At 47.3% G+C, this 71545-nt stretch overlaps 2 protein-coding genes across 2 annotated transcripts in view; one reads left to right on the top strand and one right to left on the bottom strand.

The window, feature by feature from the left end:
- Nucleotides 1-19768: 19768 nt before the first annotated feature.
- On the bottom strand, nt 19769-58460 carry LOC128826661 (maestro heat-like repeat-containing protein family member 2B). The gene is made up of 31 exons (XM_054010074.1): nt 58413-58460; nt 57046-57129; nt 56289-56433; nt 55669-55709; nt 55219-55360; nt 52465-52517; nt 49787-49894; nt 49316-49435; nt 48941-49063; nt 47113-47265; nt 46281-46307; nt 45833-45955; nt 45340-45419; nt 44716-44851; nt 44452-44547; nt 43463-43567; nt 38904-39027; nt 37041-37150; nt 36229-36381; nt 34914-35068; nt 32959-33121; nt 32227-32420; nt 27428-27565; nt 27108-27219; nt 25270-25416; nt 23910-24092; nt 22852-23007; nt 22215-22349; nt 21835-21937; nt 20696-20761; nt 19769-19866 (listed from the first exon to the last, which is right to left on the bottom strand). The coding sequence occupies exons 1-31, from the start codon at nt 58458-58460 to the stop codon at nt 19769-19771; spliced, it is 3621 nt and encodes a 1206-aa protein (XP_053866049.1).
- Nucleotides 58461-69900: 11440 nt separating this feature from the next.
- The window catches only part of LOC128826368 (N-myc proto-oncogene protein-like), a 3176-nt gene continuing 1531 nt past the window's right edge, over nt 69901-71545 (top strand). The window contains exon 1 of the mRNA XM_054009616.1: nt 69901-69955. Within this exon, the coding sequence (XP_053865591.1) occupies nt 69901-69955 (55 nt within the window). The remainder of the gene's footprint in view (nt 69956-71545) is intronic.

The raw sequence follows: 71545 nt of genomic DNA, 5'->3' as shown, positions 1-71545 counted from the left end.
ACGTGGCTCCACCCCGCCCCCGCACACATCCGCTTCGCAGCCCCACCTGCCCCCTCCCACGCCTCTGCCCGGACACCTGCCCCCCCCCCCCGCGGCTCCGCACTGCCCCCCACACCTCTTCCCACGCCTCCGCTCCGCAGCACCACCTACCCCCCCGTGGCTCCACCCCGACCCCCCCCCGCCATCAGCCCCCCCCACGCCTCTGCCCAGACACCTGCCCTCCCGCGGCTCCGCACTACCCCCACACCTCTGCTCCGCAGACCGACCTGCCCCCCCCCAACTAGGGTTGCCAACTTTCTAATAAAAAGAACGAGGAGTCCTTGTGGCACCTTAGAGACTAACAAATGTATTCGTTAGTCTCCAAGGTGCCACAAGGGCGACTCCTTCTTTTCACTGATACAGACTAACACGGCTACCACTGAAACCTGTCAACTTTCTAATGCAGTGGTCCCCAACGTGGTGCCCGCGGGCGCCATGGCATCCGCCAGGGCATCTACGTGCGCCCACCTACTGACAAGGGAGCGCCCCGCCACCAAGATGCCACCGAGAAGCGGCAACATCAAGAAGCGTTGCCACTGAAGGCGGCAACGCCTCTTGATGACGCTGCTTCTCGGCAGCATTTCGGCAGCTGCTTGTCCGGTGTGGTATCTTGGATAAGATCCAAAGTAATATTGACCTGGAAATGTGGTTGTCCCTTTTGGGATCAGAAGAACATTTTGTTAAGTGAATAGAGTTGAATTCACGAAGGAGCAAAATTCACTGTGGCTGCCTTGCAGAACAATCAGAGGAAATGGGTTATTTCTGCAAGAATGGAAAGGCCACCCAAAATTAAGGTCAGTGGTTCTGCAGAGTGATCTTGCTTTTTCAGAGTGGCTGGCTGTCCCACTAGAATGCCTACAGATTAAGACATGTTAAGGCTAAGTGTGGTGAAGCCCACAGACACGCTGATATTTCAGAGTTTTGAAGCTTTCATCAATATTAATGAATTTCTCCTTCCCTTCCGCACAGGGGTTTGTAAGGATTATTATCCTCCTTCTACAAGTGGGGAACCGGTGCACAAAGAGACCGAGCAATTTGCCCAAAGTCACACTGAGTTTGGGGCAGAGATGGGAACCGAACTCTGAAAGCTTATGCACAAATACCTTTGTTAGTCTCTAAGGTGCCACAAGTACTCCTGTTCTTTTTGCGGATACAGACTAATACGGCTGCTACTCTGAAATCTGACTTCCTGGATCTCTGGCTCGTGCCTTAACTGCAGAACTCTGATGTACAGTGGGGGCGTCACACACCTAAGCATGATAGTCGAATTTTCAAAAGCACTTTGTGTTGGACTGATTCTGCTCCCACTGAAGTCAGTGGAAAACCCTGGATAAGCTGAGAATCCTCAGGCTTAGAGTTTTCTGTGTGCTCTGTGTGAAAACCCTCAAAGCCCAAATAAACCCCTTCCATGTACCTGCAGAAAGACATCTTTACGCATCTCCAACTGCTCTTTTATCTGTGGGGGTCTCAGTCTGGTATTTAAATGTAACATTTAGCCACAGAAAGAGAGGCAGGACAATTACAGCAGGTCAACATCTGCAGAGCTAAGGTTTTCTAAAGTGTCTCGTGATTTGAGACCTCTTAAAAGGGCCCTGACTTTTAAAAGTGCTGAGCACTCACCCTCTGAACATCAGGCCTCTTTAAGGTCTCAGGTTAGGCAACCAAAATCACAAGGCAATTTTGAAAACCTTGGCCTAAGTGACACACCTAAGGTCACACACGCAGGGACTCTAGAACAGAGCTGGGAATGGAAGCTTGATCACTGGAGTCCTAGCCTAGCATTTTAGCCACAAGGGCCGTCCTTTCTTCCTACCAGAATACAAAGTTGTTGATCTACTGAAACCCAGCAGGTGTTTTCTCCCTTTAACTCAATTGATCCCTTAAGCCCTGTCTATCTGACAACTTTCAACTGAGCCTGTAATCAGTCAGCAATACATTCGGCCCTAAAAGCCTGGTGTGTGTCCACACATCACCTGGTTAATACTCACTTAAGCTTTCTCTGTGTATCTCATTGATCAGTGTGTGTTACGTGCCCTCTAGGGGCTGGTCCACCACGGGTCTCCTTCTGCTACAGCTCCTACCTATGGGAGTTCGTCCCTTAGCTCAAACCGTAGTGGGTCATACAGTTACAAGGTCCTGGGTTTGATCCTTGGTGATGACTGTTGTTACATGAATACTCGAGAAGTTTCCCTTCTCCAGAACTGTTCTAACCCTTCTATTGTACTTCTAAAAGGCCTGAGTCTCATCAAGGTATGTCTACACTAGAAACACTCCAGGGCTGGAGCTACAGGCGCCAACTTTCCAGTGTGCTACAGGGTGTTCACTGCTCAACGCCTGGCTCTGTCCCAGGCCTCAGCCCCACTCCACTCCTTCCCCCAAGGCCCCCGCCCCTTCCCCAGAGTCTGCCGTGCCCTTGCTCCTCCTCCTTCCCTCCCCCTGAGCCTTCTGCACACCACAAAACAGCTGATCGCGGCTGGTAGGAGGCACAGGGATGGAGAGTTAGGCGCTGATCCGTGGTGCTGCTGGCGGGTGGGGGGAGCTGACGTGGGGCTGCTGATGTGTTATTGTGGCTCTTTGGCAATGCACATTGGTAAATTCTGGCTCCTTCTCAGGCTCAGGTTGGTCACCCCGGTCTATCTACACAGCAGCTAGGAGGTTGCTCCCTAGCCAGGTGGACAGAGGCCCAGTTTTATTCAAGCTAGTGCGCTAACAGTAGCAGTGTGGCCCCAGTGTGCGGGTGGCCGCCAGAGTACAATCCCACTCACCCTCGGGGAACATACTCAGGTGGGAGTCAACAATCTGCCATGGCCCTGCTGCTATTGGAACCAGGCTAACTCATGTGTACCAGTCTGCCCATGCTGGGAAGCAGCCCTGGTATCTCAGGACAGGCCTGACCCCCGGTGCCCAGCCCTGTCCTGAACTGGAAATTGCCCACTTCCACAGTGTGAACTGGGACTCTCTCCTCCACACCCCGCACTCTGCACTGGCTGGCAGGGGCTTGGGGTCTGAGTCATGGTGCCTGTGTCTGGTGATAGACAAGGAGGTGACTTGGAGGGAAGGTGCAGAGGGCCCATCTGCCCTGGAATGGGGCAGGGACACCACTGGCTCAGGAGGTGAGTGGGCAGGGTCTGGACTCTGCCTGGGACCTTTCTCCTTTGACAGATGGTCAAGCAGCAACACTCCTTCCTCCAGCAGTGGGGCTAGCACTGGTGGGGAGCCCCACAGGACCAGCTGCTTCCCAGGTGTGTCTGCAGTTCAGGTCAAGGGCAGTAGGGGGAGGATCAGGGAGGGAAGGCCCAGCCCCATGTTGCTCCGTGACCTGCTCTCCCAGCCAGGAACCAGCAGGAGGTAACAGACTGTCTGGGAGGGTGCTGTCTTGGGGAGGTCGGGTGGGGGGAATGGGGCCCTCTGTGAGGGAGGGAAACTATTGGGAGGGTGAGTAAGGAGATCTATGGTGCTAGGGGGTCATGGGAGCTGTGCACGGTCAACCCTGGCTTCCCCCAAAGGGCACAGCACAAACGTCTCTGCTTGTTCTCAGGCACCTTTCTGGGACGGGCCTGGGAGCGGGGCCAGCAGCAGACATGGGGCAGAGTGAGTCTGAGCCGCAGGACGAGCAGGAGGTAGGTGCTGTCCAGTTCCTTGCTGGGGCCCCTGGCAGTTTGTCCTCTGCAGCCTGGCAGTCACTGGAGTGAGCGAGTTCCCAGCCTCTCCACCCCATCGTTCCACCCCTGCCACCCATGTTCAGAGAGCTCCCCCTGCTGGTGTTGTCCACTGATTGGACAAGGACCTGAAGAGACCCTCCCCACCAGCACCATTTCCTGGGCGCTGGGACACTTCCCTAGTGCAGGGCACCTTGGCTGGCATCCCAGTCAGAGTTCTCCCCAGGGCCCCCACTTGCCCCAGCAGGATGCCCCTCCCCTCTGACTTGGGAATGTTAAATCCAGCATCCAGGTCACGTTCCAGCTCCACGAATCCCGCAGCTCCCATGGGAACCTTCTTCCCAGATGAGGTACTGGGTTTGGCAGAAGCCTCTCCAGAGCCCAGCGGCCTTCTGGGATGTGTCTGGGTAGGTGTGGCCTGCTGGGGCCTGCCCACGACACAGTGTCCCAGGATTGCTGGAGACTTGCCCTCCCCTTCAGTGTCCTTTCTACTTCTGCACTGTTATGTGCCCCTTGAACAGCTGCCAGCCTCACTCCAGAGGTGGCTGCATTTCAGTGGTGAGCCAGTGGTCCCTGCACACACTGCACACTCAGCAAAGTGTGTTGGGATGAAAGGTGCTATGGTCAGATCCTTATGCCCAGATGTTGGGGGAGCAGCCGTTGGGCTGGGCCCATGGGCTTTGATGGCAGCATCAGCCTGCCTGCTGCACTGAAGCTCTGTCTGCATCTCTCTCCACAATGGGCTCACAGCCCAACCTTAAGCTCTTTGTGGAGGATCAGCTCCAGACCAGCATGGTGAGGAGGGGCGGCTGCGGGGTTATGCCTGGGATGTGGAGCCAGGTGTGGTGTCTCCTGGAGGGATTGTATTCCTGGGGGATATGGAGCAGTGTAGTGGTCTCACCCGTGGGCAGTGGAAGTGCTGGCCCGCTGGCATAGCCCACGGTCCCCGACCCAAGGCAGCACAGCTCCTGGTGGGATGGGAGGCTCTGATACTTGCCCAGGAATGCGCTGGCACCTTTGGGGCTCAGCCATCCCTGGGCAAGTCTTGGCTGGTGAGTGGAGGGGCTGATGGGGTCAGACGCTGTCCTTGGACTGGGGGAGGGGCTGGGAAAGAATTTCCCCCTGGTTTGAGCTGTGGGGAGCCTGCTGGCTTCCAGTTCCTCTAGTGCTGGGTGTGGCTGCCCTGCCCTGCCCCCATTGGTCCCTCCAACAGCAGGGGTGGGGTGTGTGGCAGGCGGGAGGAGTTACTAGCTGAAGGGCAGGCTGGGAGGGGTTCTCCCTACTCGCCCAAGACCTGGCCTGGAGCAGCCACCCAGCTACTGTACAGCCCCGGCACCCTGCAGTGCAGCCCCCCTCCCGGGATGTGGCCCCTGCAGTCGCAGCTGTGCAGGTCCGGTGCTTGGCTTGTGGTGCTGCACTATATGCTGGGACCGGCTGTTACTGATTCACACGGTCTGTGCTGAGCCGTGCCCTTTGCATAGCATCCTGGGGTGACCCCTGCAATGCATCAGATCCCAGGGGTCACATTGTCTCCGCAGGGCAAGCCACCAGCCTCAGCACCTCTAAGTCTGGGCCTCTGGGCTCCAGCGCCCCCTGCTGCGCACAATGAGCTCATGTTCGGGGACGTTTTCCCTGTCAGGGATTACTGCATAAGCCAGTCCCTGCAGTGACCCTGTGCGGCCTTTCCAGAGAGGGGGTAGTTACTAACCATCTGCAATATGGTGTTGGGGACCCTTCGGTTAGCATGAGACAGGCGAGCATGGGACAGTTTGTCTTGGTGGGAGCCAGGGCTGTGCCACCTCCTGATCCTTTGAGCTCCAGCCTCGTGTTCTCCCCTTTGGAGTCTCTGCTCCCAGAAGCACCCTGCAGCCATCTGTTCTCCCACCCTCCCTGGGTCTCCAGCCAGGCTGTTTGCCCATGCCCAGCCTGCGTTGGCTTAACTGGGAACGGCCCAGGCCTTGGGCTCTGTTGTCTCTTTGGGATCCTCCACCACAGGGGCAGGTGCGACGAAATGGGAATTTTTTGTAATATTTTTGAGTCCCGCTTGCCTCCGTTTCCCCTATATTTTGCATGGCTACCCAGTGGGGGGAAAGGATTGTTTGCTCTCAGGGCAGACGGAGAGACGTGGGGCGGGGGGTGTCCTCACTGTCTGAGTGGACTGAAGTGGTCATTAGAAAGGACTGGCTGAGGCTGACCCATATCAATGGAAAACCCAGCACATTGACAACTGGCAACCAGTGCCCCAGCGCCTCTCAGAGGGGAGCTGGGCAGAGACCCTGGCTCGAGACCAAAGGACTGGGTGGTGGGAGCGGGGGGGAAAAGAGCTGTTCTGGGAGAGGCTGGGAGCTCTCACTGCTTGGCCTAAGGAAGGGCATCAGAGACAGCTGGCAGGGCATTGCTCTGGGCTGACGGGACCTGCCTGTGCTTTAACGCTTATGGTGACCTGAGCTCTTCCCACGCTGGCTTCCAGCTGCCTAATAGACCCTCCTGTGTGAGTGTCTCCGGTGCATCAGTCCCTGCGGAGTGGACTCTACCAGGAATCCCCCGTTCCCTCCCCCCGGGTGCTGGGACTCAGGCCTAGAAAACATTCAACCCCTGCATAGCTGGAATGGGGAGGGGTTGGTTTCCATGGAGCTGGGGGAATTTATGCTGGGCTGTGGCTCTGAACTCCAGAGAGTTCAGGCTCAGCCGAAGCTGTAGGCTGTCCCCCAGGTCTCCTGGCCGCCTATCTGTGGGTGCGCACCTTGGGGGCAGGCCTGCCCCTCACCCTGGTGCTGGGGCTGACATTCCTCTCTCTCCTCCGCCCCACCCCTCAAGAGGACGTCAGCCTTCACTTCGTGCTGTGGGGCTGCCTACACGTCTACCAGCGCATGATGGACAAGGCGACGGATGTGTGCCTCTTCCTGACACAGCTCGGCGAGATGGTGGGCCAGCTGGCTGTGCTGACCGGGGAGCCCCTCATCTTCACCATCAAAGCCAACCGTGACTGCCCCTTCCTCAAGATCTCCACGTCGGACTTCTACGAGTTGGTGTCCCCCTTCCCCTCCACATCCTGTGGGCAGGGTCTGCCCACCTCCCACCCCACTTCTATCTAGGGTCAGATTGGGGCCAGTGCTCCCTAGAGGGGAAAGGCACCGTGTCCCATTCCCCATCCCCATAAATCAGCGAGTCCTCTGTCCTGGGCTGGATTGGAGCTGCCTCCCCCTAGAGGGGAAAGGCCCCATGTCCCAGTCCTCCAATCGTGCACCTGTTGCATGGGCCTGGATTCTCCTGCCCTGGGCTGTGATCTGTCCTGGTGCCATGTTTTCTTGGCTGGCTCTGTTCCAGAGGAGGTGGGTGACTCAGGGATGGGGCGGCTGCAGTCAGCAGCGCACTGGCAGCAATGGGGCCACCTGTTCACTGACGAGCTGCCCGCTCTCTCCCCAGGATCGTGCGGGAACAGCCCAGTGTAGTGCTGAGTGTTGGCCATACTGTGGCCGCTCGCATGTCCCCATTCATGCACCAGATGGACTTTGCCATCGATTGGATGGCAGTGGAGGCCAAACGGGCCTTGTACAGGAGAGTGAAGCCTGTGCTGGGGGGGGAGGGGGGTGCTGGGAAATCCTGGCTGGGGAACCCCAGTTTCTCCGCCTAGCCCATGGCACAGCTGGGACCAACAGTCCCTGCTGTGTTTAACCCTTTCTGCGCCAGGGTAACGGGCACCCCTGTTACTCTCAGCCTCGTCTATGCCCTTCCTGCAGCAAAAATGACTCAGGCATCCCAGCTCTCTGGGCGGGCGCTGTCCAGGCCAGCAGCCGTGCTGTTTCCAGAGGGGCCAGGCGAGACCTGACCAGCTGCCTCTGACCCCTCCATGGGGCTCAGGTTTTCACCTGGACTGACCTCACTTCAATCCCTTCCTGGCTGCAGATGTTGGATTGAGAGCAGCCCGGGTGCTCTGGGGATGGGGGCGTCCCAGCCCAGGGCGGGTGCCAGCTGGGGCTGTCAGACTTGCCACTCATTGCATGTGCTCTCCCAGCCCAGGCGGTAGGGGGTGTTCTCCCTGGGGCAGACACCAGCTCAGCATTCAGACTCACCGCTCACTGCATGCACTCTCCCAGCCAATGTGGTAGGGGACGCTCTAGTTCTAGGGCTGGAGGAACCCAGCCCTGGGGAACCTAGGTCCTGCAGGGTAGCTCCATTGGGAGGGGACTTGTAGAAAGAAGGAGTAGAGCTCCATATGAACACACAAGTGACACAAGCAGCACATTGATAGAATTACAGACCCCCTCCCCCAGAAGAGTAACCCTAATCAATGAGCCTACCCAAAGTGACGGGCACATCTGGTAACTGCATGCAAAAAGCCTTTTTCCTTCCTCAGGAAAGTTGGATCCCAGGCATGTTGGTTAATGATGACGCTGGGAGATTGCTTTAGGTGAAAAACTGCTGTAATAATTGATTTTAGCCTGTTAATGTAAAATGTAGACTCTAAGAAGCATGTTATGATTTTCATGTTATATGTAACCAGTTCTGTTTCCATTATCCTGACTCAGTACCTCTTAAATCTTAATCTTTGATAATAAATGTAGGATTATTCCACTATACATATATCTCATTGCTGAGAGGTTATAAACGATCTGATCTTGAGCTGTACCAATCGAGTAGTTTGGATTCTGTTCCCTGGTAATTTCTGTGAGTGTCCTGTGACAGTAGCCCGATGCTACTGGGGGACACTTTCAGAGGGCTTGGGGGCTGCGGTGCAACTACTGTTACCGTGCAAGGCAGAGCAAGGGCTGGCAGAGCCCTGTGGAGATTGGTAGGATGGCTAACAGACCGGTGATGTTATGCTTGACTAGATAGCAGCTCCCTGAGAAAATTTTCCTCTCGCCAGATGGGTAACAAGGTGACTCAGAGCCTGGGCACCCCAAGAAAGCTGCACACATACCCCTGTAACCTGCTTTCCCTCCTCCAGGTGCCTCTTTATCTTAGCCAAACTTCAAATATGTTCAAACCGTGTTCAGATATGTTAAAGACCCTGATCAACTGTTCTCCATGTGCACTGGAAGTAGGAGAAGTAGGACTCAGCTTCATCTGCAGCACGGGAGATTTAGGTTAGATATTAGGAAAAACTTTCTAACTATAAAGATAGATAAACTCTGGAATAGGCCTCAAAGGGAGGTTGTGGAATCCCCATCATTGGAGGTTTTTAAGAACCCATTAGACAAAGAGCTGTCAAGGATGGTCTAAGTACAGTGCCAGACGGGATGATCTTTCGAGGACCCTTCCAGCCCTACATTTCCAGGATTCTCTGAACTGTGGAGTTTAACTGGTGAGCCCCACAGCGAACTGACCCTGCAGCGTTCACCCAGCTCTAGTCCAATATGAATTATTAACAAAATGAGCTGGTCCCTGATATGGAGAAGTCACAAGACCAGTGAGCACAGCGGGACATACCCTATCAGAGATACCCAATGACAGTCGTTCCCTTGTAGTGCAGTGGGGGAAGCTAGGGAATCTAATGGTTCCTCTCGGATAAAGTCTTGCAGTACACAAACAGGGACTTGGCTTAGAAAAGCAGAGATGCCTTCCCTCACATACTATTACAGGCACCTATCCTAAGTTTGTAAGTAAACAGACACGGTTCACTGATAGCCTTCTGACCCAGGAATAGACTAGACAGGAGGGAGGATAACTCACCAGAACACAGTCCATTCCACTTACAACCCAGAATTCATCAGCAACACTGAATTCCCAGAAAAACAAAGATGAGAATATGATTAAGAACCAGACCCTAGATCACTAACTACAGGGATTAGATCTAGCTTTGTTGGTGTCACGGACTCACAGATCGTGCCCACTCGTGGCCCTGTGCGGTCCGTGGGGGGGCACCCCTTTCAGTGAGACAGCCCTTCTCGGGGGTCCACTCTCTCTCGGGGTTAGGCCTCTCCACCTCCTGGAGCCACACCTCTGTCTTAAGAGACAGCCTTAACATGTCGTCTCTCACCGTGGGCCCCCTCAGGGAGTCCACTCGCTCTGGACCCCCCGGCGCCTCCCTCCCCCTGAAGGGGACGATGCAACCCTGTTTTCTAGACCGGAGTGACTCTCAGCCAGCGTAAAACAGGAAGGTTTATTGAGCATTGAACACAACACAGGAAACACTCAGGGCCTCAGGCCTGATCTCCCTCAGCCCAGTACATCCCAGTCTCCTTGCATCCAGGTGGGCTCTGCTTGCCCCTCCTCTCCAGCCCAGAGCCCCCCTCCCCTGCTTCCCAGCTGCATCTGAGATCACCGGTCCCAAGCCCCCCTCTGTCCATTGTCTTCTTTCCAGGTAAACAGGGTTGTCTGGGCCTCCTTTCCTCTCTGCCCTCCTCTGGCTGGAACCGGCTGGTTGGGTCATGGGGTCCTTTCTTCACAGCCCATTGTCCTCCCACTGGCTAGAACCGGCTGTGACTCCTGAGCTGGGTCTCTGGGTCATCAGGTCAGCGGTCCCCCATTTCGTCACAGTGGAGATCCTGGAAGAGTGGTTAGAAACCCCAGAGAGGCACTGAACTAAGGTCTTCTTCCATCTCCGCAGAAAAAGGGTAAGGGAGGAAGCCCGCACATCATGGTTACAGTGGACATGCAGGAAGCCCCAAGTTCTCTGAAAGAAGAAATCAGGCCTCTGAGCAATTGAAACAGATACTTCAAACAGTTTAGTAGGAAATGTGTGCACAGTAAATCCAAAATCTGGGGCTGGGTTATTTACATATGACGTTGTTTGTGAGATACTTGGCCAGCACCTGAAAAAGAAATGTGAAGAGTCATGAGTATTTGTCCAGTGCCCCTTAATACACATAAACAGAGTGGAGAATACTAGGGAATACCAATCTGATAACATGGACCGGGAATAAGCTGCTGGATACGGAATAGAAAGCAAACACCAACACAGGAAACACTACAAGATTAGGGGAACCCATATTACTTAATATAGTCGCTCTTGAATGAGCGGAATGTGTCAATTCAGCAGGGATCTCTATTGATTTCCTTCCAATATTCAACTGTTACAGGAACATTGTCTCCCCATTGAGAGCTATAAGCAATAACATCCCAGACTCCCTCTGCCTTTCGCCCTCCTCTGCTAACTGCTGCCTGGTAATCCCCACAGGCCCTGAACCCGGGGGACAGGAAACTGGAGAACGAGGTGGTGATGGAGACTAGAAACCTGACCATTCAGTGACCTTTTTCTATGAGGTGGGGGATCATAGTAGCTAACTTTGGAGGATGAGTTATATCTGCTGAGCGTCTTTTCTTAAGGGCAGAGCATCCTTATCTCCCAATAACATCAGTGGGAGTTTGAGAACACTCAGCAACTCATAGGATTGGGCAATACAAATACAAAGGCTTTGGGTGGCTAAAGTTAAGCACTAAAATCTGCAGTTAGATGCCTAAATACTCATTATAGCCACCTGCAGCCGTGCTGATTAAATCTCTATCAGCATTGTGGTGTTTAAAATAGATATTTGAAAAACAAGGGGACTGATGTTTATAGGCATATTTGTCCTTTGGTTGACATCAGACAACTTTATGCCAGGTGAGTGAATTTTCCAAACCTGGATACCTAAACTTTGACTCCTAACAATCACATGTAGGTGCATAAATAGGGGTGGGATTAGTGGTAAAGTCACCTTTTTGCTGCCCTATGTTGCAGTGGAGCAGGACAAAGTAGCCATAAAGCTGCCCTAAGAGGCAGCTAGGATTTCCCCAGCATGTGCAAATCCCTAACACACAGAGAACTAGCATATATAGTGTACAGCCAGTGTAGCTGGCTGTATGTCACTAACTCCTAGCTTCCCACCCAAGTATATGGGGTGTGAACTGGAAACAGAAGATGGCACACACAGTGTGCATTGTGCTACAGCAATCTCCAGTGCAGCAATGGCTGTTACAAGACAGCATAATTTAGAACAACCCAGAGTCTAGAGCTCAGGTGTATTTGAGGATCTGGGCTGGTACTTGGCTGCTCCTATAGTAATGACCCCTGAGCAAGCAGTATAATGTGCATGCTTATCACTGAGCTTGTCCAGAGGCTGCACGTCCATCAGAATGACTAGATGTCCTGATGTGTAATAAAAACGCTTTGAGTAACAAAAATCAACCCAGGCTACTTTACAGGGCCTCATCCTTCTCTCACTTACAGCATCTGAGCAGTAGGACAACGGCTAATACTGCCCAGTATTATAGTTGCCTCTCTCTTCTTCCAATTTTGGGTAGCAGGAGTGAGTAGTATAAGGGCCCTACTGTCAATCAAACATTAACCCCACACCTTAACCCAATAAGCCCTGCCCACCGGTCATTGGAAGTCCCACCCCATGGGGGTATTACTTCCGGGGTCAAGGCGGACACATGACCAGAAGCAAGGTGTGTCATGGGACCCCTCTAAGAACTCCTACCACTGCTCTCTACCAATCAGGAGGGGTTTCAGCCACTGGGGACCACCCCGAGAGGAGATTTGACCAATTGGGGGGAATTCTGGGGTGGGGTGACCAGTCCGGAAGTGGTTCGTGTGAGCCTTCTAAGAACTCCTCCCACCACCCTCTACCAATCGCGATGAGTTTCAGCTGCAGAGGATTGCTCCGAAAGGAGATTTGACCAAAATAGGGCAGGTTCTGGGATGGGGTGAACCACCCAGAAGAGGGTCGTGTGACCCCTCTAAGAACTCCTCCCAATGCCCTCTGCCAATCAGAATGCAGCACCATCACCCCATAAGTCCCAGCGCTGGGCAGAGGAGGCCATCTCTTACCAAGAAGACGTGTTTTAGAAATCATGGAAAGGCTGAGAGGAAACATGGACTCCTTTGCCACCTCCGTGAGAACTTTGGACTTTGTTTTAACCCCGAGGACCTTTGGACTTGTGTGGAGAAAACGTTACAGCAGCGACAGTTCTGAAGAGGATGAGGGAGCAGCCGAGGGGATTTCTTTGGCCCAGCCATTGATGGATATGCCAGAAGTCAAACCCGAAGCCCAACCGCTCATGACACACCCCGATGAGCATGGTGGCCTCTCATCGTCCACCACCTTGGAGGAGGAAGGGGATCAGGGCTTGGGGGAGTCACCGGCGGACAAGGTGAATGGAAAAGACATCGCTCAGGTAAATGAATGATTAAGAAGCGACAGTCGATGATGGGGTGTAATGGCGTTAGGAACCTGGGGTTGTGTAAATCTAAAAACAAGCAATGGGAACTTACACTTGTTTCTTGTCTAAAAATCTCTTGACGGCTCGACGACGCCTTTCTAGAGGCCCTGGAGGCCCTGGTCAGTATTGCATCAAGCAGCGAAGATGAACTCTGAGGATGATGGCTATGAGTTTAGGAGGAGGTTTGGCATGGAACTCGCTGAGCCAGTGCCACGTCATGAGCGTAAAAAATTATGCGGACTATTGTACGCGTTGCTGTTTGCGCTGTTCTTAATCACTGTCTTAGGGAAAAGCTTTTTGAAGATTCTGAGGGCTGTGTCATAGATGCACCAGCCCCCCGGCACCATGACCGTGTGACTTGGACTTCAATGGATATAAACTGCAAGCTCCGGGGCCTGTGTGCTGAGCTGTGTTTGGAAAGCTTATTGAACACTATTATTGCCATAGGTTATGCTATGCAATTTCTGTGCCTAACCCAAGAACATTTAATGCAAGGGGTGACCTTGATAAATGCTGTGCAATTCAGTGGAGACCCTGATCATGTTTTAAAGAAAATGCCCAAACTGGAAGATGCCTGCTTACAGAGTTATGTTGACCGTCTGGTCCGCACAAAAAGTGACAGAACCCTGCTTAAGAAAAAGACTTTCTGTAAGAAATCTAATAGGATTAAGTTAGAGAATGGTGAGGGGACAGCCTTAGAAAGCCTGAATCCTCAGAAAAGTATATTTTTTATGATTTTGAATACACGCAGGAGACTGGGTTGCACACTCCCAATTACATTTTTGCTATGTCCCTAAAGCCGGAAAAGTCCTGGGAGTTTAAGGGCGATGAGTGTCTTTCTATGGCTGTTAAGACCTTTATTGGCAAAGAGTTCCAGGACTACATATTCCTAGCGCACAATTCCAAAGGTTACGATGTGTACTTCATCGTTAGACAGTTACTGAAGGAAAAGATGTGCCTAGAATTGATCACTCAGGGAAGTAAACTAATGTATGTGGAAGTTAAGGCCCTGGGCATTCGTTTTATAGACTCTTTAAACTTCTTGCCCATGAAGCTTAGCAAGCTCCCACAGGTGATGGGGTTTGAAGGGTGCAAAGGGTATTTTCCACATTTTTTTAACACTTGAGAAAAATCAAAATTACATGGGGCCTATGCCCGGCGTGGAGCACTATGGTGTAAAAAGCATGATGCCCAGGGAAAAAGCAGAGTTTCTCGACTGGTATCGGGACCACAGGTATGAGATGTTTGACTTGCAGAAAGAGCTCGCGTATTACTGTGAGCAGATGTCAAAATTTTGAGACAGGCTTGTATCCTATACAGAAAAGAGATTATGAAAATGACGGAGAAGGGAGATATAGTAGAGAGAGGACCTAGTAAATTCACTGAGATAAAACTGTGTATAGACAAACGATATCCGCCGATATTACAAACCTAACCCCAGGGAAGAAATTCACTATTATGATTTTACCAGCCTGTACCCTTTCGGAAGCAAAACCCAAGAATACCCTATCAGACACCCCAATATACTTTATGACAAATTTAGACCCCTTGCAAATTATTTTGGAATTGCAAAAGTTAAAATGTACCCCCCCCCACGAGGCTTCTTTTCCCCATTGTTACCTGTCAGAATGGGTAACAAGCTTATGTTCCCGCTATGACAAACCTGTGCTGAAACCGAGCAGCGGGAGACGTGGCACCCTACTGACGAGGAGAGGGCCATCCTGGGGACTTGGTGCACGGTGGAATTGAATGCGGCCATAGCGAAGGGGTACACAGTGGCTAAAATATATGAAATCTGGCATTTTAATGAAAAAGCTGATGAACTGTTTTCAGAGTACATAAAATTACACTTCCACCAGAAACAAGAGGCTTCAGGGTATCCCAGCTGGTGCACAGACAAAGAAAAACAAAATAAGTACATTAACGATTTCTACCAGAAAGAAGGCGTGCATTTACGCCAACACGAGATCAGGTTTAACCCGCTAAACACCAAATCGCTAAACTGTTTTTAAATTCTCTGTGGGGTAAATTCGGCCAAAGAACAAACCTACCCAATAGCAGCATCGTGAGAGACCCTGACGAACTCTTTCAGTACCTGTTTTCCCCCCCACTACGAGGTTTCATCCTGTGAATTTATTGACAATGAAACAGCGTGCGTGTCTTGGAAGCATTCAAAAGACTAGTACTCAGTCTCTGGAAATACCAATGTTTTCATAGCCTGTTTCACCACTGGTTACGCCCGCTTAGAACTATACAACCTGCTAGACAGTTTGCAAGAGCGGTGCCTGTACCATGACACTGACTCGGTGAGATCTGTGAAAAGGGAGGGTGACTGGAATCACCTCTGGGGGATTATTTAGGGGACCTCGCGAGCAAGATCCCGCCAGATCAACACATCACCCAGTTTGTGTTGGCAGGCCCGAAAACATACGGGTATAAGCTGTAGAGAGGAAAGGCCTGTATGAAAGTCAAAGGTTTTACCCTGAACGTAGCAAACTGTGAAAAGATCAACTTTGACAGTCTGAAAGATCTAGTCCTGGACTATTGCACGGGCCTGTGAGAAAACACCTCAAAAAAAGATAGAGGCGCAGCAGCCCTCTATCGTAAGGAACAAAAATCAATGGCAAATAGAGACAAAAACCCTTAATAAAACACAGAAAGTCGTTTACAACAAGAGGATCCTAGGAGAAGGGTTTAAAACCCTGCCCCATGGCTTTTAAAATGGATACAAGGTGGAAACACCCCTTTTCTGCAATTCGTGCGGGGCCTAGCAACTGTGGGAAAAGTTACTTTATAAAAAATGTGTTGGATAATGCCAAACCATCATTGTCTGTTATGCCTGAGAATATTGGATAACATGGCTATCAAAATCATTGCAAGATACACATGTCTGGGCTTGTTGAAACATGCTTTGAGCAAGGCTAGGCATGCCCAAGAATTTAAATTTAGTTTTTACAAAATTCATCACCATCCGGTCGTTTTGCACTAAGTCGTTAGAATACAATTTTTAAATCCGGTGTAAAGATAAACCCTTGCTACAATGATGTAAGAAAAACACACAGTGATAGCCGCAGGTGACAGAGCAGGGGTCTTGTAATTGTCTATTGTGAAACACAATGTCTGTGGCATTTTTGTTTAAAAATTTCATAATGCTTTTAGGAAACAACACGCGGTTTGGGGGGTGCCCGTATGAATCAAAAAACTCTCCACGGTTACGCTCCGCCAGATACAAGGCGAGCCAGTGTTCACCAAGTTGGTTGCGTGGATGCGTGTTGACCACCAAAGCTAGGGGTCTCTGAGATAGCTTGCTGCCAGGGAGCCAATCACAAAGGAACACATCTAAGAAATTCTTTTTCGTGTAATGGGCCATTGATAAGACATGTGAGAGCTGCACGGTGTCCATGTTCACATATAGTCAAACAGAACGTTTCTCCTCTGATTTATCTCTATGACGTTGTCAAAAAACCCATACACGATCATATTGACGGTGACGGTTAAAGCCTTCCCAAAACGTATTTCTGTTCTCAGGTTCCCGGTTTTAATCAGAGAATAGTGATCGGCGCATTCCTGGTCGGGAGACGGGTAAAAGGCAAACAAGGTGTAACCCAGTGTGAACTCCTCACGGTCGATTAACAGAGAATGATCTTTCGTGTGTTTACTAGCCGTCTGTACCACATTCATGTATTCTCTCATGCAGTGTCCTGCCTCAAAGTCTGGTTGCAGAGGCTTGGTTGGTATCTGTTCACCATCTACATACAAGGCCAAAAAATTAATATCATAATGTTGAAAATGAAAGGGATTTTTTGTGTAACTTCTGCTAACCACAAACCACATCATTATCCACAAACCCCAGGACAAGCATTTTGGGTAACTGTCCCAAAAACAGGTTCTCTTGGTTACTGACCCTGCTGCTCGCGGGGCTGCTAAACACTTTCATTCTCACACGGTCCATGGGATATTTAGCATTAGCGGTAAGCAGGGCCTCCGCGTGCCCCAGATGAACACTCGGGGCTACCCGTACTTTCTTCACAAAAAGGGATGCTGACACAATGCCATTAAACAGAAGGCGCCTTTACTGCGTGTCAGTTTAATTTTCACATCCACTCCGTTCAATAAAAGTTTTTCTTGAAAAAAACAGGTCGCTGGGTAGATGACCCAGCACCTCTAACGTCCTGCTCTGGGCTGTCAGCTTTGCACGCCTCACAAACCCTAGATTCCGCCATCCAACTCTGTTTCTTCGCTTGTCTGGCAGTGTCTCTGTAAAACAGGCCAGTGGAAAATTGCGGGGTAAAGGTGTCGTCGCTGTAATTGAGCGCCGATTCTATAAAGGCCCTGTAAGGGTAACAGTTGTTGCTTTGGCTTACAAGGCCGTCTCCCAGCATGACATCCAACTGACTGAAAACAGAGGCCACAGGCTAATTCACCAAGCCCACTTCGGCGTCCATGGCGAGTTCAGTTCCGTCTCCTTTTACAATCTTGCAACATAGCTACAGCAGTGTGTTGTTTCAATCCATATAATCGATGCCATTCCGTGCTATAAAAACATCAATGGGGACAGACTTCATAACAGCCGATAGAGGCGGCACCCCGATGTAGATGCTTTTCTCAATGCTGGTATGGGTAGGGGCTATTTGAAACAAGTCTAGTTCGGATTTGATGCACTCTTCAGACCCGCAGTGAACAAAAGCCATGTTGATTAAAAAAATCTCTCTTTTACCAGGCGGAGAGCGTCTTCTCTTTCGCCCAGGCTTCCTCTTGGACTTTTGCTTATGGCTGGCCCTGCGCATCAAAGCCCTTCTTTTAAAGGGTATTGGGGGACCTGAGCGTTGCAAGTATAATACATTTCTCTTTCTCTTCCTCCTTTTAATGTACATCAGCCCCGATCTCTCCTGTGAAGCTGTATTCGAGCCGGTTTGTGTAAAGTGTAAGCATCCTGGTCTGAAAGCCAAGCTGTTACCTGTCTTCTAGTTCAAGTTTTACTATGCTTTTTGGCCACTTGAAAAAGAGGATTCACCGCGCCAAAGCTCCCAACTTCCCTGGGGGTATAATATATTTTCTTTAACAGAGTCATCTGTGGAGACATGACTGTTCCCAGTACCGTCTTTTACTAACACAAGTATGGAGGGGGACACATTCATAGGGACACATTTAAATAAGTTTTATTAATTGCTTGGTTTAACACAACCTTTTACAGCCGCCTGTAAAAATGGATGCCATGACCCCTACAATGAGGGAGTCTGGTCTGGTTCATTCTTCTATTTTGTCCTTTTCTGGATTTTCCTCTTGAGATCTGTATCTCAGACAGGAACAAAAACAGCTGATGCATGATATATTTACTTCCACAGGGCTACCGACGTGTAAGTTCTCAAAGGCCTCGAGAAAGGCATCGTCGAGCTGTTGAGAGATTTTCAGACAAAAAACAGTGTAAGCACCCCACTGCTTGTTTTTAGATTTATGCAATGCCAGGTCGATTCCTAACCCCATTACACCCCCATGATGTGGTTCTTAATTATTCATTTACCTGAGCGACGTCTTTCCCGTTCACCTTGTCCGCTGGTGACTCCCCCAAGCCATGATCCTCTTCCAACTTTAGGGGGGTGGACAATGAGAGGCCGTCACACTCATTGGGGTGCCTCACGAAGGTTTGGGTTTTGGGGTCGGGTTCCAATGTTTCTACCAACGGTGGAGTCAAAGGGCCCTCCTTGGAACTGTCACTGCTGTAGCACTTTCTCCATACAAGTCCAAAGGTCCTTGGGGCTAAAACAAAGTCTGAAGTTCTCATGGGGGTGGTAGAGGAGTCCATGTTTCCTCTCAGCCTTTCCACAATTTCTAAAACATGTCTTCTTGGTAAGAGATTGCCTCCTCTGCCCGGTACTGGGACTTATGGGGTGATGGTTCTGCACTCTGATTGGCAGAGGGCGTTGGGAGGAGTCCTCAGAGGGGTCACATGACCCTCTTCTGGGCGGTTCACCCCATCCAAGAACCTGGCCTATTTCGGCCAAATCTCCTCTTGGGGCGGTCCTCTGCAGCCAAAACGCATCGCAACTGGTAAAGGGTGGTGGGAGGAGTTCTTAGAGGAGTCACACGAAACACTTCCGGATAGGTCACCCCACCCCAGAATTCCCCCCAGTTGGTCAAATCTCTTGGGGTCGTCCCCAGCGGCTGTAACCCCTCCTGATTGGTAGAGGGCGGTGGCAGGAGTTCTTAGAAGGGTCACACAAACCATTTCCAGACAGGTCACCCTGCCCTGGAACTCCCCTTGATTGTTCAAATCTTCTCTTGGGGCATTCCTATCAGGGTGAAACCCATCCTCATTGGTAGAGGACAGTGGGAGGAGTTCTTAGAGAGGTCACATGAACCATTTCCAGACAGGTCACCCCGCCCTGCAACTCCCCCCAGTTGGTTAAATCTCTTGGGGAGGTCCCCAGTGGCTGTAACCCCTCCTGATTGGTAGAGGGCGGTGGCAGGAGTTCTTAGAAGGGTCACACAAACCATTTCCAGACAGGTCACCCTGCCCCAGAACTCCCCTTGATTGGTCAAATCTTCTCTCGGGGCATTCCTATCAGGGTGAAACCCATCCTCATTGGTAGAGGATAGTGGGAGGAGTTCTTAGAGGGGTCACATGAACCATTTCCAGACAGGCCACCCCGCCCTGGAACTCCCCGCAGTTGGTCAAATCTCCTCTCGGGATGGTCCCCAGTGGCTGAAACCCCTCCTGATTGGTAGAGGGTAGTGGGAGGAGTTCTTAGAGGGGCCACATGACACATGTTGCTTCTGGTTATGTGTCCGCCTTGACCCCAGAAGTAATACCCCATGGGTGTGGGACTTCTGGTGACGGGTGGGCAAGGGGTGGGTTAACATTTGATTGACAGTAGGGCCTTTATACTACTGGAGCGCCTTCTTCTGTTTGTCTCCGTTCCGCTTCATTCCCCAATCACTCGGCCAGAATGGATGTCACTTATGATCTCAGTTGCCACCAGCTGGACAGTGGGACTTGGGTCTTTCTGTAGGACCTGGAGAGCTGAAATTACAGAGGACAACACGTTAGTGAACAGACTGTCAAATCACAGCTAAGTGTGATCACAGAACCTTGAACTACCTGAGCAGAATGATCAAAAAAATGTGAGACTGGGCTCAGTCCTTCTAATTGGATGGAAAATACATAAGAGATGAATATGCCCCACTTTTCATATAGTCACCTCTGCCTGAAATAGCTGGTGACTTATTACCACTGAATATCACACTACAGCAGCTCTCCAATACAAACAAAGCTTTAGGTTCCTCCACTGGGTCCCTTCCGTGCTCTCAACTGGGGGGAGACCCTGACTCTACCAGAAAGTCATCCACTCTGCTGTAAATGGAAGAAGGCCCATTGTTTCAATAGCTTCCACTTTTAAGTTTATTTTCCATCTCTATTCAGGACACACTGCCTGAGCTCAACTAAACCTGGAATTTAACAGAGGCCCCGGTCCAAGCTGGTTTATGCAGGATACAGGGCACCTACTGGAAGAAAAAATGCTGGTGGGAAATTTGAGGTAGCAGAAAGTGACGATAACTTCTTCTCACCTGGGGAGTCCACAGAGAGCCAATAAAGCCCAAAGAGTGGATAGCACTGGCTGTGGAGGGGGCATTGCCAGGACCACCAGGAGATGTACTGACTCATATCACACCTTCTGCAGCTTCCTCCTTTAGGGAAAATTAAAGCGGACTTTCTACTGGGCAAGAGTGAATTTGTCCTTTGCTGTGGGGCTGATGCACTTTGCACCAGTGGTATCGGTTACTGCTGCTTGCCAGCTAAATTCCTTTAGAACTCACTAATGAACAGGACTTCAGCTGTATTTATTACTTACACATCAGCAGATATTCCAGGTCCAGCCATTTCATACGCTGCCTGTCTGTGTGTTCCAGGATGATGCCTAAATACACATTGTAAAATAAATAACAACAATAATAATAAAACCTTCCCTTGTTGAGTGCAAAGTGATACTAGCAGCCCCTAGACAGGTCTTTGGCATCTCCTACTGTGGGCCTAAAGGTGAGCTGTGGGCAAGAGGATGCTAGAGCAGTTTAGAGTCCACACTGAAGAGAATGAGAGAGACATTTTTTAAAAAGAATGTTTCCGTAAAACCCATTTGTTTGAAACAGTCTGTGTTCCTCTTGCCACTGCTGTCAGTTATTGGAGACACACTAAGATAGTGTCTTGGTCTAGTGGTCTGTGCAAAGGACTGGGGCCAGGAATACGTGAGTTCTAAGCAGGGATCTCACAAGGTGACTGATAGGTGAGACGTAGGCCACAATGCCTGCCTGTCTCACATGGGTGTGCTAGGGTGAAGAGGGCACAGGGCCAAAGAGGAGGAACCTAATGCTTCCTTGACAAGGTGGTGTGGCCAGGAACCTGAAACAGCAGGTGCTATGGGGAGGTGGGCTGCATGCCTCCCAATGATGAAGTAGCAGTGAGGAGCACTGAACCACACTGTGGGTAGGTCTGCACTTTGATCTAGGGGTATCACTCCCAGTTCAATGGGACGGGCCCACACTGGCTCTGACAGTGATAGCATGCTAACATTAGAATGTAGCTAAGGCAGCACGAGCAGTGGGAGGAGCTAGCCACCTTGAGAATAGACTTTGGGGTTTGGATGGGATCATACTTGGGGTGGTTAAACTCTCTATTTTTAGCACGCAGGACTAGTGCGGGTACGTCTCATCAAGCTGGGAATTATACACCCAGCTCAAAGTGTAACCATGCCCTACGTGACAATGTCCCTGCCTCTACTACTAAATGACTGCACCGTGCTTTCCCTGCAATGATCCCGAAGCACTTGATAGCAACTAATCCACCACACTGGAGAGGTAGGGATATTAACATCTCCATCTATGGATGGGAAGCTGAGGCACAGAGAGATTAATGGCAGCTCAGCGCTGCACTGTGGGATTGTTTCTGTCTCCCTCAATGGAAATACCAAAAGGGACACTGGGCATCATCTCTCACCAGCTAAGTTGGCTGCAACTGCCCGGATCTCTTCCCAGCTGCTATAGAAGTACGTGATGGTGGTTTGGTACAATTTCTCCAGCAGCTCTGCATTCATTTTGGCCTAGAGGAAATCAGGGACACATGAGCTCTCTCTGGCTAGAAGTGCCCTTTGACTGCCAGCACATGCTTTTACGAACCACAGGTAAATAAGATAGAGAACAGGTGGCTGGGTAGAAGTGGGAACAATGGGAATCTGTGGCAGATTTACATTTCCCATCACCCTCAGTCATATATCCCACTCTTACAGTTATTTACATTGTCCATCACACATCCCCCCACCACCACCTCTACACCACCACTCCAGTCAATAATCTCAGACAGTTCAACAGCTCACTCACAAGGTGTCTGCAAATGTCCACCTGGAGCTCTTCAGGCTTCAGCTCGGCTGTGCCACCAAGGTGCTCATTAATTGCACTTTGGAGTCTCTTCAGTCCCAAAAACGGTAAACAGAGGTGAAACGTAGCTCTGCATTCCTGAAAAAGAGTGTCACACCATTGAATTGTTCCCTACCGAGTGCTATGTTCATTCAAAGGGAACTCATCTGCGTGCCTGCTCATCTATTCCAGGATCAAAAAAAGGGATTCATCTGGATGTAATTGGCAGAAAACATGCAGGAATGACTAATAGACGGGAGAGCTTCAACTGAAACCTGGAGGTAGCATCAATGTCTTTTGGGAACAGATATACCGATGAAAACTGCTACACCAGGCATAGCTGTGGTCTCTCTGTTCTGGGGAGGCAGGGGTCTGGGGTGCAGAGACAGACAGGAACAGAGACCTGTCGGGGTCAGACCCATGACCTCTCCTGGATTCTGGTGAGGCAGCCATGGACCAACCTGGCTGGAACTGACACAGCAGGAAGGCAATGAACTGAGGGGAGAATTTGGGCCTCCACAGCAGGCAGGAATAGCAGAGCTCCCCTGGCATTGGGAGGAAGATTCCTTTTGCTTAGTAAATAAGTCACTGTCGGTCTTACCTTTGAAACCTCAGGGTTCGGGTCTTGCAGGTGCAGCAGAAGTGTGATCCAGCTCTTTTTAACCTGGTCGGCGAAATAGGTCTTCCATTTTCTCTTTGTTAGCCGGGCCAGGATGCCAAATAGGACAAAGGCCATCGAGCGAAGAGCATCATCCTCCTACAGCCAAGAAAGCCCCGCAAGTTAGTAACTAAGAGACAATCACATCATGCACTTCACACAGCCATCTCTTCTACGCTAAAGTAGAGTGATTCCAATTACAGCTAGTCGGAAAAATGGTAATTAACCAATTTTTTGTTCAAATTTGCTGATTCATCAAAATATTTTAGAGACAGTTCAGTTTTGATGAAATTCCTCTGGGAGCCACGTAGGGGTCCTTAGAAACTTGCCTGGTGTCTTTCCAGTGCACCCATCCAGTTCTGTAGCAGCCAATCTAGCAGGCTGAATGGGATCGTGGGCTTCCAGGCCCCCAGCTTCTGGGACCCTGGGAGTCCTGGCTCTCAAATTTGCAACTCCCTGGCACCTCTAGCTCCCAGAGTTTCCTGGGTTCCCAGCACTGGGATAGTCTGAGAGCAGACTGCCCTGGGCCAAGGCTTCCAATAGAGCTAGGTTGAGAATAGTAATTCTGTTTCACAAAGAGTTTTGAACTTTGGGGAGAGGGGTTCCCACAAATAGGAACAAAACCCAAATTTGAAATATCTAAATTCTGTGCAAAACAGAATGATCATTCCAACCCTCTCACATAAAAATGGTATAGAACAGGCCCAACACTCTCTATTGTAACCCCCATTTCATGGTTATCTAGCTACCTAATCTAGTATTCAGACTTTCTTTGAGGTTCTCAGTGGCAATAAAGAAGAATAGAAGGGTGACACTGTGGGAGCAGGGATGTCATCCCCATCCTCCTAATGTTCTCCTCCTCCGTAAAACACCTCTCTTCCCTGGGGCCTAAAATCTCTTCACTCCGACATGAGCAATGCCCAGGGAGTCCACATCACGCATTGTAAATGGAGTCTAATCAAGATCGGTTGAACTGGGGTTGGAGAGATCTGTTCACATACATCATCAAAGTAAGTCCGGATCTGTTGGGTGAGGTCTTTGAAGGAAGAACCTATGTCCTTCTCTTTCAGCTCCTTCAGGACTTTGGCCAGTGCTTTCATGCTCTCGCCAATGACTTCCGAACTGAAAATGTCATGTAAGGCCCCGATCAGTATGTCCAGAAGAAACTTCTTGTACTTTTTCACCTGTACAAACATATGACATTAAAGAACACTTATCACTGATCACACTTCTAATAAGTTTTCTTTAGCAGTTATGAAGCTGTGGGAATTTCATCAACCCCGTCTCCCCCACAGAGACCTATAGCTATATTTCAGACCAGGTGCTAGCTACAATGAGCCCAACTTGGTGCCATAATACACCTGTGTAATCCTATTATTAGATTCCTAGTTACTTAGATTCCAAGGCCAAAAGGGACCATTGTGATTATCCGGTCTGACGTCCTGCATAACATACAACTTCCTCGAAATAGTCTCTGTTTGAACTAGAGTGTATCTTTTAGAAAAACATCCAATCTTGATTTTAAAATTGCTAGTGACAGAGAATCCACCACCACCTTTGGTAAATTGTTCCAATGGTTAATTAAAATCACCATTAAAAATGTATGCCTTATTTCCAGTCTGAATTAGCTTAGCTTCATTTTTCCCCATTGAATCTTGTTATACCTTTGTTTGCTAATGTGAAGAACCCATTATCAAAATTTATTCCCCATGTGAATAGTTATAGACTGTCCTCAAGTCACTCCTTAACCTTCTCTTTGTAAAGCTAAATCGATTGAGCTCCTTGAGTCTATCACTACAGGGATATTTTCCAATCCTTTGATAATTCTTGCGACTCTTCTCTGAATCCTCTCTAATTTATCAGCATCCTTCTTGAATTGTGGATACATGATCTGGATACAGTATTCCAGCAGTGCTCACATGAGTGCCATATTCAGAGGGAAAATAACTTCTTTACTCTTCTTCAAGATTCCTCTGTTTATACCTCCAAGGATCATTTCAGCCCTTTTGGCCACAACTTCATATTGGGAGCTTATGTTCAACTGATTATCTACCATGACTCAAGTTTTTTTCAGCATCATTGCTTCCTGGGATAGAGTCTCTCATCCTGTAAGTATGGCCTGCATTTTTTGTTCCCAGATGTATACATTTACATATGGTCATATTAAAGTGCACATGGTTGACTTATGCCCAGCTTACCAAAGGATCCAGCTTGCTCTATATTTACTGCAAAGAGGTTACTAGGGTATGTGAGAGAGCAGAATTTGGCCTAGTGCATTTTGTGCAGCCTCTGGAAACTCTGAACAACTCTCTCTCTTGGTTTCTCTAGTTATGCTGCATTCTATTCAGTAATCTCTCTTACCTTCTCAGGTGCCCCATAGACTAAATTTCCCAGGCCTCTCACAGCCATCTGGCGGACAATGCTGTTCCTATCCTGGGACCTTTCTTCCAAGATGCTCAAGACAGACTTAAGGAACTTCTTCTCCCTGAGCATGGGGTCAGTCATTAGCTGAAATAAAATCAACATGTCCATTAGCCCCAATATGATCATTAAGATTGGCAATATAATTTGAGCAGACATGGAATACACTAAAAACAACAAGGAGTCCTCCTACAGCCACAGTCTTGTGGATACAGACTAATATGGTTCTCCCTCTGATACTTGGCACATAAGACACTGTAACTTTATTATTCCACACAAATGAGAAATGTCTTAAAACATGGAGCTTTCTTTTTGGGCACTATAATAGGGATCCACTCACCTCTTGAGAGCCTCTTAGTGGCTGGGTCTGGTACCACAGTCCTTTTCTCACCCCTGCCAGCCGACCTCAGTGAGTATTCTGTGGCTCAGGCCTCTGGCTGTGTCCCAAACTCCAAATGAACCCCTTCTGGGGTAGTCAAGAACAATCCCATTGCCCTCACTAGGGTCTCCAGCCCCAAGTCTGGGTTCTTGAAATTCTGCCCTTTGTTCAAGCTCTCCATAAGCATTGTCCCCTCCGTGGGGCTTATGCCACTGTAGATGGTAGGGGAACCAGGGCCTGCCCATAACTCTGGGTTCCAAACCATGGACCCTGGAAACAGTAGCTAGGCACTGCTTGATTTCAGTTCATTTTTGCTTCTTCCTACCGGCCACTTTTAGCTTCACCCTCACCTCCGGGTTAAAGTTCTTAGGGACTCTCTTCCTGCAAAGCCAGCTTAAGCAAATGCTGCCAGAATCAAACTCTGGCTATCCCCTGAATTTCTGTGGCCAGAGAGCAGCCCCCTTTCTTGCCCCTCCAGGTCCTGCCAGGAACTGACCTGCTAAGGCCCTGCAGCTCCTTTCAGCTGAGCCTGATGGGCTCTGATTGGCTGCTTTCGTGAGTCCTCTCTAGTCAGACCCAGATTTGTGGCTGTTTTCCTGGGGCAGGGTGTAGTAGGACCACGGGGCCTCTTGTAAGGAGCCTCAAAGCCCAGGTACAGCCCATCACAGGCACAGATCGATTGTTTTTCTTAGAACCAGATGAGCCCCTAAGATAGTTGCTTAGCATAAGTGGGAAATATGATGCAGATGTTAGAGGAAGGCTGTGGAAAGGGTGGATGGTCCAGCTGTTATCACACTAGCCCAGGATTTAGGAGACCCAGGTTCAATTTCCTGCTCTCTCAAAGACCTTGGGCAAGTCACTTAGCCCTTCTGTGCATCAGCTCCCTGCCTGTAAAATAGGAATCATTGTGCTTCCCTACCACCCAGGAGTGTCGTAGGGATACAGACATTAAAGAGTTTTGAGGTACTCAGATACTACAGTAATGAGAACCTAAGATAGATGTGAATGTATTTGTATGGTGCTTGTTTTATAGTATTAGGACACTAGGTTCATTCAGAAGTTCTGCTGAGCTAAACCAAAATCAGGAGCTGTTGGTTAGTATCAGCACTAGGACTTGGCAGAAGAGGTCCAGGAATTCAAACTCTGTCTGTATCTCTCTCAGCCAGCACCAGTGGTTGTATAGCTAGCATAGGCAATGACAGCAATAAAAATATCAGAGAGAGAATGACTCAGAAAGGTGTAATGAAATTCCTTGTGAGGTTTCCATATAAAGGAGGACCCATTCTACTATCTAAAATGACAATTACTCCTATGAACTGAACTGTACAACTCCCAAAAGAAAGGCAAACATGAGACAACAGTCTATGGTGAAACTGCTCTTCAGAGCCCTGTGTCTTACCTGGGCAAGGAAAGCTGAGCTGGTGACTCGGAGGTTTTCTGTTGGGGAATTCACCCAGGGGAGGAGGCTCTGTAAGATCTCAGGTGTTATTAGTTCAGCTCTTAGCAGAACACTGGAAGACAAAATAAACCGCTTATGGGGTAGATGGCACACTTCAAAAACTCCACTGCTCTGAGCATACAGCTCTGATATCTATGAATGGGAGCTGTGTGTTTCCACCCAGGGCACCCCCCACAAAGCTATAAATTGGAGGTTCCCTCTTAGTCACTCTATTTGCTACTGATTCCCAAGGATAAAATCATGTCTCCTAGATCTCTTACCTCACCAGCAGACACACTCCCTCATGGTGAGTCTTGGGGTTTTCAAGCAGACTCTGTGTTCTCTGCTCCCTGAGCGCTCTCCCCAGTCTCTCATTCCCAGCTTTGAAAAGCACAGCCTCTAATGCTTGGATAGAAAGCCTGGGGAAAGAGAGGCACAGAACTGCAGCAATCAGTAGGAAGGTGCAGCCTGAACAGAGCGAGGAAGCCCCGGTTACTTGTCAGGTCTGCTGTTCATCGACAGTTCATCCCTTGGCAATATCCTGGACACCAGTGTTCCTGGAAGGACTTGATGCCGGGAGGTAAGTTTCAGTCTCATACATCTCATATGACTAGTTTTGCTAGGGACAAAATTTTGCAGTCATTTTTCCCTTTCTGCAAGGAGTATGGGCACTAGCAGAGTACAATGGTATGGAAAAGATACATGATCAGGACCCAAACACTGGGGACATCGAGTGTGGTGATCACTAATGGACATTTATGATATGACAGAGAGCTGAGGGTTTGCACTTGAATCAGCACTCTGGTCACTATTAGTACTAATTTGGTTCCTCACAGAAGGCCTAATTGGACAGAGGTGTCCCTGATTACGAGGTCAGATTGGGGCTGGTGAGTCAAGGAACCAATCATTCCATTAACAGGGAAATTGTATAAAAGGACATGGGCAGGAGCTCTTTGAGGGGAACAGACAGAGAAAGAAACTTGGGTGACCAGATGTCCCGATATTTGGGGCTTTATCTTATACGGGTACCTGTTACCCCCCACCCCCTGTCCTGATTTTTCACACTTGCTGTCTGGTCACGCTAGGAGAAACAGAAAGACAAAAAGTTAGGAGAGCCTGACAAAGTGAGGTCTCTGACTGGAAACACCTTAGCCCCCACTTTTGGAGAAGAGTTTAGAAAGTTGAGATACAATATAAAGGTGCCATGTATTGGTAGGGGGATTAAATAGACTATATGTTGGGGCTTACAAGCAAGAAAGTCTCAACGCAGTCTGTGTTTGTGGAAGATGTGGGGGTGCAACACCCCTCTCTGTCACAGCTGGGGGCTCATCAGGGATTTCCCTGTTATCTATGCAAATGGAGAGCCTGTTGGAGAAGCCGGTGTAGAGGTTTTGGCAGTCCGGGTGATGGAGGGAACACTGAAATGGATGGTGAAGCAGCAAAGAGAAGTGTAGAACAGGGGTTCTCAACCTTTCTGTTGATGAGCCTCCCCCGACCCTCAACATGCTACAAATACTCCATGGCCCAGTTCCAGGCCTCTGCCCTGCCAGGCATCAGAGTTTGGGGCTCCTGGCTCTGGTTTTTAACCTCATGGGGTGCAGAGGCTCGGGGCTTTAGTGCAGGTGCTGGGCCTCAGGGCTCCAGCGTGGCTGGGCTCAGAGCTTCAGCTTTCTGCCCTAAGCCCCAGCTAGTCTAATGCCAGCCCTGCTTAGCGGACTCCCTAAAACCGGCCTGGTTGAGAACTGCTGGTGTAGAAGACCCTACAGACCTTCCAACAATCCCCCCATGCAGAAAAACAGCCTTTGCTTGCCTGGTAGGTTTAACAGCAAAAGAGCCTTCAGGAATTTATACGGGAGCAAGCCCAGGTCTGGCAACAACTCCTCCAAAGTTTGGCTAGTGCTGTGACGGGAAATGGAAACCAGGCACAGGAGATCAGACTCTGTAAAATGGGACCTGCGAACAACCCTGATGTGTTTTTGGTTACTCTTAAAGGAGCAGCAGTGAGACCTCATAGGGACAGAACAATGCGGGGCCTTCAACTGACACCCTATTTAACCGGGGAAGCACATATATGGGTCTTAGTGATTAGCAGGCAAGAGATTATGACATGATTAAGGCAGCCATGCTGGACTAGGTGGGGCCTGTTCACAGAAAAGTACTGCCAGAAATGGAGAGTTGAAAGATGGATTGAGGGATTATGCCTCTGTGCATTTGGACAGAAATTAAAAGATTGGGCCACTCATTGGAAAGGCCAGATACTCAAACTGTGGGGGAGATCATGGACTGCATGATTCTGGAAGTTTCTTCAGAGTCTCCCTGAGCATACCCGAGCATGGGTTACGTGGCGCCAGCCAGTTAATCTGGACCCCACAGTTAAAGTTACAGAGGAATTTGCAGAGGCGGCCATTCCCAGAGTGAGTCAGTGGTTTAAGGGACTAGATTTGAGAAGGACCAGAGTGCCTCCAGCTGGGAAGGGCAGCAAGAAGAAGAGGGAGGCGCCTCAAGGAACTGTAGTGGGAGCTTGTCCTACAGTGTGCTACCGACATAGACGTGAAGGACATCTAAAAAGAGACTGTCCTAAAATGGACTGTGGGTTTGCACAGTTTTGTGGCTGGGATAAGACTCCCAGGCAGGGAAGAAAAAAGAAAGTACCTACCATATCGGTATGGGTAGGGAGGAGCCATCAAAGGGACTAATGGACACAGCTTCATCCTGTTTGTTAATCGGGCAGGAGTTAGTGAAACCCCACTGGATACTTCCCAGAGGTAGGATCAAAACTGAATATGTACATGGGGACAATAAATTCTGCCCAATGGCAGAGGTGACTCTGGAAATCAAGGGGAAGTTTAGGCAGAAACATGTAGGGGTAGTGGATGGATTGCCCCACTGCCTTCTACTGGGCATGGACTGGCATCCCTTTCTAACAGGGACACCAAGGCATGTATGGAGGCTCAGGAGGGTGGAAACAAAACCTGAAGGGCCAGGTAAAGAGGAAATATATGTAAAAGGGCTGGAGGAACCTAGACACGAAAGTACAAGCCACAGAGAAGGTGAGGATGCAGAAGTCCCCTGAGAGACAAGAGGGAGGAGAAAGAAAACAAAGGTCAAGAGTAAAGGTGACTTAAGATCACCCATTGGGGTCAAACAGTCATCAGAGCCCTTACCACCAGGATCTCAGGAGTGGGCATCTCGAGAACACTTTGGAGGGACTCAGCGCAGTCTGTGTTCATGGAAGAGGCCGGGGCACAGCATACCACCCCTCACATATAGGTACCTAAAATGGGCCTGCACATGGCCCAACAGCATGAGCAGAATATACACTTGTGTCCGCAGTGCCAGCAATCACATAGCTAGGTACCCATCCATGGGAACAAATTCAAGTTTTGTGGACAAAGCTTAGGCACCCATGTTTGAAAACCTGACTCACTGTGGCCACTACATAAGACCAGCCTTACTGGGTCAGTCCAATGGTCCATCTAGTCCAGTATACTGTCTTCCAACAGTGGTCAATGCCAGCTTCTTCGGAAGGAATGAACAGAACAGGGCAATCATGAAGTGATCCAATCCCTGTTGTCCAGTCTCAGTTTCTGGCGGTCAGGCCTAGGGACACCCAGAGCTTGGGGTTGTATCCCTGACCATCTTGCCTAATAGCCATTGATGGACCTGTCCTCCATGAACTTATCTAATTCTTTTTTAACCCAGTTATACTTTTGGCCTTCACAACATCCCTTGGCAATGAGTTCCACAGGTTGACCGTGTGTTGTGTGAAGTAGTACTTATGTTTATTTTATAGCCACTGCCCATCCGTGAACAGAGTTTAGATCCTGGTTTCCTAGGAAAATTCACAGACATTATAAAACCCTGAAGTCTGTAATTTGAGCACCTTGTTGGCACAGAATAAAGAAACACAACAATAATAGAAACTAATAATGTTGTGAGATTGGTGGGAAATGTACATTAATGGGCTATCAGAGTTGAAGTCAACTGATGACTCAGGAATCTCTTAGTGTTAACTGGCGAGGGGCACAGAGTGGGTGCCGAGTGGTCTGGTATGTACATTCTAATTCACTAAAAGATTGCCATATGAGTCTCAAATAAAAGCCCATGTCACCAATATCATTGTGAAACACATGTACAGATGCGGTGTAAAGAGTCATGTATATGCATTGAAAATTACATTCTTATGATCTGCGTCTAGGGACTAGTCACCAGGAAAGGTGAAAAAATGGTTTTCTTTCAGGCAAGAAATGTTTATCCATCTGTTTCTTTATCTGTAAATTAAGCATGTAGGGTTCACATGCAGTTCAGAAGGACTGTGAGAACTTCAAAGAAAGAAAAGTAACAGGAAGTAGACAGGGGGTGGGGACCCAATTTTGGGGTACACATCAAAAGTGTGCTCTAGTATATTTGGGGGACAAAGAAGACACCCTGGCATCTTTCACTTAGGAAGTAGATGGACAGTGATATGGACAGCGGGGTTGCTATCAGGTGTGGTTGAGAACTTTGGGTGAGAAACATCTTTAGACAGGAGGTTAAGCTGTTGGTTAAGTTTAGTCTCTAAGAGCATGTTATGATTTCATTTTACATGTAACCATTTTTTGCTCGCATTCTTACTCACTATCACTGGAATCTCTGTTCTTTGATCATCTCTGTTCTTGTTTGCACTATAAATATATCTAAGTGCTGTGTGTTTTGCCCTATAGTATAAGTACTAAAGTAGAGAGTCTAAAGTATAAGTAATAAAGTGGTGTGTACTGTTCCATTGGGAACAGCAGGCCTGGTAATTCTGTGGGTGTTCAGTGGATAAAGGTCTGGACACTATATGGAACGGTCAGAAGACTCGGGGGTTGGTGTGTGCCTATCACTAACCTGTACAATGAGTCTGAGGAGGCCTGGATGGCAGTGTTTGTTTTGCCAGAGCCTGGTCGTTTCAGGGAACTGACCCACATCAGGCACAGACCAGACTTCCTCACTCTAAGGGCAGGCAATGGTAAGATGCCTCGTAACCCTGGGAACTCCTGGGGAGCGTCACACAACTCTATTGGAGTTCTCTTTGTTTCTCTCCCTTCCTTCTAATTACCGGCAAGGGTCGCCCTCAGTATGTTGTAGGTCTTCTCGGAATAGCATCCCGCTGCTTGTCCTGGGCAAAGGCATCTCTTGTCCTAGGGTTCGGCTGACCTGCTGCAGGAGAACAGGAAACAACTCTGGGAGCAGCTCCTGCACAGTTTTGCTCGACACCAGTGCTGACACCACCTCAGAGATGGCACATGTTGCCTGAAAGGAGAGAATGGTAAAAACTGAGAGCTCTTCCCAACACCATCACACCCTCTCTCCCCTTCTGAGATCTGCTGTACGAAATTCTCACTTCCGCCAGTAACTTGAATGACTGCGAGCAACTCGCTTAACTCGTGGCTCAGTTTCCCACATCTGTACAAATGTGGATGACCTACCAAGGCATGTTGTGGGTCCTAAGGAATATTTGCAAAGCACTGTGAGAAACCTGGTTCAAAGACTTGCTAATTGCCAGATGTTATTAGGTAAATCAGCCACGTACTCTAAAACTGCCGTATTTGTTCCACAGACAGCAGAGCTGGACTCAGGGAAACAGTACATCAGAGGAGAAGTACCCACACAGCAATATTATACCACACTTCTAGCTTTCATAGAATCATAGAATATCAGAGTTGGAAGGGACCTCAAGAGGTCATCTAGTCCAACCCCCTGCTCAAAGCAGGACCAATTCCCAGCTTTGCATCAGCAGGATTGTCACAGGGCAGAGGAAAGCCTGAAAGACATGTCTGTCTTTACTTACTGAGAGAGGTTCAGCAGCTGCCCAATCCCTGTCGATTTCAGTCTCTGAGGTGATGCGGCCTTCTTGTCTTGTTGGAGTCTTTATCCTGTCTATCAGGATCTTTAGGACTTGAGTGGCAAGCAAGGGGTCTCCCCCCAGAGATCTCCACAGCTCAGTGATGTCACTGCAATTTAACAGAAGTTACATGTGACCCCTGGACACTTTTGTGGCTCAGACTGAATACGTCATATTTAAGTAAAGACCAAATTTTCTCCTTGCCTATGATGAGAAGTTATGAGTACTGTCCTCCTTTAACGCTCCTCGTGTTTAAATATTGAGTTTCCAGTTACAGAACTAGGTTAAGTGACCTAGTCTAACTGCAGCCTCACCATTAATACTAGACTTCAGAAGGACAGGACACAGAGCGCCAACCTCAGTTCCTGCTTTCCCACTTTCCAGTAAATATGGAATCATGAACATGTGGCTACAAAGATCTAGGGTTTGGAAGGCAAGTTGATGAAGGAAAAGCCATATTCCTACTAACTGGTGTGATATAGCACAGCCAGAGGACAGCAGGAGAGTGATAGATGGGAGATATGTAAACCCCAGGATGATGAGAGCCTTAGTCCCTGTAGAGGGAAGAGAGGCTGCTACAGATTAATTAGAGCACCTGAAACCAATTAAGCCAATTAGAGCACCTAAAGCCAGTCACCTGATAACCCCCCCCCCCCCCTGCTTCAATCAGACAGTTGGAGGAGTTGAAGCAGAGTGGTTTGGTGTTGAAACAGAGAGCAGTTTGGAGGAAGCAGTTTGGAGAAGTGCTGTGGCGGGCCAGAAGACCAAGACCCTAGGTAAAGGGAAACCCAGCTCGTGCAGAGCAGAGGGACTCTAGAGACACAAGGGGTTGGGAGAAACTTGGCCCAAGCGGAGAGAGGGCAGGAAGCCCCACAAGCTGAAGGGCCGGAGAGGGAAGTAGCCCAGGGGAAGGAATGGCTAGTTCAAGTGGTTCACTGCTATCCCTAGAGCCCCTGGGCTGGGACCTGGAGTAGAGGGTGGGTCCAGGTCCCTCCCTCTCCACTCCCCTTTTCTGGGACACTAATGGGACAGTTGATACCCCAGTTCAGGGGTGAGAAACAGTGCCCTGCACCCCCACAAGAGGAGAAAGTGCGGGACGCAACATAATAGTGACGGCAATTTGCCACACTGGACATACAACTATGAGACCAAATATTCGTGGCCATCCTATGTCCCCTTCACAAAGGGTGTCCCTACCCTCTGTTTGCAAGAAGCTGGGACTGGGCAACAGGGGACGGATCACTTGACAATTACCTGTTCTGTTCATTCCCTCTGGGGCAATGGCACTGGCCACTGTCGGAAGACAGGATACTGGGCTAGATGGACCTTTGGTGTGATCCAGTATGGCCGTTCTTATGGTCTTAGATTCCAGCACTGATAACTGATAACTCAGTTAGGGATCTTTAAATGAAATGATGGATCTGCTTCCAGTCCAGTTTTAAATACCCAGGACAGCAACTCGATTCTAGCAGCCACACCCTGACTGATACCAAGCAGAGGTCTGATGATAATATTGGCTCTATTCTTTGTAATCAGCCAGGGATTTGGACTTGAAGCTGTCATGCTACCAGGAAACCAACAGCCACTGCTAATTTCCAGAGTGAGGTCAATTCAGGTGTCTAGAGAGGTAGATGTTTCCAACAATACACTCCAGTTATACCAGTAAAGATAGGTCTTTAGGATATCAAAGCAGCTATTAATTAATGGAAACAGAATGACACTTAGTTTCTCTCCGCACCCCACCTTAACATGTTCTTGGACCTTCCTGTAGAAAGACCCAGGCTATTAACCTTTAGGAATTATCCCAAACTGTCTGCTGCTTAAAGAAAGCCCTACATCTCCCAGTAAAGCGGTGGGATCCATGTTTCACCAAGATGAATGCAATAGGTAGCGGTATATACCTGTCCATCGGCAGAGGTTGGCCGAGGAGGCTGGAGATCACTGTCTCTAGGTCACGGTGAGCTAAAATGGACACCGCCTCCACCAGGAACTGCCTCAAGCTGCTCTCCTGGATAGCAGGCATGTGGCTATATATTATAACCAGGATATCTGGCACCTGGAAGGAACAAAACCAGAAAGAATTGTCCCTTTTTCTTTCTCTTCATTCATTCTACAGAATCAAACCCTTTATTTAGCCATTTAGCCAGTTGCTGCTTTTTTAGAAATTCTTCACTTCAAGAAACAAATGTTCAAATATGTCTGCGTAACTTTAACCCACAAAAATTGCCCACACTTGGCTGTAAAAACGAACACTGACACACACATATATATACCAGGTAATTTAATGTGGTGGTGCCCAGCTATGCATTAAATAAACCAGTTCGCATGCACAAAAGCAGGCTTTGCTTGCCCACATTTTGCAGGTGTGATTTAAGCAGCCAAATCTGACCATTTGCCTCAAAGAATGCGGAGTTCATAAACAACCACAAGCACAAAATATGCAAGTGCTTTAAACACAGTGTGCAAATGCCTGGGACTATGAACAGGTGATGACCTCTCATAGTCACTCCTGGCCCTTCACATCTTCAAAACACTGGGCAAACATGGCAGTTCTGCTGCGAGGGTTCCCTGTCCTGAGACCTTTCACCAGCCTTGTTAGAAGATTTGTGGAGTGCTCCTTTCATCTAGCCCTAACGCACTGGGCTCCAGAATAAGGCATATAAATAGTGGATCCCAAAGACACTATCGTTTTCTCCCTCCCTCCCCCCTTCTATTCTTAAAGGGTACGTCTACACAGCAAAAAAATCCCACAGCAGTGTAAAAGTGTAGCTGTTCCTGCTCGGGCTGGAGCCCAGGCTCTGAAACCTGGCAAGAGGGTGGGTCTAGAGCCCAGGCTCCAGACTGACTGGGAATGACCACAGTGCTATTTTTATCCAGGTAGCCCTTAGCCATAGGCCTCCTAAGAACTGGATGCCTCCAAGTGTCAGTCATTCTGTCTTGTTGTATTTTCCCCAGAGTCTGTTTTTCAAGCCTTTCTTGGCTGAATACTGTGGCAACAAGCTAGACAAATAAATAACCAACCATCTTCCTTTTCCCTTGGATTATCTCTGTCTACTGCGATTGATTCTGCCATTTCCTATCTTAGGGTAGGAACAGGGATGGAATGGACTCTATGTCCGAGGGGGAGAAACAGCAAGATTTTTGTTCATTACACATAAGGGCAAAGATCTAAAAGCTAGAGTTTAGGCAGAAAACCTCTCCAGTTTCCCGTTTTACCTTGTCCAGCATGGCATCTCCACACTCCTTCAGGATGATTTTCATCCACAGTCCAGCTGCCGTGGCACAGGTGGGGCTGGCAGACAGCATACCACCCAATGTGGCCTTAATAAAGTCTGTGGCCTGTTCTGAGGGAAAGTACTCACTCACAACCTGGGAACAAATCAAAAACAGGAGAGACTGCAATGAGGTCTGGCTTTTTAAAAATGGAGGCCTAATCTCTCTATGAAAAGATATATGCATCAACAAATTGTTAATGAGCCTCATGTCTAGCGAGCCATTTGGGATTACAATTCTCTCTACAGTTTATATATGACATTTTTGTATTCTACACTAATGATATCAGGTTAGAGGCAAAGCCTCTGTTGCACAATTAGCACAACATTGTACTGGATATGCAGGAGGTAAGTTTCCAGTTTGTATTCTCTGATATACACTGCATCTTTTTACAACGTATAAAATGAAGTAAAGAGAGGCATGCCCACAAATATAGGCTAAGGCAAACCCACAAAGTGACAGAATGAAGACTGGGTGGTTTCTAACTAACACAGTTTTTTCTCATGGATGGCTGGATAGGTACATGTGTGCGCAGCTGCGTGCGTATTTTCATGTGCGTGCAACATTCTGTGGAATCTGGTTTTTACATGGCATTCATAGCACACATCTATGAAAAGCATCTTGCTGGTTACTAGCAATGAATGCCCCGCTCTCACAGCTCACTCCAAGTACGGAAAGGCATCATAAAAGCGTAAATGTAAAATGAATAGTGCCCCGTCACTAGAACATCCGCCCAAGCTTTTTGAGTCCGTTACCCTGGCCATTTTGGAAGATGCCTGAAACAGAGCCTCAGGGTCTGGAGCCGTTAGTGCTTCACGGAGACATCTCAGCTCCTCCGCCGCTGACCCCAGGTTCATGGACTGGCCTGGAGTGGAGAAAAGGAGAAAAAGTACTGTAACGATTAATGAAACTGAACCTCTATTGCATGGATATTCATACAGAAGGATCCATGTGCTATGCTGTTATCAGCATAGTGTAAAATCTTGGCCCCATCAAAGTCAATGGCAAAACTCCTATTGACTGTAATGGAGTCGGGATTACACCCTAAATGTCTGAAAGTTAACAGTAGTGGTAAGTTATTGTGAATGATACAGGAATGAACAAGCACTGTATTTAGCTTGGAGCAGCTTTCTGGGTGTGTCTGGTTTCAGTAGCCTCTCTGCTCTCAGTATTTAAATCTAATCTCATAGTCAAGTACAAGTCATGCAGATAGATCTCAGGTTCCAATGTAGAGGTGAATCCCTCCACCAAACTCTCATTGTAAAAGAGATGGGGCTGGACAAAAACTTCGGCAGGAAACCCAGGCTCATCAGTCACTTCTAAACAATGCTGGGATTTCTATCTTGTACGTGCAAAGATTGGAGTCCCTTCTTCTGTTTCTGAATCACCAACACTGTTTTTTAGGACTGATTAATAATAATTGGAAATAAGGTGACCAGATGTCCCGAGTTTATAGGGATAGTCCCGATTTGGGGGGGTCTTTTTCTTATATAGACTCCTATTACCCCCCACCCCCTGTCCCGAGTTTTCACATTTGCTGTTTGGTCACCCTAATTGGAAATGGCCTTAAACAATAACCAAGCCCTATCCCTTTACATCTAACCATTAGGTGAAAAGAATATCCTACTCTTTCACAGAGGGGAAAATGGCCTACACTTACTCCAGTAGCTTTGAATGCTCATGACAGAGGGCTGCTGGAAGAACTTTTTGTTTAAAGAATTATTCCAGGAAACCCCTCCAATACAGCCAGTGGCAGGGTAAAGAGAATGAAAATGTTTAGTACCAAGGGCTTGTCTACATGGAGAGAGTCAAGAAAGCTAATCCAAATTAATTTTCAAATGCATTAGTTAAACTTCATTAAACACCTATGCGGACACACTTATTTAGAATTAAAGGGGCCTTATTTCAGGTTAGTTTCATTCATGTAATTCACTAAAATTAATAAGGGCCATTTTAATTCAGAATCAGAGCATCCACACATGTGTTTAATGCCACTTTAAATTTACACCTTTAGTTCATTTGGATTAACTTTCCTTAGGGTACGTCTATACCCAGCTGCTAGTTCGGCGGCTGGCAATCGAACTTCTGGGTTCGACTTATCGCGTCTTGTCTGGACGCGATAAGTCGAACCCGGAAGTGCTCGCCGTCGACTGCGGTACTCCAGCTCGGCGAGAGGAGTACCACGGAGTCGACGGGGGCGCCTGCCTGCCGTGTGTGGACCGAGGTAAGTTCGAACTAAGGTACTTCGAACTTCAGCTACGTTATTCACGTAGCTGAAGTTGTGTACCTTAGTTCGATTTGGGGGTTTAGTGTAGACCAAGCCTGAGTGTCCCTGTGTAGACAAGCCCTAAGGAATTTAGCAGTTATCTACCTGTATGCAGACCATTTATTATTTGTACAGTTCCCAAAAGTGTGCTAGGCTCTTTACACATCATAATCTTCTCTTCTAATGAGGTATTTACAAGATGCCCACCATTCTGTTATCTAAGTGCTAACAGACAGGACTTAAAGAACTAGACAGGCAGAAAAATGGACATTACAACAGTGAAAGAAGGTGAAGAGTTACTTATACCTGCTAATGCTGAAGAATGACTTATACCTGCTAATGGTCTCCTCACCTTGTAAACAGAGAAGGCAGCTGATACAGTCAACCACCCACTGACGGGACGTGGCCAGTGAATCACAGCTGTATGGTGCTATTAGTCCAATCAGAGATCCAAACCGATTAAAAGTTTCCTGAGTCTAATTACAAAAGAATGAAGAATGAACATTCTCCAGCTGTACTAGACTTCACTTGCCATCCTTATTGTTGATACCAGTCAGCTCTGTGTTTTTGGGGAACCAGGGCGCAGTATCTAGCCTGTGTGACTTATGAAGGACACCCCTCACCCCGTCTCTGTTTGAACCAAAACCGATCGGAGAAAAGGTTTGCAGAGAACAACGAAGGGCATGGGGAGACACACCTAGACCCCCCCTGACAAGGGTGACAAGATTAAGACGTCTCCATTTTTGCATCCAGAATGTAGAACAGAGACAACTCCCCTAGCCTCATCTGCTTGAAAGATGGGATAGGGATTTGCATAAAGAATGAGGAATGGGGAACCGACCTGAACTCTGGGACTAGAAAAGCAGGGACGCACTGCATCATGGGAATCCCTGCTCCAGATGCTAATGAACCTACACCTGCACACACCCAGCTCAGCAATTATCAGAGCAATTCTAGTAATAAATCTTTGATTGATATCCCAAAATACTGTAGCAGCCTAGTTGCCTTGCGAGCTCCCTGGAAGAAAACAACACCCATAGCCAAGAGTGATCAGCTCCTATTGTCTAGCCCAGGGGTTGGCAACCTTTCAGAAGTGGTGTGCCGAGTCTTCATTTATTCACTCTCATTTAAGGTTTCGCGTGCCAGTCATACATTTTAACGTTTTTAGAAGGTCTCTTTCTATAAGTCTATAACATATAACTAAACTATCGTTGTATGTAAAGTAAATAAGGTTTTTAAAATGTTTAAGAAGCTTCATTTAGAATTAAATTAAAATGTAGAGCCCCCCGGACCGGTGGCCAGGACCCGGGCAGTGTGAGTGCCATTGAAAATCAGCTCGCGTGCCGCCTTTGGCACGTGTGCCATAGGTTCCCTACCCCTGGCCTAGCCTAAAGAAAATCCTTGAGCCATCAGTTTACCCATAAACAAATCTAGTGTTCTCCCTTGAGCCATTGTATTTTCTCTACAAAACCCACGACGTATGCCCAAGTAAGGGTTCTGATGTATAGACCCAAACTCTGCATCAGTTCCATTGGGATTCCATCTCCTGATCGTGCTGGGGGCTCTGCCTGTCTCCAGCACTCAGGACCCTGAGCTACCACCATCACCTGGGAACCCCGACCAGTTCAAGCCTCATGGAGTGGGGGAGATCCCTCTCTCTCTCTGTTTTCTTTTCTACCTCGGGTGTTAACCTTTAAAATGTAACTGTTATGTTTGTTAAGCTCCTTGTGTAGTTATCACTATTATTCAATAAATAACTTTTATGGTTCAGCTGGTTGCTTCTCTCTCTCTCTCTCTCTGAATTTTACTCTTTTGTGTTTTTAGCTTCCCCATTTACTCTGCAGCAACGCTTCTTGCACCTAAGCTAAAGATCCCTGTAGTGCCCAAAAATACTGGGGGTTTGCTCATCAAGTGTGTTACTCCCAGTACAATTGTAATGTGAAAGTGTGATAGGGATGTGTTAAACTTGGGGCACATAAGGGAGGGGCAGCTGAAAGTGCTGTTCAACCCAGCCTATTGAGACCAGGGGCACATAAGGGTACCAGCTTGAAAGTGCTGCGTAACCCAGCCCACTGAATACAGGGACATATGAGGGGATCAGCTGGGGAGTGCTGATTGACTTGCTCTGCTAGTGTGTGTGTGTGTGTGTGTGCGTATCTTCATCTAGTTCTAGTTATTAGCCCTGGGGAACCTAGGTCCTGCAGGATAGCTCCATTGGGAGCTCCATTGGGAGGGGACTTGTAGAAAGAAGGAGTAGAGCTCCATATGAACACACAAGTGACATAAGCAGCATATTAACAGAATTACAGAAAACTCCCCCTCCCCCAGAAGAGTAACCCTAATCAATGAGCCGACCCAAAGTGACAGGCACATCTGATAACATTGTGCCTCTGATTCCTGTACTGAACTGGGGAATGCACATTGGAAAACATAATCCCAATTGTACATACAAACGGATGGGGTCTAAATTAGCTGTTATCACGCAAGAAAGAGACCTCAGAGTCACTGTGTATGGTTCTCTGAAAGCATCTGCTCAACATGCAGTCAAAAACCATAACAACATGTTAGGAACCATTAGGAAAGGGATCGATAATAAGACAGTAAATATCATTATGCCACTGTATAAATTTACAGTACCCCCACACCTTGAATACTGCGTGCAGTTTTGGTCATCTCATCTCAAAAAAGATATGTTAGATTTGGAAGAAATACAGAGAAGAGCAACAAAAATGATTAGGCGTATGGGACAACTTCTCATACAAGGAGAGATTAAAAAGACAGGGACTTTTCAGCTTGGAAAAGAGACGACTAAGAGGGAATATGATAGAAAACTATAAAATCATGACTGGTGTAGAGAAAGTCAATAAGGAAGTGTTATTTAGCCCTTCACATAACACAGGAACAAGGGGTCACCCAATGAAATTAATAGGCAGCAGGTTTGAGACAAACCAAAGGAAGCATTTCTTCACACAATGCAGTCAACCTGTGGAACTCATTGCCAGGGAGATGTTGTGAAGGCCAAAAGTATAACTGGGTTCAAAAAAGAATTAGATGAGTTCATGGAGGATAGGTCCATCAATGGCTATTAGCTAACATGGTCAGGGATGCAACTCCAAGATCTGGGTGTCTCTAAACCTCTGACTGCCAGCAGCTGGGGCTGGGACTGTCCAACGGGGGATGGTTCACTTGACAATTGCCTTGTTCTGTTCATTCCCTCTGAAGCGTCTGGCACCCACCACTGTCAGAAGACAGGATACTGGGCTAGATGAACCATTCTTCTGGGGGATCCAGGATAGCCACTCTTATGTTTTATGTTCTTAGCTGATTAAACAGAAATTCAGCATTAGCATCCTGGGAGCATAAGAACCAAGAATGCATTTGTGACACTGGCAGACCAGTGAACCTGTGTATGACCCATAATAACTTAACAAGAGGCGCTTCTACTGTATCATGACAGTTCACTTGCATGTGAATTTCTAAGAGATGTATTAGTCTAGCAATCATCAACTCATTCAAAAATGAACAATAGAGGCTAAGTGTATTTGTCTGTGTTTATCTATACCCGGTTAGAAGTTTCACAATGTAACCAAATTAGCTTGTAGATGCTAATTCCCTTTCATGTCTTAATTGCCTTAATTATGTATGCAAGGTGTTCAGTTAACCTTAAAATCAAAGATGTAAGACACTCCAGGAAACCAATCATTTCTACATTATCTTCAGCTTAACTATCTGTGTTATAATGGAAGAACGGCTAATTACCTTATGTGAAGGAATGTAACTAGTTGACTGTGTTAATAGAATGATAATAGAAGATTATCTTCAAAGCAAAGTACAACAGGTGATCTGCATTGGGGGAAGGTCCTTCTGTGACAATTTCTGTGAAGTAGGCTTGTCAGCCTGCTAGAATAGCTATAAAAGAGAAGGCTCGGGCCTGAGCCTATCATCTCTAGTCTGCTTAAACTTTGAACAGGGAAAGTGTAAGCCATAGGACAGAGATTTTCCAAATAATCATTTGGAATAACCGGGAAAGTGCATGGAAAAACTAACAGACTTTACATCTAAGCTGCCTTTGGATTCTGATCTGTTGGGATGATTCCAGAGAGACTTTTACAAACCAGCAGTTTATTCCATCACTGTTGTGATTCTGAACTATGAACATTGAAAGTCGCTTGTATGGATATTGATCATTTAACCATTTGTAACTCTCTTCTTTCTTTTAACAATAAATCTTAGATTTAGTTATTAAGGACTGGCTGACAGCATGATATTTAGGAAAGACCTGAGATTCACATTGACCTGGGGATAAGCATCCGGTCCTTTATGATCAGTGAACCTCACATATGGTGAGCCAAGTTTTCAGTAACCCCTCACTATATTAGACATAGAATATCAGGGATGGAAGGGACCTGAGGAGGTCATCTAGTCTAACCCTGGGCTCAAAGCAGGACCAATCCCCAGAGAGATTTTTACCCCACTTCCCTAAATGGCCTCCTTAAGGATTGAACTCACAACGCTAGGTTTAGCAGGCCACTGCTCAAACCACTGAGCCATCCCTCCCCCTTCTTCCAAGACATGGATGTTTAGATGGGAGCCAAGGTCTGGCCTGCCAAAAGGGGACTGCGTTTGGCATCTTGTTAACTAGGGTGGGAGCTCTTCTGTTGTTGACTTGGTGAATCTAATGATAGAATAAGCCATCAGTTTGGGGGATTGGCTGCCCTCTACTTCTTGCAGTCTGCCCGGAGTGTGGTCACAGCATTGTTGTGTAAACCTCTCTTCTAGAAGCAGGGGGATCTTAGTCACCTTGAGATCCCAGATGCCGCCCTGGAAGAGTTTTTCATGCATTTGCGTTGAGTGTCAGATCTGATATAAGCAGGGAAGTCAGCTCAAGGAAGAGTAAGAGGCTATACTCACTGTGCTATTAACTGCCTCTTGATAGGCAGTCAGAAGCTGGGTGCTGGCCTGCAAGGCCCTTTCTCTCTCCCACTCCTTCCCTGAACTGAACCATGTCCTTAGTAGCTGTTGGTAGAGCAGGGGAATGGACAGAGTTAGTACCAGAAAATCCCTCCCAAAAGTTCCTCTTAAACAGGTTTAATTGTCACTAGAATTCCTCTCCAAAGCATCTGACCTCGGTGTAGCAAAGGAATTACATATCTAATGGAAGAGCCCCTTATATATACAAGTCCCAGGGACCAGATTCACCTCTGGTGATTGAAGCCAAAGGAGTTACATGAGAGATGAATCTGGGCCCGTGTATGTGATGTCTGCTGTAGACTGTCTGATGGGAGCTGTCTAGCACTTTGCATGCTGTTTGATGTCTGCTGCTGTGGTCTGTTTCCTGGGCAACTTCTCCCACGTCGAGTGGCAAAATGACAGAGAAGAGCATTTCTTTATATTAATTTGAATAAGAGCAGAGAAGTCCCCCCCCGCCTTTTATAACTTCATTTTTATACAAAAGGTGCATCAAACTCCCCACCCCTCAGCTCTTCAAGATATTCTGTTCATGTCTGAGGAATAGGAAGTCTCCTCTGAATGAGTTTCCATACACAGGGCTTAACTCAATATTAATGAATTCTCTTAGAAGAAGTGATCAGTTTCATCTGGTTCTCTTGGATTTGGCTACTGCCGTGGTGATTTTCTTGACGGTCCAAGTAGTGTCAACTCCATTGTAAGAACTCGATCCCTCGATCCCAATCCAGCCCTGGCATAAAATGGCATAGCTTCCATGGATTTCAATGGGGCACATGCCCACTTATCACAAGGAAGAATGTAGTGCTTTCTCCCTAAAATTAACTCCGTTGTGGAAAATTCCTCCACAACTGAAGTTTGACCCCCTAAATCTCTGACTCTTCCCTGCTGTAACACAAGAAACAATCTCCACCGCGGTTCAATGGTCTACTCACTTCAAACATTTCCTGGAACCAGTCTGCGGTTGGTTCTTCCTCCAGCAAAGTCTTCATTAGCTTGCCAAGGGCTTCCAAGGACCCTACGTACAGTGACTGAAACCAGAAGAGAAGGAGTGAGGCTCAGCACGGATCATTTGTGTGTGTGGGCCGGGTGAAGCTAACCATAACCTTGCCAGGGAGGCCATGTGTGACTGCCATCACCCAGTGCCTGCTGGGCAGAAATACAGTGGATGGTGCCAGAGGAGAATTGTTGTCACGTACCTGTATATGCAGAGCATCCTTTGCTGTCTCGCCTTCCTCTTTCATCTTCTCCAAGGGAGGAAGGGGAAATAAACTTTTGAAACACTCATCAAGGAGCTCATGGTTTTCCTCCAAGGTCAAAGATGGTTTGAGTTTGCTGGCAGAAGAAAGATAGGGAGAAAAGTCATGCATTAGACTCAGTACCACCTCCAAGTAAAAGAGTGGGTCCAATGGCTAGAGATTGCCCCAGTCTAGAACCCCAAATGCAAACATCCCTTCACTTTGCAGCTGAGCACCTCTTTGCACCTCTATTAAGTATTGGCTTATCTAGAAGTAAAGCTAAAGCGTCAAGTCCCCTTTTTAGAGAAACCCACAAGCTTCCTTCCCCCTGCCAGCTAGCCAGACACCTCCCTCCCCATCTGAACTCTCCTCCATTGTACTGCATGCCCCACAACCTCCAGTCTTGTGTCTTTCAAGCACAAACCTCCAAATGGACACATTCAAACCCTCAAGAACGAAAGTTCTGCTGGTGAGCAGCATGTGACCCAAACCCTGCAGGCATCAGACTGCTCCCAACCTGACACTCATGAATTAACAAATAAGAAGTCATCACAGTGCCAGGAAATGTGGCAGAAAATAGCCTACCTCAGATGTCCAATGGCAAGAATTGCCTTGTAGCGAACTGGAGATGCCAGGGAATCCAGTGGTTCCTTTTTAATGAAGTCCTGAAATGCATTAATAGGGACATAAAAAATGGGAAATGGATTTGAAAGGCAGAGAGGTCTTCCTCTCACACCCTGAAATAGGGCCATATGCCGGACCTGTAATAAACAGACACCGTACTCAGCAGGCTCTCTGCCTCTGAAATGGACCGTAGGGCCATCTGCAGGCTATACGGAGGACAAAAAGATAACTCACCAGACACAAGCCATTCCTTCCAGTTACAGCCCACAATATGTCAGCATCCCTGCCGAGCTCAGCGTGGACCCAGCATTCGGGGTGCCATGCAGGTAGCTCATGAGACTGCAGTAGTACAGTCACAGCCAGTGGATAAAATAACATCTCCCTGGAAAACCAGTCTTATTGCATTACAACAAACTCCTTTGTACTTCAGTCCCCAAAGCTCCTAATCACTCACCAGCATGTAGCCAAGGAGCTCCTGTTTGTAAGAGAATTCGAACTCCTGGGAGTCTCTGGTCTCCAAGATGGCACAGCTAATCTCCGTGACATTCTGGATGAGGGTTAATTTTAGGTACATGTCCTACATAATCCAGAAGGAGAAACAAGAGGATGTGGATGAGAAACTGAGAGAAGAACCAGAGTCCAGAAGATAAAGATCAGGAATTAAATCTAGCCTCAGGAGAGGAGAGCGGTGTCCGCAGACCCCAGAAGGCAGAGGACCCCAGCTCTGCACCCACCTCAGAAGAAAAGAAAACCCAGGTTCATCAAATAAATCCAGGTCCACTTACACCAGAGCAGCCAGGACTCCTGCTTGATGTAGCAAGGAAATCAAGCTCTGTGCAAGTTAAACAAGCAACTTGTGTATAGAAAATGCAAGAGCTGAGAGCAGATTATTTAGAATTTACCTTGTTTGTAACAGTGATGCCCAGCACCTGAAAAACAAAATGCAAAACAGCTCTTAGCAATGTATGTCCAACATAACACACATCCTGAAAATGTCCTGGCTGGTGAATATGGAGCAGAGAGAAATCACTATTGTTAAATCTTCCAAAAGGCAGGAAATGTATCCAGAGGGGGTGTTTTGCAGAGGTCAATATCAGGGGCCACACTACATAATATTTGCATTTGTGAACTACTAGAAGATATCAGTTTGGTTCAACTGTTTTTGACAATGCCTAAGTGAGAGTCTCAGTCAGACAGGGCAGAATTGAATGGCAAAGTGACGTGGAGAGGTTGCACGGAGATGAGAGTCAGTGCCAGCAGTCAGACACCTAGGGAACAGAAATAAGGAGCACACAGACAAACAAGAAGACAGATAAGAGGTAAGGGAAGTAGTGTGTCCAAGAAACAGAGTGACAGCAAATCAACTAAATACAAGCTAGCACTCGTCTCTCTTGGGTAGCGAAAGATAGCGCTAGATACACATACATATTAGGGGAGTTAGAGTGTTATTCTGAATAGCCTGAGTCTGACTGCATCTGAATTACTGGGTAGCTGTGGTCTACAGAATTTCAGAAGAATATAGAGAAACTAGAGAAAATACAAAGAAGAGCAACAAAAATGATACAACATGTGACAGCTCATGCTCCGTCCATTACAGTTTTAAATTTGAGTTATGTGACAAATTATTGCTGAAAGGAGAGTTTTAGAAAATACAAGCCCTCTCTCTATAAACTCAGAGGCAATGCTATAACTTCAGGGTAATGCCCCTAACACTTAGCACGCAAAAGCTCTTACCTGACAACTGGCTCTGTAATGGTGAAGGATGTTCCCTGTGATGTCTGCCTCCACTCGGGAGAGAAGCTGGTCTTTTGGAGCATGAACAGCCACGTTGCTGTAGGTCAGCATCAGGGTGCTGCGAGTCTTGCTTCTTTTCCCATGGTGGTAGTCCTAGACAATCGGAAATGTCACTAGAGACAAGTTCTTGAGATTCGTTTTGCCTTGGAATTCTGATCTGCTGCTGACCGAGGAATTGCTCACAGCAGCAATGGCAGTTTGCACTTGCAAAGCTCTTTTCAACCAAAGATCTCAAACCACTTGCAAACAGTATTTAAGCAATATAATAATGTGTGAGGTAGAGAGTTATTAGTATCTCCATCATTCCCACGGGTCACTCTGACACAGAGAGCCTAAAATGCTGAACCTACAGCAGTGAAGTACATGGGAGCTTAGTCGTTGACACTGGTGGGTACAAGATCAGGCGCTAAATGTCTTGCCTAAGGCTGCACAGTGAGTAAATGCAGAGCCAGCAATGGAAGCCCAGAGGCCTAGTCTCCTGCTCTATCCTTTAGATCAGTGGTTTTCAACCAGGGGTACTTGTGTACCCCTGAGGGTCTGCAGAGATCTTCCAGGGCTATATCAACTCATCTAGATATTTGCCTAGTTTTAGATACATAGAATATCAGGGTTGGAAGGGACCTCAGGACGTCATCTAGTCCAACCCCCTGCTCAAAGCAGGACCAATTCCCAACTAAATCATCCCAGCCAGGGCTTTGTCAAGCCTGACCTTAAAAACCTCTAAGGAAGGAGATTCCACCACCTCCGTAGGGAACCCATTCCAATGCTTCACCACCCTCCTAGTGAAAAAGTTTTTCCTAATATCCAACCTAAACTTCCCCCACTGCAACTTGAGACCATTACTCCTTGTTCTGTCATCTGCTACCACTGAGAACAGTCTAGATCCATCCTCTTTGTAACCCCCTTTCAGGTAGTTGAAAGCAGCTATCAAATCCCCCCTCATTCTTCTCTTCTGCAGACTAAACAATCCCAGTTCTCTCAGCCTCTCCTCATAAGTCTTGTGCTCCAGCCCCCTAATCATTTTTGTTGCCCTCTGCTGGACTCTTTCCAATTTTTCACATCCTTCTTGTAATGTGGGGCCCAAAACTGGACACAGTACTCCAGATGAGGCCTCACCAATGTCCAATAGAGGGGAACGATCACGTCCCTCGATCTGCTGGAAATGCCCCTACTTATACAGCAACAAGGGCACATTGTTGACTCATATCCAGCTTCTCATCCACTGTAACCCCTAGGTCCTTTTCTGCAGAACTGCTTCCTAGCCATTCGGTCCCTAGTCTGTAACAGTGAATGGGATTCTTCCGTCCTAAGTGCAGGACTCTGCACTTGTCCTTGTTGAACCTCATCAGGTTTCTTTTGGCCCAATCCTCTAATTTGTCTAGGTCCCTCTGTATCCTATCCCTACCCTCCAGTGTATCTACCATCATTTTACAACAGACTGCCTGCAGTTAAGCAGAGAGGAGCACAATCTGAAGCTGGGGTTCTCTCAAATGATTTTTATCGTCTGATGTCTCATGGCTTGAGCGCCCCTCCCATGCACAATATGTGGGAACTACATCAGTCGCTTGCATGGAAAAGACATCAGACGATAAAAATCATTTGAGAGAACCCCAGCTCCAGATTGTGCTCCTCTCTGCTTAACTGCAGGCATCACGCCGAATGCATACATTGGGGGACAATGCTAGCTGACCAGAGCAGACACTACCGCAGGGTTATGCCCCTGCTTTAGAGGGAGAGAAAGTTTGAGAGAAACCCCTGGCTCCTTTACCTTCAGGTGGCCGATGAACCCAGAAATCTTAACCTTGCTCATTGCAGCCCCAAACTCCTGAAGTGTGTTCAAGGTGAGGTCCAAGTGGCTCTCAGCAGAGAATGCGAGGATGGAAATGACTCCCTGTCACCCAAGAAAAATACTGGTTAGGATCTATCCAGGTGCCTGATAGACCCCACGAGTCCGTTCCTTTCACCTGAAGTGGTGTAAAGTTCCAGCGAGGCCTGAGACACATGGGGAGCGGGGGCTGAGTGAAATAGCAATGAAGAGGATATGAAGCAAAATGGCGTCTGTCCCAGGCCAACTCAGAGCTGAGCCCCACAGGGAGCATTCAGGGATTACTTGGTAAAGTGGGGAGAGGGACAGAGTCCTCACCTCTCTCTCAGGGGCTTCCATATAATCTGTTGTCGTCAGAAATTTATGAGTCTGTGATTTAACGTGGACCAGGTCCTGACAAACTGCTAAGGACGTTCCTAGTGCCTTATACAGGAAACTCTGAAAGAAAGAGACCAGCCCTGAGATATCAGTAACACAACGTGCCTGTCAGTACAGACCCAGCTCAGCAACACTCAGGAAGGAACAAGATAGCCAAGTCCAAGCATCCAGACTGCAGGAACATCCCATCATCTAGCCCAGCCAGAGAACCAACAATGCAGTACAGTCAAGCAGCCTGTCCAAGCAAATATTGGGCGGGCGGGGGGCAAGACAGCAGGGAACAAGTGAAAACAAATTTTATATGCAGAATAAAATATAAAGTAATGAAGCCTTGAGAGAAGCCTTATGCAGCCCCCCAATCAGAATTTCAAGGGAAATTAACTAGAAACTAAGCCTTAACAGATAACAAACCTTCTCTTTGGAGGGGCTGGCATAGCCGGCCATCTGCTGGCTCAACTCAAGGCTTATCTGGCTGCTCCAGGCACTGTCGCCTATCATCTCCAGAGATGTTCTTAGGAACTGAGTGTAAAACAAGAGTTAAAGCAGATGGTTAATTGCAAGAATTTGGGGTTTGTTTGTTTGTTTGTTTGGTGTGTTTTTTCTTCCTTGTTCTCTGTTGTAAACTTTCCAATATTCAGGTGTCATGGGAAGATTATTTCCCTATTGAGAACTATAAACATCAACAACCCAGACTTCCTCTGCCTGTTGTTCTTTAACCTTTGCCTGATGATTCCTCTCAGTCTCCAAACCCAGATGGACAGTGAACTGGAGAATGAGATGGAGCCAAGAAATCTGACCATTGAGGAGTGATTTTATAGTGGATGGAGAATGGGTCTAATAAATTTTGAACAAAGGGCCCTGGACTATGAAGGACCAGGCACCTTCTCTGAAGTGTTATGGACCCTTTATGCCACCTCCCGAGGGTCCCCAGGATTGTGAGGTACCTCACGACCACCTGCCCTTAGCATGAGGAAGCCTCTTCTGTGCCTGCCACATGTCAGCTCCTGACTCTGCCAGCCACTGGAAACACAAGCACGCCCTTCTCACCCCATCCAGGCTCCACTGTCCTTCTACAGGTAAGCAATCGGTACACTCCAACCGCCGAGCCCTCTGTGCATCCCGAGAATGTCCAGCCCCTGTTCCACTGGACACTCACAGAATTCATAGGTTTGCTACACACCATGTCACCGGTGTCACCTCAGCATCATCGCACCATTTAACACTCTTAGATACGTTTAGAGTGAAAACAACTATACTTCACTTCGATATGTTTAGAGTGAAAACAAGTAGAGTTTAATTCACAAAGGTCAGAGATTTGAGAAGCAGCAAGTAAAATTAATGTAAACAAATGGTTACATAAAAATAAAATCATAACACACTTCTAGAGCTTAAACTTAGATAACCAAACATTCCCCTGTCTCACAAAGGACAGCTCCCCCAAATCTCTCTCCCAGCATGAAACACCCAAACCAAATGTGATCCTCCATTCATAAGACAAGCCAGCTGGCAGTTGGTCCAATAGGTGAAGGATACCTGGTACAGGATACCTCTGGACCTCCAGATATAGTTCCAAGCATCCATTGTCTTCACTTGTAAACAGGGTACCCCCTATTGTTTGTTTGTTTTTCTTGTATCGAATCTCCTCTGGAGACTTTGCAATCACTTGATTAGAACGTTGCTCTATTGATTAGCATCCACTGTGAAGAATTACTCATCTACATACAGCCATTCAGGCAGATAAGCATCTCCTGCCTGAAAGAAACTTGTTGATCTCTTTCTGGTGACCAGCCCCAACTCACAGACCTTAAAAGCATAAATTTCAGTATATAACCATAACGCCTTATATATTATCCATCCAGTCACTGTGCAATGATTATGATGATCTGTGTGGCACAGGTATCAAGTAAAGGCTTTACTTGACACCCTTTGATTATATGGAGATCAGATCCAGGGAATCCTGGTAATCCTATGCACTCCTGTGGCCTCTGCCACTGGGTACCCAAAGGGCCTGGGGTCACACCCTCAACTCCCATTGAAGTCAGCAAGAGGTTAGTAACTCTCAGCACTTTTCTGTTTCAGGCCCGAATTTTGAACAGCAGCCAGAAAATATCAGAAACCTCACAAGAGAACCTAATCTTCTTTGATTTTTTAGCCCAAAGAATTTCAAATGAGGCTGGATCTGGAATGGGAAATTCTAGAGTGTAATCCAACCCCAAATGGAACTCCAAACCTTCTGGGGCTTATTTGTCACTAGGTCCTTTCCTTTCATTTTCAACGCTCGCCATAAAAATGTTCCTTGTCTGGATTTACACAAGGCTGTAAAGAGCTCTTTCTGACCAGAAAGGCTTCTCCATGAGATACGGTCACCAAACCTTGTCTTGTCTCTTTTCCTTTTTGGGTTTCTCAGAGCAAATTTTCTTTTGAGTGGCAAATAGAAAAAAAGAATCCTATAAATGTCCCCCAGTGATGCATTAGCACCATTAGCATGCTGGTTTTCTGGTTAAGTTTTGTGTTGTTCCCAGTGGTAATACAGAGTTATTTATAACTAGAACTGGTTGAACAATAGTAAGTCCATTTCACAAAACAAGTGGGATTTTTTTGTTTTCTTGATTTTTCAACACACAAATGAAAAGTGAAAAAACAAAAAATATTTTGCTTTTCAAAATCAAAAATGACCATTATTCAATTCTTTGTTTTCCCTCTTTCCTTCCCTTTATCCCTCATCCCCATGCCTGTTTCCCCCTCTTCCACTTTGTGACTGAAAAAGCCGGAGGGGGAGGAGACAAACAGGAAAGCAACTGGAAAAAAAAAAAACCCAAATCAACTTCAGTTTCAAAAAACTAAACATTTTCTATTTGGGTTGGGGTTGCTTTGTTTTGTGTAAAAAAAAAAAAAAAAAAAAAACCTGAAAAATTTGAAAATGTCCCATGAAAATAAAAAAGGCCATTTTTCACTGAACAAAAGTTGCAAATGAAATGGTTTGACCAGCTCTGCTTATAATGAATAATTTATCATTATTCTTTCCCCAGCTGATACATCTGGAGGGGGGAGGGAGGGCTGTGACAATACAGCTGAAAGCCATCGTGTACCTGAAGCAGCATGTGCTCCCACCGTTCATGGTCCAGGGAATTCTCTGTGTTTCCTATAAAGCAGGAGACAAAACAATAACGTCACCTAGGTTAGCAAGAAGAGTCGTCCCAGGTATCTCCTTTGCAATCAGTCCTTCTAAAACTCCTGGTCTGCCAAGCTGTAACATACCTGGGCTTTCAAGGCTAAATGGGACCTACGCCAACGTTCTTTGTTGGACCAACAGAAAGTATCATGTTATGTACCCTGCTGGCATTTTTATTCCGGGTCAGTCAACCCAACAGGAGTGAGATACTGAGAACTCCCAATTCTTGGTGACTTTAATGGGAGCTGAGGGTGCTTAGCACATCACAAAACGGTTCAGCACATCAGAGGACTGGGTTTAATGTGAATACAAACTTTTCCTGCATAATTAGAGATTCTGGACTTGATCCTAACTTGATGTAAATCGGTGTAGCTTCACTGAAGTCAATGGAATTATATTGATTTACATCAGCTGAGAATCTGGCCCTGTTTCTGAAGGTCCAGCTCTAACCTACCCTTCTTTAATGTCGGCACAATGTAGTACTGGGGACTCTGTACAGCAACAACAACTAGGGAAGATACAGCTCATTTCTTAAATCTTTTTTTGAATATCAAACCCACTTGAACTTTTTGGGGTCCGATGTTCCTCAGAAAGATATCGGGTTTGTGCTCCACATAGGGTCTGTCATACTCCACAGAGACTGTATTGGCACAGCTATGTCATTGGAGCTCTGCTGGCATAACCCCATAGTGTAGACAAAGCCGACACCAGGGGTTGGCAACCTTTCAGAAGTGGTGTGCCGAGTCTTCATTTATTCACTCTGATTTAAGGATTCGCATGCCAGTAATACATTTTAACGTTTTAAGAAGGTCTCTTTCTATAAGTCGATAATATATAACTATTGTTGTATGGAAAGTAAATAAGGTTTTTAAAATGTTTAAGAAGCTTCATTTAAAATTAAATTAAAATGCAGAGCCCCCTGGACCAGTGGCCAGGACCCAGGCAGCGTGAGTGCCACTGAAAATCAGCTCGCGTGCCGCCTTTGGCACGCGTGCCATAGGTTGCCTACCCTTGGCCTACACTGACTGAAGGGTTTTTTCCACGGAGGTCAATAGATTCATACCACTGTAAAATTGGTGAAAGACATTTTTAGGCCCATAATACCTAGATTCTACAAAGGGCACCCACTTGGCCAACCTAGCTTTTATGGCTCGGGTTTCCTTACAGAAAGAAAAACTCTGGGTTTTTGAATTGAATCACCCTTGAAAGTAAACATGGGGTTTAATTTTCAGAAAAATTCCGTTTCCAAAATCAGACTATATATGTAACTCCAAAATATTTCACTAACCTCCAGCTTCATGTGTATTCCACCTAGCAAAGGTGTGGGGGGAACTGCTGTAAAATTTCCATTCAGCTGAAACCTTCCTGGCCTGATTCTGCCCTGATTGAATTGGCCTCAGTGGTTAAACTCTGGATTTACCCCAGTGGTTCACAGTTATCCAGGTGAAGGAAAAGTGAGGGCCTAGAAGCCCAATTTCAATTCCCCACTGTTCCCACGTACTGCAGCAGGAATGGCTAGGGTTACCATATTTTGTGCCTCCAAAAGGAGGACACTCCACGGGGCCCTGGCCCCGCCCCCTCCCCCGCCCCAACTCCACCCCCTCCCCAAAGTCTCCGCCCCCTCCCCTGCTTCCCGCGAACATTTAATTCGCGGGAAGCCTGGGCAGGTAAGGGGGGGTGTGGGGGGAGGAGGTGCGGCCCAGGCTGGCCCCCCCGGCGGCTCCAGCCTGGGTCGGCTCGGGCCCTCGGGTGCCGGCCCTGGCCCCCGGCCGACCACCCCCGGCCCGCCCAGCACTGCCGGCCCCCGGCGGCCCAGCGCACCCCCCGGATCCCGGCCCCGGCGGCCCAGCACACCCCCCCGGATCCCGGCCCCGGCGGCCCAGCGCACCCCCCCCGGCGGCCCGACCCCGCTGCCCAGCGCACCCCCCCCCAGCGCACGCCCCAGCGGCCCGGCTCCTGGCCCGACCCCCCGGCTCCCGGCCCCGCGGACCCCCCCGGCCCCGCGGCCCAGCGCACCCCCCCCCGGCGGCCCGGCTCCCGGCCCGGCCCCGCGAACCCCCCCGGCGGCCCGGCTCCCGGCCCGATCCCCCCGGCTCCCGGCCCGGCCCCGCGCACCCCCCCGGCGGCCCGGCACCCGGCCCGGCCCCGCGAACCCCCCCGGCGGCCCGGCTCCCGGCCCGACCCCCCGGCTCCCGGCCCGGCCCCGCGCACCCCCCCGGCGGCCCGGCTCCCGGCCCGACCCCCCGGCTCCCGGCCCCGCGAACCCCCCCGGCGGCCCGGCTCCCGGCCCGACCCCCCGGCTCCCGGCCCGGCCCCGCGCACCCCCCCGGCGGCCCGGCTCCCGGCCCGACCCCCCGGCTCCCAGCCCCGCGGCCCAGCGCACCCCCTCGGCGGCCCGACCCCGCGGCCCCGGCCCGGCTCCCGGCCCGGCACCGCGCGCCTGGCACCGCGACCCCGGCCCAGCCCTCCCTCCCGATTTTCCCGGACATGCCCGGCTTTTGGGGGATTTCCCCCCGGACGGGGATTTGAGCCCCCAAAAGCCGGACATGTCCGGGAAAATCCGGACGTATGGTAACCCTAGGAATGGCACAACACATGTCAATACGAAGCTGCATTTTGTGGCTTCCCTTCTATTCTCCATGGACCACACTCCTACTAACTAGCACTTTACCTTCAATGTACTGCAGCAGAGGTGGGATATTTAGTACCCACATCTCACCCACTGCTGCATGGATATTGTGGTGCAGGGCCTCAAGTAATTGCAAGGCAGCACATCCATGTCCTTCTCTTTCATAAGGGGATGAGGCTACTACCTGTCAATGAGAGAGAAAGAACAGGCTAAGTTTTGTCAGCACAATGCCAGTTTGTTCCTGAAGGAGGGAATAGTTCAGACTCTCTCATTGTGGAGACCATACAATAGAGTTGTTGCTTCTACTGCAGTGTCGTCCTGAAGAAGAAAGCATTCTAGCTAGTATGAGGATGCAGAACAGTGTGTCTCAGGAGAGGGCGGAGAGAGAGAGATCCAATCATACACATTCCTCAGCCTGTCTATAAGCATCTAGCTATAAAACTGATTTTTATAGTTAACTGTCCCACTTCACATTTCTCATGGTCTACTCACCAGGAGTCGTGCCAGCAGCCCCTGGGGTGTAGGGAGTTTCACTAGGGAAAGAAACAGACTATCATTAATTATGCCAGGTTTTGCAGAGAGTCCTGCTGATACAACAAGGAGTCTGGTGGCACCTTAAAGACTAACCGATTTGTTTGGGCATAAGCTTTCGTGGGTAAAAAAACCTCACTTCTTCAGATGCATAGAGTGAAAGTTACAGATGCAGGCATTATATACTGACACATGGAGAGAAGGGAGTTTCTTCGCAAGTGGAGAACCATTGTTGACAGGGCCAATTCAATCAGGGTGGATGTAGTTCACTCCCAATAATAGATGAGGAGGTGTCAATTCCAAACAGGAATGAATTCCGCCTCACAGCACCTCTATGAGGTTGGCATTAATTACTCCTTCATTTCACAAGTGGGGAAGCTGAGAGAGAAAGATCAAGTGATTTCCCCCAAGATCACATCAGAATTTTGGTGGCTAGCTCCCTCCCATGGCCATGTTGTAATCACAAGACCATCCCTCATTCATTTTAGCCTCCTGATTGCAGACGAGAGAACTGGAGCAGACTGAACCTGTTCATTTCATAGTGCCTGGGGAGAATAAATGAAAGAGTTTCTGTTATAAACCTGGTCCACTGTAGTCGAGGCAAGCAGCTTCTTCTCCTTCCTGCTGCTTTTTCTCAACCAGTTCCCTAAGGCATCTGCAGAGAGGCTTCAAAGTACCCGTGTACTGAGCTGGCACCACATACTCCAGAAGCCTTGGCCATAACACCTGCAGAGAAGAGCGAGACTGTTCAGTACACAGCTATTTCCATTCCCCCACCTCCAGTATCCTGCTGTCTGAATCCCTCCCTGTCATGTAGCTTCTCCTTTTATTCATCACTGACCCTTCCCTAACCTATCACCTCATCTCTCTCTCCCCATCATCTCACTCTACCTGTCCGGTGCCCCCGCACTCTGTCTTTTAAATACACTGCCTTGTTTGGTGAATCCTCTTTCCCTGCATTAGAGCATTATGGAGCTATTTAGATAGCACCAGAAACTCACCCAGAACTTCACAGACCTATGTAAGGCACAGCCCCAGCCCCAATATCTGTTCAAATCCAGGATCACCAAATCTAAATTTCAGAAGGGGGGTTCAGACAGTGGAAAGAATTAAGAGAAGATCTCTGCAACATGATTCCTTCCAGTTAAGTTGCTTTATATCTTTTTTCTAATGTGAACCACTTACTCCACGATGAAGGGGTCACACCATCCCTGACATGAATTTGACATGCTGTTCCTCCATTATGCTGACTGTGCAAAAAGCTTCCTTGTGGAGAGGTACAAGGAACGTAAGGAAGAACGTCCCTATTTCAAGAAGCAGTAGCAACAGGTCACTTACTTGGGTTATTCCACTGACTGAGGTGTCCAGACATTGCAGGATGTCAATGCACAGGGTTTGGATAGTGCTTTCTTCCTCAATAGCCTGGGTGAGAAGTGTTGTACCCTGCTGTGAGATAGCTATATAGAACTTATGAGCTAGTAGTAAGACACTGGCTATAGAATCAGTGTCCTTCTCTTACGAAGCCATCTTGAACATTGACCTATGCCTGCTTTTATATTGCACTGGAAGTGCACAAACGTCTGAAGGAAAGAGAATAATAGAAACTCCTAACTGGTGGGTCAGATCCCAGGCTTAGGAAAACCCTAAAGCGAAGGGAATGATTCACTGAACACAAAAGAGTTTCCCCAACAGTGTTAAATGTTTTTAAATTTGAAAAACTGTTTCATCTTTTTATCTCTGAGGAAAAACATTCAGACTCCGCCCAGTGGAAATAAATATGCAGAACCAGGAGGATCCACTCTGTTTATTCTGATGCCCCAACCAGCTTGGTCATTCTGTGTGTAGTGAGTGTCATAGAATCATAGAATCATAGACTATCAGGGTTGGAAGGGACCTCAGGAGGTCATCTAGTCCCACCCCCTGCTCAAAGCAGGACCAATTCCCAACTAAATCATCCCAGCCAGGGCTTTGTCAAGCCGGGCCTTAAAAACCTCCAAGGAAGGAGATTCCACCACCTCCCTAGGTAAAGCATTCCAGTGCTTCACCACCCTCCTAGTGAAATAGTGTGATTCTATCAACAATTTACTGTAACGTTGAACTGTTTATGTTAATACATATCATGGATCCAGTCATGGAGCACAAAGTGTCTGGAGCCCCTGGCTGTGTCCATGGATAGGAATACGGATTGAAGATATTTTTAAACTAGGACATGTAGAGTAGAGTATGTAGTGAGGGAAATATGCAGCAAGCTTTTCCAGGCTCCTGACAGTCTGGGATGCAGCCTGCATAACCTCGGGGTTTTGCTGATAGTTTATGTAGGCTTCAACAGCCACAGAATTGGGCAGCATTATGTTCTCTGGAGAGTCTATTGAAAACAAAAAGATGTGCTTCCTTGTACAAGAACATTTCACTGAAAAATGGTGTTTTCAGAATTTTCAATGTCTCATCAGAGGTTTGAGTAACCTAGATAACTCTGTTAGATGTAAAGACCCAGTGTGAGATTCTGATCTCTGTTACACTAGTATAAATCCAGAGTAACACCACTAAAGTCAGTGGAGTTACCTTGACTTTACACCAATATAACTGATCAGATTCTGGCTCTAATCATTCATGTCCTTGAGTCAAAACTCCCACGGAAGGCAAGGGGAGCAATCAGCATGCAAGTATGGTAGGACCGAGTCCTACGTGTTAAGAACTCTCCTTACCAGTTTGCTGGTGGACACACTGAACTCGCGGAAAACATGTGCTACCATATCCCATGCTGCACAATTCTCCACACTTCCTGAACTGAGCAGCCTCCTGATGAAATGAAGAACTGCCTTCCTCACCTGCAAGGGTAGAGATTACACACAAGAGTTCTTGTTATCCCTTCGGCCTGAAATAGGAGATAGGATATGAGACTCCTTATGCTTTTGAGTTTATCTCCTTAGATTATAAACGTGGATACATCTAACACTGGCAGGAGAATGACATGCCTTCTCTAGTCTGCAGTCTCTCCTCTGGATCTGAATGAAAGCTCCACCCAGATATCCATTCATCCCATATCATTGAAAAAAACTGAAATATTTCACTGCTCCACACACAATCTTACCTTAGCAGTCTGATCACTGAAAGTGGATTTCACTGCCTTCACAATCAGAAAGTTTTTAACTCTTGTCTCGGGCACTGAAAGATAAGGAGAGGTGTACAGTACTTCTTTGTTCCACTCACTCACTTTCCACATTGGAATTAATCCTGGATTTCAAAGGGCCCTATTTAAGAATAGTACCGAGCTTCTCTCATCTACAGAATCAGTGGGAAAAACATAGGACCAGACTCTGGTCTCAGTTACACCAGTGTAAATCTAAAGTAATTCCATTTCTATAAAGAGTGCCATCATACTACCATGATGGAAATATTATAAAAGTGTTAGATAGACTGAGGTCACTGAAGTTAATCTGTGTTTACACCAGTAGAACAGAACTCAGAATCTAATCTATAGTGTATAATACTGACGAATATCGAGTCAGGAGTCCTATTTTATTTGTATCTGATTATTGTTAACATGCATTAGCCCCAAGTTAACTTCTGTATTTGAAGTTGAAAAATATCTTGGGCTCCATTCAGCACTTAGTTGAACCTGTTGATTTCTGGGTGGCCATAGGTGGGTAACTTAGGGCAGCATTTGGTCCCTTAGTGGAGATCCAAACCCCTGGTGACTGTGTGTTATAGAGACTCTGTGCCCCATTTGCAGAGGCGATGAGTCTGTTACAGCCCTGCCGTGCCTACAAAGCCTTGGTTCTTTAGCTCAATCTATAGTAGCTCATGCTTTTAGCTCTGGATCAGGGCGGCTTTAGGCCGATTCCCCCGATTCTCCTGAATCGGGCCCCGTGCCTAAGAGAGCCCCGCACCCCACGCCTAACAGGGCCCCGTGCCCAGTGGCCTTTTTAATTTTTACTCACCGAGCGGCGCTCCGGGTCTTTGGCGGCACTTCGGCGGCGGGTCCTTCACTCCCTCCGGCTCTTCGGCGGACCCGCCGCCGAAGTGCTGCCGAAGACCTGGAGCGAGTGAAGGACCCACCGCCGAAGACTCGGAGCGCCACCTGGTGAGTACAAGCCCCACGAATCGGGCCCAGCACTTCCTAAAGCCGGCCCTGCTCTGGATGTCCCCAACTCAACCCTCAGCGTGTCGGCCAAGAGGGCAGCTGGCACAGTTGCTCCTGTGTTACTTACAGTCGGCACCAACAATAGCACTGAGCAGATTCAAAGAGGCCACACGAACAGCCTCATTCTCAATCTCCAGCTGCGAGAGCAGAAATGCTATCAGATCATCAGGAGAAGAACGGGCTGCAAGAGAACAAATCACGTCCTCACTGACAACAGAACTCTTATTACCATACCTGACAAAGGAAGTTACAAGGAAACCACTGTGTAACTCAGAGTATCTTCCCCTTACCTAGCAGAACTACACAATCCAACAGCTCTGCGTGATTTTCCATGCTGAGCGGCTCAGCTTGAGAACAGATCTGTGGGAAGAAGGGAAATGGTCAAAGAAAAACTAATCAGAAGCAATTGAAAAGAAAATGTTCAATTAATTTCTAAGCTTCCGCTTCCTACTTGTCCAACTAGAGGTCTGAACCCCAGGTAGATGGTACTGAATGCACAGCAAGAATCAAACACAATGACCAATACATTCGATAAGAGAAGCTAAAGGGTTTTGAGCAGCAGAGCTGATCTAATCAAGACACAGCCACAGATTTTACTAGACAACTCTGACTCCCGCTGATAATAGGCTTATAGTGAAATTGCTTTACAAACGGAGCTGGATATTAGCTAAGAAAATGAGACCGCTACCTGCTTACTCCCGAGCCTACAGAAATCAGTAACGCATGAGGAGGTCCCCAGGCTCTGCACTATCATTCGATAGATTTTTATTGTTAATATGCTTCAGATCTGCTGTGCCTAAGCTCAAGGGATCCAAGCAAAACCACCCCTCACCTGGTTGTGCAGAGCACTGCAGATGGCTTGAAACTTCTCTTTAGGTAGAGGGATCTCATGTTCACAAGAGACCTCCAAGAGCTGGCTCAGACTCTGCAACAGAGGGTGAAAGTCAGATGGTGGCACACACAGGAGCAATATGTAGTGACTGAAGCAGCTTCAGGGGATTCGTCGATTCCAAGGCTGGAACGGATTATTGCCATTGTCTAGTCTGACCTCCGGTACAACACAGGCCATAGACCTTGCCCAGAATAATTCCCAGAGCAGAGCTTTTAGAAAAACATCCCAATCTCAATTTAAAAACTGTCAGTGAGGGAGAATCCGCCTCGGCCCTTGGTAAATGGTTCTAATGGTTAATTATCTCACCATTTAAAATGTACGCCATATTTCCAGTCTGAATGTGTCTCGCTTCAGTTTCTAGCCATTGGATCAAGTTACACCTTTCTCTGCTAGACTGAAGAGCCCATTATAAAACATGAGTCCCTCGTGTAAGATATTATAGACTGTAATTTAGTCACCCTGTTACAGGACAGGTCCACCCCGTCAGGTTGGTACCAGGTTGTGGAGGAATTGAAGTAGATCTGGGGCGGCCCCACTGGCCTAGTCTCCCTAGTCACTGCAGCAGTCCTGGCTCCTAGGGCAGCATAGCCTAATGGTTGGGATCAGTGCAGCAGCCCTTCGGTGAGGGTCCACGGCCCAACAGCACGAGTCACTAGAGCTGCCCTCTATGGCAGTGCGGCCTAGTGGCCAAAGTCAATAGAACCACCTCTCGCGGTAGGGCAATGCGGCCTAGTGGCCAGAGTCAATGGAACCGCCCTTGGCAGCAGGGAAGTGTTGCCTAGGCCAGCCCTTCTCCACTGGCTCCTACCTATTCCACAGGTCCCCTGTCTTGCCGCAGGGTTATCTGCCTCCAACTCAGCGGGGATCCTTCCAAAACATGCCGAGTCAAAGCCTGGTACCTCAACTGGATCAGTGCTTAGTCCACCTAGGCTACTTCCCACCCGTTCTTCCACAGCTGGTAGTCTCCGGGATTCTGTGGTCTCTCCTCCATCTCTGGCATTGGGTGGCTGGGGGCCTCTGAATCCTGGAGCTCTGGCAGTCTCAGAATCCCGCAGAGAGACTGCCAGAGCTCCAGGATTCAGAGGCAGCCACAGTCCAGCTGGCCTCTGAATCCTGGAGCTCTGGCAGTCTCTCTGCGGGAGCCTGCAATGCACCTCTGCTCCCTTCGGCAGTCATCTCAGCCTGAGCTGAGCGGCTCTTTCATATCCTGGTTCCAGCTGAAGCATGCCCAGCAGAGATGGGGGGGCATGGCCTCCTCGGCCCACAAAGTATGATTAACCCCTGCTGAACCAATGCGGGGTAGGTAAACCCCATCACACACCCTTTTACTGTCTGTTTGTTAAACTAAATAGATTTAGTTCCTTGATTCTACCACTGTAAGGCATGTTTTCTAATCCTTTAATCACTGTGGCTCTTCTGTCAATATCCTCTCCAATTTATCAACCCCCTTTTTGAATTGTGGGCACTAGAACGGGACACAGTAGTCACACAGTCATGCATCCCAGCTTTAGCTTTTTTGGCCACAGCATGAGTTCGTGTTCAGCTGATTATTCATCATGACCTGCAAAATCTTTTCAGAGTCATTGCTTCCCAGGACAGCATCCCCCATCATGTATGTATGGCCTAAATTCTTTGTGCCTAGATGCAGACATTTCCATTCAGCCGTATTTAAATGCACTTTTGTTTGCGCCCAGTTTACCAAGTGATCTAGATCACTTTGAATCAGTGAGCTGTCCTCTCCATTATTTACCACTCCCCAATTTTTATCTCATCTGCCAACTTTATCAGTGATGAGTTTATGTCCTCTGCCAGGTTATTGATAAAAAAGATGAAAATCTAATTCCTTCCTGCATCTAAACACTTTTCTCCTTTGCTACTTGAAGCTTCCAGAATGTCTCTGATGCCATCTACATATTTTACTATGTTTAAGCAGTTGTGTAGTGCCCTCATGCTATCAAACAAGTCCATGATCCGTTGGTTCCCTCCAAATCATGGGTATTTCAACCTCAAAAGTGACCACATACTCTGTACCAGAAAGCTTCAACCAACAGAGATGGTGAGTAAATATCACTACCAAGAAGTTATAGCTGTCTCATGACTTCATTTACAACTCTGTAGCCCCACTGAAGACAGAATATGGCCCATTACTTCTTGCTCATGTGGTACTGAGGTAGATGAAATAGAGAGACAAGGGGAGTGAGACAATATCTTTAATTAGATTATCTCACCCACCTTCTCGCTCTAATATCTTGGGACCAACATGGCTACAACAGCACTGCATAGAACGGTAGATGAAATAGACAGGCAACGCTTTTATATCGATCTAGTTATATAAGCCAAAGCAATCACCCTCATGCCTCCTTAGTATTAATTTTCAACCACTGACAGTTGGTTTGGTACTGACCAGAGACAACATATGGCAGCCCCTGCTCTGAGGAGCTTATGATCTAAAAGAGAGACACAGAGTTGACAGGGTGTACTGGGAAATCACAAGGAGGGAGTATCTTGTTGGGGAGTGGGGCAGGTGTTCTGTTTTTTATCTCCTTATCATCCTCCCCAAGAAACAGAGGATGCTTTTCATAAGAGGCATTTACCTACAAATCTTGTTGCCTGGGTCACCATGCGCATAAACCCAGAACTCGTGTGGATATTTATTATCTAACAAGTCACTGTCTAAACCAGGAAACCCCACTGGCAGCAAATTCCTCATGCAGTTCATACATGCACACGCATAGACAGTTACCTTAATGAGTGATACCTCACCTTGGTGACGTGAAAAACATCAATGTCCTCCTTATATTGCTCAAGGAGCCATGAGATCAGTTCGAATATCTGATCGTGATGCTCCTCTTTGTGTAGCAGGAGGCTCATCATGGGACCAAGGGCTTTGATGATGGCCTGCTTGAGCTGCATAGATGAGATACAGAATTTATGTTCCTAAGAATTCATTCAATATCATCCAATGGGCACACCTTTTCTACTTCTAATGAGTGCAACTTCCCTTGTTCCACTGTAGGAACGGCCCTATCTCAATATTTCCTGGTAAAGAACCGGGATTCGTAGGGTTGGTTTCAGGATTATATTCTAATGCACTTCACAACTATACCAGGTAAGATATTCCCCAGATTAGTATGCATTCTCAGCCAACTCAAAACTGCTGTAATTCCACTGGGGCTGAATGGACTTATACCAGGAATTAATTTAGCCCACTATCCCGTGTTCATCTGCACATTAGGTGCATAAAACTAGAAGCTATGTACACGGTGTACAGACAGAATTTCCATGATGTGGCGACATTATAAATATATGGGTTTTAGATGTTTTACATGACACTCTGTTCCATCCAAAAGGACCTATCATTAAAGGCCATCATCACAGAGAGTGGCAGACACATAGAATTTAACATTACTATTTCTGCTAAAGGTTTAGAAAGCCAGCAATTCTCACCTGCAGCTCCTCACATTTCAGCCAGTTGCTGGTCACATGACAATAGAATGGAAGAATTGTATCGAAGAATGGCAATGTACCCATGCTGGGGAATGTGCTCTTATCCCAGTTAGTCAAATATAGATTCATTGCCCTTGACCATTTTTCCAGAACTGCATGGAAGGAGAGAAGACAGGCAATGTGAAAAGGACATATTAGTAACGAGGAGAAGTTGCTTTATCAGTGAACTCACCCAGGCCTAAAGTTTACTACAATTCCATGGCAGCTACTGCTTAGTTCAGGACTACACGCTGAAATCCCGTATCAATTTTGAGCTATTTCTCTTCCCCCCATTCCATGTCTTGTTTCTGAAAAGGCTTTTAAATTTGCATATCTCTCAATCTTTTTTCAATTACCATCATTTGAGGACAAATTTTTTCTCCCTTCCTTGTTACCTCTTCATTAGAGCTGGTTGAAAAAACAGTTTAAATTAAATTAAAAATCTTTACTGATAGGTTTTCTTTTTTTCAAAATTGCAAAGTATAAAAATCATTGATATTTTTCAAAAATCAAAAAAATCCAGCCACCTCTTTAGCTGCTCCAAAACACTGGACGCACACTTCCTGATCAAAATGGTCATTGACATTTTTCAGGTTTGTTTTTCATCAAATTTGGAAAGAAAAAGTATGGAAAATATAATTAAAAATCAAAATATTTCAACCAGCTCTCCTCTGAATGACTCGTGTCCTCTGCAGTTATTGTTTATTTAACCCTTACACTGTATGATTTCGTCTTGAGTTACAGTTTGTCTGAAAGATATTCAGTGCCCCTAACATCCATTGGCTTTACTAGGATTTGAAGGTATTGGGGAGCACTTTGCCCTAAAAGTAGGTGTATTTAGTGTCCTTGCCCAATCCTGTTCTCTATGAAGTTGATGGCAAAATTCCCATTTACCTCAAAGGCACAGGATTAACCCCTTACTGAGCATCACCTGAAAAGCAAAGGAAGAGAGAAGTGGAGAGGAAGAGAAGATAGAGAAAGAGGGTGAAAGGAGATGATGATAAAGAAACTAAGGGGAGAGAATGGGTGGAGAAGTGGGAAACGGGATTTTTAAATGTTCAGTAATGCAATCTGCTCCCTTCACCTCCTCCCCCAGGAGCCTCCTGGCAGATGGGCAGCGTCAGCCTTTGTGTGTGTTTATTTCAAATTATATCCATGAGTCATAAAGGGCCTGAACTTACAAATGCTCAGCGCCTCCTGCAAAGTACGGAGCACTCTCAACTTCATTGAGTGCCACGGGAGCCAAGGAACGCAGCACCTGGTGCAATCCAGGGCAGGGAGCACAGTTCAGGGCCTGTTTGCAAACTTGGCCAGTCATTTCAATCTGTACCAAGACCCCCTCAATATCCATTTTGGGCACCTCCAGTAAATGCTGCACTTACCACCACAAAATGCTTGTCTCAGCCTGCTGTCCTTGACTAACCCCAAGATGGGGAACATGGCGTTCAGGGTACTTCCCACATATGGGATACACTTAAGTGCTGCAGAAAAAGGCCAGAAGAGAAGGAAGAAAGATAATCAGCTGCTCTCTGCCTTCTTACAACACACTTAGAAACACCGTGGGGCAGGATGCTATGGGCTCCTAGGCCATTTTGCACTGCGTAAGCAGAGCAGAATGGCTTTAAAGCAGCCATTGAAAGCCAGTGGGAGATGCACCCTGAAGAGGGGAATCCTCCACCAGTGTACAGCTGTGTCCGATGCCCAACTCATTCCCAGAGTAAGGGGAGAGAGCACTGGGGCGGGATGGGAAGTGGGGTGGAGAAGAGCTCCACTAGACCTGATCTTCCACTCATTCCCATCCTCAAGGAACTTCAGTCAGGGACATAAGTTAGAGCTTGCACCTCCGTCTGGATAGCTCATGATCTGGAAGCCAAGAACTAGCAACAGCAGTTAATCTCGTGTCTCTCCCCAGACACACCCGCATGCACACACGCAAACAGAGCTCTGTTTAGCTGTAACATTTTTAGGTAGAGAGTGTAATCCCCTGTCCTTAAATGAAAGACAATAACTTTGAAACAAAAGATGGAAGTTACCATACCATAAGCTGATGACAGGTTGCCCAGCGTAATGAAAATATACTCTTCAGGCTTCTCCTGTACTGTCAGATGACACTGCAGCTCGTACATCACCTCATAGAAATAGCAGCATGCCAGGGTCACTAAGGTGTTGCTAGCTGCCACTTTTAGTTCATGTGTTGCTTCCTAAAAAAAAACAAAAAAACGGGAGAGAGAGAGAGACTGAGGTGACTGAAGCTGGTTGCACTAGCCAGAGTTGTTTATATGAGTCAAGTCCTTATTTCTGTGCATAAGTTGTGAATGAAGCCTCCCAACTTTCTGTGGATAGAGTCATTAGTCATAAATATTCATCGAGTCATTTGGCTAAACAATTTTCAGCCTTTGAGTTCCTTGCAAGCTGCTTAGTTAGACTATTTACTATTAGCTACTTGTGGTGGATGTCATATGATATTTTTCCCTGCCCTTCCCTGAGGAGGTAGTGAGACACAGACTGGGCAGCTTCAAGATATTCAGAGAGCTTTCCTGGAATAAACTGTCCCCCAAAAGGAGGCTGACTTCCTTTGGAACAAGAGGGATTTTTCCATGGGTTTTCCTGCTGGCAAACTATATTCTAAATCCAATGCTGCTTCTTTTGGAGATAGCTCAGATTCTGTCTGTCTTGGGGCTTTATACTGCCACTTATCGCGATAGTATCAGAGCGCCTTCCACATAACATCAGGATCAATAATGAAATCCCTAGTAGACTTCGGGAAAGACTTGCTCGTTAAGAAACCATAGGCCTCTCTCTGTGTCTGATATCATGTGTCTCGGGTCCTGATCCTGCAAAGCACTTAAGCACATGTGTAACTTTTGCATGTGAGTTCTCCCATCCTATGCATGTGCACAAGTGCTGTCTAGGACCTGGGCTTTGGTCTGGAGGAAGGTGTGGGCCTCTAACAGGAGAATACACTTTCGTTTCAGTATATAGTTTACCCCCCGAAAAAGAGAGTTTTAATTAGTTAAAGCTTTGGATCCTTTGATTAGTATCTCGGGAGAACTAACTTACCTGAGCCTCTCTCATGTGTTTTGAGGCCAGGGTTATTATTTTGATAAGTAGCCTTCTCTGTAGGACCCCAGTGTCCTGCTGTAATACTTTCTCCAGGACACAGTAAATGTCAACTCTGTCTCGCTGCGGACAAAACGTAAAAGAGAATAAACAATTGGAAAAAGGTTTTCTTGATGACCACACAGTAATTTGGCTAATAAGCCCCTGCCCTAAAGAGTTTACAATCCACACATGAAATGACTAGCCCAAGTCTTATCATAACAGAGCAGGTCCGTGGCCAGGAAGAGAATCCATGTCTCCTGAGTCATTGTCCAGAGTTCTATCCACTCGGCCACACCGACTCCTCATCCTGCATGCTCACACAACTAATCCATTGGCTTAATTGGTGTAAAACATGCCATGCCCTCCACAATCACTGCATTCAGCAGCACTTCAGAAGCAGCCGAGCAATTTACATATTTTGATCTTCCTGGAGAGAAAAGAGCCAGAATAAGCGCCCTTCACTGCCCCCTTATCTAGTTTCATTTATTTAAAACAAACAATACAAATGAGCACCTCGCCCTTGCTCTATCCACTCCAGACAGAATTTGTAAATGTGTAATTACAAAATACCCAACTCCCGCAGTACGTCCTCAACAGTTCCTAGGGGAAATTAGCTCAGCAGTTAGATCGACATTGACAGTCGCACACTCGAAGGTGTCTTTTATGAGGCCCATCAGTGTAGAAATTCACAGATGATACTAAATATGGAGGAGTTGTGGTATCAGCTGGGACAGAGAAAAACTAAAGAGGGACACAGAGAAATTAAAAACCTGAGCAGAGAACAAGATTCATTTCAGAAAACTGCCAACTAGCACATCTGGAAAGGAGGTAGAAGTAACTGACATAATGGGAGGGAGAAAAGTGGGAAGCAACAAGTGCCCTGGGGGTGACAGTGAAAAACAAAGTCAACTTGTATATGCAAGGTGTGATGGCTCCCACAAAGAGCCATGTGGGTTGGGTCTTTTACACACAGGGATCATGGCACAAAGCAGGAAGACACCAGTTCCTCTCTGTTCAGCTGAGGTGTGACTGCATCTGGATTGTTGCATTTTCTAGCACCACATTCCCAGAGAGTGCAACAAATTGGAAGTAATTCATGGGAGAGCAAAAAAAGAATGCAGGGGGGTGGCAGAATTGACTTCTGAATAGAGCCCTGCAACCTGACCCAAATCCTACGGGACCTGACTATAGGCGTCAGGGTCAGGTTGGATGAGAAAACCCCTCTTGGACTCGGGTCAGGTCGGCTCTCCTCCTTTAGCCCATGGGATCGGCACAACCGCATTAGCAGGAAAATGGACTGGATGATCCAATAGGTCTTTTCCATCTCTGTCTCCTGCGAGTCTCTAAATCTATGTGACCTGCATGCCACGGTCATAAAGCACTTTGGAACGTTCAAAGCCAATCAGATCCCTTGACTGGCTAAACATTCCAGTGGTTCTGCTTGAAAAGGACTGCTTCTGCACACTGCAATCATACCAGACAGCTCCACTGGGGAGAAGCTCCTTCCATTCATTTTTAAATGTAAGGAGGATTTGTTTAATTGAAAATTGTCTCTGATAACTTATGAATACATAGGCACTATGTAACTCAAGTAATTAATCAAATTAATTAACATAATTCATTGAGTGATTCAAATAATTAAAGTATGAGGAGGCCATGTTCAGTTCTGAACTGAACTGCTTATCTTGGCCTCCTAATACTTTAATTGAAACTAAAATGCCTTCTGTGTTGGCCCTTAATAGAGAAATGGACTTTGTTGGATGCAAGTATTAATAAATGGAAAGAGGGGTCTGAATATTACTCCTAGGGGAATTCTGCACTACTGCGCATGTGCATAATTAATGAGCCTAGGATTTAGAGCAGGGAGTCAGTTCACTTGGGTTTTATTCACATTCTTTTACTAACTTGCTAAGTGGTGTTGAGCAAGTAACTTAATTCCCTGTGACACAAATCAGCCATAAATGGGGATAATGCTTACCATTCTCACAAGGGTGCTGTGAGTCTTAATTCATTAGTATTAGGTAAGTGCTTTAAGATTTTTGGATGAAGATGCTAAAGAAGGGCAAAGTATTATTGGAAGAGCTTACTGCAAGTCCTATAGTGTACTTTTACTATATCCAGCCCATGTACTCCACTGTGTGTAAAAGGACAACGCTTTCTTTATAGAGCATTATATCATCCTGATCTGTAATAACAGCATTTTGCATTCTGAGTTTATGCCTGAGGACAGAAGGATGAATACTGATTATACTGATGGTGCGCCAGGCCAAGTTCTATACTGAATTACCCCATGCATTCCCCTATACCCCCATGAAGTCAGGTAGAATTTGGTGTGGACACATGGAAAGCAGATGTAATTTCATGAAATTGCCCTACCTCATCCTGTCGCAGTTTCTCTAGCAGAACTGTCACAACGCTAGCCAGATTGGTCTCAGCTATAAAGGCAATCCTGAGGGCAATTTTGCCCTTATTTTGGTCATCCATATTTGCCAGGAGGGAAACAACCTCATTATAAACACCTGAAATTAAATAAAAGGATTCGGCTGGTTACCACTGATAGTAGAAATTGATGCCGGCCTCTTTAATTCACTGTCCAGTAAAGATTCTGCAGGAGCCCAAACACTGTGAGAAGTAGACCTGGGAATCATGTAAATCCTCTTCCTTGCGCCTGATGACCAGGTTTATTTGCTGAACTACCCAATGTGTTTGCGGGGAAATCATAATGAAGAAAATTTGCTCCTTTCAAGTAGATCCCCATGTAAAATAATCTTCCTTTCCCTCTTTACTATCAATTCAAGAGTTTTGCTCGCATACAGAATAATAATTTATGGTCAAAATTTTCAAAACTGGGTGCCTAAACTTAAGCTCCTAAATCCATATTAAGGCACCTATGCCCTGAGTCAGCATCCTAATCACATGCTTAACTCTAAGCCAACAAAGAGACCTAAAGTTAAGCACATGTTTAAGAGTTTTGCTTAGTCAGGGCCTCATTTTCAAAAATCCTGAGCACCCACATGTACCTATTGGCTATGCTGGGAACTTTTTGGGGCTCAGTATCTCTTGAAAATCAGGCCACTTTTTTAGACATCGGTATGAATTTAGAAGCCTAACTTTAGGCCCCCTGTTTTGAAGAACGCCTTTAATCTTATTTTATGGTCTTTAAATACTTGCAGAGAAGACTCATGGAACAGAGTTCATCCGGTTGCCTATAGAGGTCATAAAGGACTTTCCCACCCATGTACCATTGACTAGATGTACGCTGTGAGTGGGGTCAGGTGGTTCCCTCCAACCTTCACCTGAAGCATCAGGGATTGACCATAGCAGGAGAAGGGACACCTGGTAAGGTGGACCAGTGCTCCAAGATGGTTCAGAGAATCTGTTTCCTTAGATGTCCTGCTCACATTCTCAGGGTCCAACTGATCTCCAGAGTTGTGGGTGGGAAGGAATTTTCCCCTGCTCAGATTGGCAGGGACCTTTGGGTGGGAGGATGGGGCACTGATCACCTGCTCGGATCATCTGGATATATCTGACCTATTCAATTCTCTACCATTGCAAGGGCCTCAGGCATTGGTGGAACCGCAGTCTCTCCTGTTCTCTGCCTATGGCACACAACAGTTTAGTCTCCTAAAGACTGAAATGGTTTAGTCCAAGACAAGTTTTTGGGTTCAGTGTAGGGTTGCTAGGTGAAATTTTAATGGCCTGTGAAATACAGGAAGTCAGGTTAGATGATCTAATGGTCCCTTCTGGCCTTAAACTCTATGAAACTATGAAATAGCTGATATATTAAAAAAATCTGGATTTTATCTCCCATGTATCTCTTAGCTGTGGGCAGAAATTCTCCAGGAGACTTAATATTTAACAAGAACTCTGAAATGCCATATTTATCTGTCTCCATTGTAACAGCATTCCAAAGCATGAAGGAGGAACTAACAAGATTTCCCCTTCCCAGGAAAGACTGCTTGAGGTTAGGTGATTGCCCATCCTTTATGCAAATTGCATCCTTCACTTCTAACACCCAGATGCAAACTGAATCATAACTATCCTACATTGCCCATCTAGCTACAGTAGTGATAGTGTGGGATTAGGAGTACTAGTATTGCTAAGAAATGTGACTCCATGCTTTCTTATCCTGCATTTAAGATATTAGCAGAGCTTCATTTAGACAGCTAGAGGAGAAGTCCTTCTGCATTTTTTGTTCTAATTTCCCCCATCTC

The sequence above is a fragment of the Malaclemys terrapin genome, chromosome 20 (genome assembly GCF_027887155.1).
Source record: "Malaclemys terrapin pileata isolate rMalTer1 chromosome 20, rMalTer1.hap1, whole genome shotgun sequence".
Lineage (NCBI taxonomy): Eukaryota > Metazoa > Chordata > Testudines > Emydidae > Malaclemys > Malaclemys terrapin.
The sequence above is the reverse complement of the archived record's forward strand: the minus strand, read 5'-3'. Positions and strand labels throughout refer to the sequence as shown.

Bases quoted from the DNA above. Each gene is read 5' to 3' on its own strand.
- LOC128826661 (XM_054010074.1), bottom strand. From the start codon at position 58,460: ATGGTAGCACATGTTTTCCGCGAGTTCAGTGTGTCCACCAGCAAACTG. The intron at 47,266-48,940 runs GTAAAGGAGCCA...CCGATTGTCTAG, and splicing joins GGTTCATCGGCCACCTGAAG to GACTACCACCATGGGAAAAG. The intron at 36,382-37,040 runs GTAACGGACTCA...ATTTGTTCCCAG, and splicing joins CATCTTCCAAAATGGCCAGG to GTTGTGAGTGAGTACTTTCC.